Source organism: Lepus europaeus, chromosome 4, assembly GCF_033115175.1.
Source record: "Lepus europaeus isolate LE1 chromosome 4, mLepTim1.pri, whole genome shotgun sequence".
Lineage (NCBI taxonomy): Eukaryota > Metazoa > Chordata > Mammalia > Lagomorpha > Leporidae > Lepus > Lepus europaeus.
The window spans coordinates 47,855,190-47,926,997 of record NC_084830.1 but is presented as its reverse complement, the minus strand read 5'-3'; the positions used below and the strand labels follow the sequence as shown (position 1 = coordinate 47,926,997).

The 71,808-nt window shown below is 43.3% G+C and overlaps 1 protein-coding gene across 4 annotated transcripts; it reads left to right on the top strand.

Annotated features, from left to right (window-relative positions):
• Window positions 1-30,040: 30,040 nt before the first annotated feature.
• PLEKHF2 (pleckstrin homology and FYVE domain containing 2) lies at window positions 30,041-54,088 on the top strand. 4 transcript variants are annotated; one of them, XM_062188214.1, is made up of 4 exons: window positions 30,041-30,246; window positions 31,708-31,759; window positions 32,949-33,066; window positions 51,441-54,088. In XM_062188214.1, exon 4 carries the CDS (start codon window positions 51,455-51,457, stop codon window positions 52,202-52,204), a length of 750 nt encoding a protein of 249 aa, XP_062044198.1. In that variant the 5' UTR covers window positions 30,041-30,246; window positions 31,708-31,759; window positions 32,949-33,066; window positions 51,441-51,454; the 3' UTR covers window positions 52,205-54,088. The 4 variants fall into 4 exon arrangements, with proteins under 4 accessions (XP_062044198.1, XP_062044200.1, XP_062044199.1 ...); XM_062188216.1 differs by lacking the exon at window positions 31,708-31,759; XM_062188215.1 differs by lacking the exon at window positions 32,949-33,066.
• The last annotated feature ends 17,720 nt before the right edge of the window (window positions 54,089-71,808 follow it).

Here is a 71,808-nt window from a genome sequence, read left to right as displayed (position 1 = left end):
CCATTGGATGGAAGCCCCCCCCCCCCCGCCTCGTCTCTCTCTGTGTAACTCTTTCAAATAAATAAATAAATAAATAAATAAATATTTTTTTTAAAAAAGATCTTCTTATTTATTTGAGAGGCAGAGTGACAGAAAGAAACAGAGAAACAGAGAAGGAGGGTGGGGTTGGGGGATCTTCCATCTGCTGGTTCACTCCCTCAAATGGCTACAACAGCATTTTTTTTTTAACCTCTGGTGGGTATACCAAAATATATGATGCACCTTGCCTCAAATTTCCAAATGGAGATTGGGTGGGTCATTATTTCTTGACTGCAAATGAAGCAAAACTAGGAATGAATAAGGAAAGATGAAGACATCTCCATTTCAAAAATTAAGTGCATTTCAAAAATTAACCCTTACTGGTTATTGCCTAATTGGTAAAATTAAACAACAAAAAAAAATTGGAAATAACCCAAATATTCAACAGTAGAGAATGTAGAATATCATGCATTCGGTAAAATAATGGCTATCTGGTTGATTCTTCCGTTGAAAATTAAGTGTTTACAAGTTGCTGTGTTCCCAAAAGATCTAACTTCGGAAATGCAAAGACACCAGGAGACTAAGGTCTAGCGACTGTGAAGGACTGGGGAGACTCCCCGCCCCCTAAGGGGCGTGGCCTTGGGCGCCGACGTCCCAGCAGTGGAAATTGGCAAGAGGCCAACGCGCAATCCCGACTAGGCTTATTGGGGGAGCGCTTGGCGGGGAGAGGTTCCGTCCACTGGACAGGCGTTTTTTACTGGGTGGGGGGCGTGGCAGTGCCCCCCTCACAGTGTTCTGGCTTGCCCCCTTAGCGCGCGGCAGCCCAGTTTGCACCGGGCCTCGTGTTCTGTGCAGCTGCGACTGTTCGTTGTGCACATAAACACAGTCAAAATGGCAGCGTTGCTCGCTACCCGCCACCCCAGGAAGGTCACATGTCATCATGGTGGGCTACTCTGGGCGGGCACTCGGGGGTAGGGAGTCCTTTAGGGTTACCGTGTGAGCCATCCTCGCTCCTGACCGGTGTGGAGGGAGCGAACTGCGGTCAGTTGGAGATGGACACACGCTGGGTTGGCAGCAGCTGGATTTTGAGTCCTGCTTCAGTCCTGTCTCAGTCTTGGTTGGTTGGGGGCCTCGAGACCAGCCGTTACATAACCAGTGCCTACTTCACTCTCTCGAGCGGAGTGCTGAACCGGAGTAGAGTGTGGTGTGCAGACGTGTGAGGAAAACTTCTGGACTACTCTCTGTCTGGGGTTGCCATGCAACACTTCAATGATGAGGGGAGGTGCCTCATTTCCCACAGCTCCTTCCTGGTGAAGGGTTTCAATTGGGAATAGCCCACGGCTTTCTGGTGATGTTCTGATCTGAAGTCGCTTCTCCTTCCCCAAAGAATATTTCTTACCAGACTTTAAAAAAAATAAAAATAAAAAACTGATGTCTACTGGTACGCGTTGACGATTCAGATCCTGGGGAGAGGAGAGGTATGTAGAGCACTGAACAGTGAGACAGTGAGCTGACCGCTGTCACTATGCAAATGTGACCCCCACATCCACTCTGTCACCCCAGCTTCTTCCACCATTGAGAATGCTGTGAGAGGAAATGCAAAGAGAAAGCCTTATAGGTACATCGATTTTACCAGTATGAGAATGAAACTGGCCCCTCTGGGACTCCTTGGGGTATGTGGTTTCCAAATTTTATGAAATCTTACTGGGAAATTAGAGAAACAGGTACTGTGTCCTATTAAAAATTATGCCCTAGTGTAGCTGTGGTTGAGGAAGTTTAAAAGTAGACCAGTGATGTGAAAAAATCTAAGAAAAATGAAATTTGAAGAGAGGTGTTTAAAGTTCTTATTTTTTAATAAAAAAAATCTTGTAGCAAATTTGGAAAATATTAAAAAATATAAATAAGCTATCTGTAAAACCACTACTCTGACGTGACACTTCCTAGTATTTTGATGTGTTTTCTTCATCTTTTAAAATTGAATATATAATTTAAAAATTTGCCTACTTGCTTATTTATTTGAGAGACAGAGACAGAATGCGCTTCCATATGATGGTTCACTCTTTAAACTCCTGCAACAGTCGGAGATGGGCCTGGTTTAAACCAAGAGCTTGGAAGTTGGCTAGGTCTCTCATGTGAGTGGCAGGGACCAGACCAAACCATTTGAGCCACCACTACTGTGTCCCAAGATGTGTATTAGCAGGAAGTTGGAAGCAGGAGCAGAGCCAGGACTGGAATCCAAGGACCCCAATATGGAATGCAGGGGTCCTATCTAGCAACTTAACTGTTAAGCCTCATCTTGACTGTATAATTTTTATAAACCATGGTAAAATATACACAGTGTAAAATTTACTCCATTAGCCATTTGTAAATGTACAAGTAAAGGACATTAAGCACATTCATGTCGCCGTGCCACTATCACCAGCAGAACTCTTCCTCTTGCCAAACTGGGACTTTGGACCCATTAAACGGTAAGTCCTGTTTGTCCCCTCCTCTCAGCCCATGGCAACCAGCATTTTACTTTCTGTCCTGTGATTTTATTGGGTATATAATTTTTATTTAAAGTTGAAAGGCTACTTTGTGCCCTGTTCTTTTTAATTAATATTATATCCCCCATATCATTACAATATTACAATATATTCTATGGATATTTCTTCACCTCCCCCCCTTATTAAAAACTCCATATGCATACTTACCAATAATGTTTTGTGAGTATAGGACATTCTGTAAAATGGCTTAAGGCGTTCCATTAAATTAACAGTGGTTGAAACCTCTTTAACAAAACAAGATAAATTGTGTCACCTGATTTCTTTTTTTTTTTTTTTAAGGCTTATTTATTTGAAATGCAGAGTGACAAAAAGAGGGAGAGACAGACAGAGACCTTCTGTCCTCTGGTTCACTCTATAAATGCAACAGCTGGGGCTGCACCAGGCTGAAGCCAGGAGTCCCAAACTCTAACTGGGTATCCCACATGGGTGACAGGGGAACAAGTACTTGGGTTATTTTCCACTGCTTTACAAGGCACATTAGTAGGGAGCTGGACTGGAAGCTGAGCAGTCGAGACTTGAACCCAGTGCTCCAATAAGGGAATGCTGTCACAGCAGGTGGTAGCTTAACTCACTGCACCACAGTGCCAGCCCCTATTACTTTTCTACTTTAGGAGAGAAGCTACATTTGTCAGAATAGAAACCAAACCAAAACAGCTGTCTGTGATGTAGTCAGTGTTCTGAGCCCTTCATGGCTGCCTTCACATACTGGCCTGCCCCCACTTTGTCCAAAAGAACTCATTCATCATGCAAGCTATTGAGGTTCCCCTAGCACTGGTCTCTGGCCGGCCTCTTGAGTGTCCTGCCTTTTCTGTCTGTCACTCCAAGTTACAGATTTCAAGCCATTATCCCACTGGGGTTTGCTGGAGGTACACACTGGCCCTGATGTTCAGTTCTCTTCATTCCTAACTCCCCACTTCTGTTGTCTCATCTGTAAAGCATTTCCTATGCCAGGGCATTCGCAAGTGCCTATAAGACAATTAATCTTCCATTAGGAATTTAGCCTCTGCGTGCTTTCTCTGGTTGCCTTTTCGTTGCCCCAGACTTTAGGAGAATATCTGCAAACATGACCAGACTCTTCTGTGTTGATCTGGACTGCAGATAATGATGCTAAAACATACATGAGGCTTGGAGTGAGTGGAGCACCGGTAAGACTATCTGATCTAGAAATTGATTTAAACCAATTAGGGCAGCTGAATTGTAAAGGTTGAGCCAGCTGCTCTCCCGCCCCTTCTTTCCTAATCAATTCCTGCCTTAGCTCACTCTGTGTAAGGAATAAAGGAGCAATCACAAAATGTCCCTGACCCGAGGATGTCTGTAAGAATTAGCTTTCAAAACGATTTCCTTCTCAGGATACGGTTTGCATGCAAAAAATAAATAGAACAATAGTAAATAGAAGGGCAAAGCCAATCAGTAAACTTGAAAGCAAGTTCTGCTATACAAAGACTGAGATGGAGCTGGGCTGGAGATTGTTTTTGCCTCTGAAAGAAGAGGAAAGCATTATGGATAGTGAAAAAGAAGTGATCTGATTTGCTGAAATGTTTGCTCTAGAGGACTGCACCATGTAATGTCAGATCCAAGTTTGCCTCTGACCGTCTCAACAGATAATGTCTGAGCCTACCGCGTGACTGATTTTCCATGGGTTTTAGTTTTACTTTCTGTGTTTGATATATGTTAAACCGGTTTATCCTAGAACTAGCTGGATTTGGCTCGGATGTCTTTAGAAGTTATATTCATTCAGGAGTTGTTGGGTAATATTGGCTAACTTGACACTGCTTTTGGTTTAATATATATACCCAGAAACTTCTCCATGAAAAGATTCCGACTTAAAAAATGTAAGTCATGGCCATAGAGTAAGACATTGTTTTCTATTTTTGAAGGCATTTCCTGTTTAACTTTCACATACTCTGTGATGTAGGTGCAACTATTGCTTTGTTTATTTTTGCAGCCGGACAAACCAAAGCTCAGCACGATCAAGTTTTTTTGCTTTCTTCCCTCCCCACCCTCCAGGCCCCAAGGTCACTATAAAAAGCAAGAATACAATCAGTGTTGGCTGACTGCCAGCTTAATGTTCCGTACCTTGGGTTAAGCTGGATCTGGGGCCACTTTTCATTTACCTCCTCAGTCCAGCAATCTAATTCTGAGTCAGGTAAATATATTTGAGCCAAATTAAAACCAAGTGTTTACTATGCTCATAAGAAGGGTTTTACTTACGGTAGTTGTGTTCCTGCCTTTCATGCATACATTGTGTTCTTAACAGGGCAGAAAAACCTTTATTTAAATGCCTCAATCTAGTGACCTAATCCATTTTCTTTGCATCTGATGACAACATCTGGCAGTACCCAAAGTTCCCAAGTAAGTCGCTTAATGCCCAGGTGTTGCTTTTGTCTGATTTGCCCTTAACTGGGACTGTCTAATAAGATTTGCGCTCAGGAATATCACAAACCTGGTAGTAGAAACTTAGACTTGGAAGGAACCTTGTAGGTTATTTTATTTGCGTTCCCGTCCAATTCAACAATGTCTTCCCTGGCGTTCCTGGCCTTGGCTGTCATCCCTCATCTCCCGGCTTCTCCAGGAAGGGGTGCTCATGGCTAGAACACAGCAGTTCTTTCCACTTTCAAACTCTGCATTGCTGGGAAGTTCTTTCTCACGCTGTCACTAAGACAGAGATTTTTCTCTCTATAACTTCTAGCCATTGCCCATGTTTGATCACCACGTGACAAATTACATTACAGTCGTGTTATTCAAGCTGACCATCACATTCAGATTCTTCCACGTGATGAACGTGTGCACAGTTCGCAGACTGTCCCCTATGAAGAAGACTCTTCCTGGGTAGACACTTCTTGTTCCCTTAATTGTTTATTCCCGTTTCATTGTTTATGTAGTCAGATTTTTTTTTTTAATTTGCCAAAGGCAGTAAATCCAACCGAGAATGGCAGAAATAAAGAAATAAAACAAAATCCTCCCTTGGTAGCTGCCAGGAAATGGTTCCAGGAGACCCGTGGATACCAAACTATGAGGATGCTGGAGTCCCTTCTAAAAAGCAGTGCAATATTTGCATATGACCTACATAGTCCTCTCTAATTAAATCATCTCTAGATGGCTTATAATGCCAAATACAATTAAAGCTGTAGAAATAGTCGTTCAATGATACTGCTTAGGGAGTAATGAAAAGAAGAAAAGTCTGGACGTGTTGGTTGAATCTACAGATGCAGAACTCACGTACAGGGAGGGTGGACTGCATTGGCTCACAGACCTGAGGCGTCTGGAGGAAGACGCATCTGTGATCCAGCTGAACCCAAGCTCATCCAAGGCCGTTAGGATCTGGTTTTGGTTGCTCTCTGTGCCATTAAAGTCCATCAGGAGATAGAAGCCACACAATCATTGGAGCAAGAAAAACTTCATCTAAAGAATTATCAGTGTTAACAGGGAATTGGATTAGCTGGAAAGAAGTAAAGTGGATGCTAAAGAATTCAGGCACAACAGACACAGGAGCAATACTTCCCCTTGGGCTGAGATAAGGCAACTAAGGAAGAACCAGCACCCCCCACCTTAGCCCCAGGTCCCCACCACAGGCTGAGATTCAGAGCTTGTAATTCTATGGGTATGTATGTGTATATATATATGTAAAATAATTGAAAGCAAGGACCTGAACAAATTGTTATACGCCTGTGTTCACACTATTCACAATAGCCAGGATCTGGGAGCAACCCAAATATTCTTCAGTGGATGACTAGAAAAATAAAATGTACATGTACACATATGATGGACCATTTATTGTTTTATTGTTTAGCCTTAAAAAGGAATGAGATTCTGACACATGCTACACTGTGGATAAACCTTGAAGACATTATACTAAGTGAAATGAGCCAGACACAAAAGGACAAGTATAGTATGATCCTACCTATATGAGATGCTTAAAATAGACAAACACTGAGAGACAGAGAGTAGAATAGTAGTTACTAGGGCTTATGGAGAGGGGAGTGTAGGGGTTATTGTTTAGTGGGTAGTTTCTGTTTGGGATGAAATCAAGTTCTAGAGATGGGTAATGGTGATGGTTACACAGTGCCTATGTATTTAAGACTGCTAAGCTGTATACTTAAAAATGGTGAAAATGGTAAATTTTGTATTATGCATAGTTTATAACAATAAAAATAGAACAAGTCTAGCAAAATTTTAATTGTTGAATTAAAATGGAGGATGGACAAATGCTATTTGTTGTACTATTCTTTCTGTTTTTTTTGAATATTTGAAAACTTTTAAATTTTAGATAGAATTTGATATAGAAACAATTTATAATTTATCCTACTTCCATTTTTTCTCAGTCCCCAAATATCCCAGGATAACAAACACCCCAGACTAAACTCCACTAAAGCTTCTCACTCAAAATATTCTTTCAAGCACTTAACGTGTAAATTAGATGGGTCATAGTAAAACAAAGTCTATTGGTCAATCATAACATGCAGGCACGATTTATGACTTCCAAATCCACAAACTAAATTAAATTTTGTCTTAAAAAAATCCACAGGATCCTTAATGTCTACAGAACAACAGCCAGATGTCTCTGCAAGGATGCAAATGCTTCACAGCGTTTTATGAACTATACTGCTTAGCCCCATCTACTTCCCATAGAGACTGTGCATGCCCTGGCAGAGCACTGGAAATCACTTTGCAGAGAGTGCCACACTCCTGGTGATGTGATGCAGAAGTGGTGTTATTTGCAGAAAATGTGATCGTATATTTAGACAGATATCTTCATGGGGAGTACATATATTGTTTTGTCCACTTTTTTTATTTATTAAACTTTTATTTAATGAATATAAATTTCCAAAGTACAGCTTATGGGTTACAATGGCTTCCCCCTCCCAAAACTTCCCTCCCGCCCGCAACCCTCCCCTTTCCCACTCCCTCTCCCCTTCCATTCACATCAAGATTCATTTTCAATTCTCTTTATATACAGAAGATCAGTTTAGTATATATTAGGTAAAGATTTCAACAGTTTGCCCCATATAGCAACACAAAGTGAAAAAACTACCGTTGGAGTACTAGTTATAGCATTAAATAACAGTGTACAGCACATTAAAGACAGAGATCCTACATAATATTTTTTTAAATTAATTAATTTTCTATGCCATTTCCAATTTAACACCAGGTTGTTTTTTTTCATTTCCAATTATCTTTATATACAGAAGATCAATTCAGTATATAATTAGTAAAGACCTCATCAGTTTGTACCCACACAGAAACACAAAGTATAAAAATACTGTTTCAGTACTAGTTATAGCATCACTTCACATTAGACAACACATTAAGGGCAGATCCCACATGGGATGTAAGTACACAGTGACTCCTGTTGCTGACTTAACAATTTGACACTCCTGTTCATGGCGTCAGTAATCTCCCTAGGCTCTAGTCACGAGTTGTCAGGGCTATGGAAGCCTTTGGAGTTCGCTGAGTTTGATCTTATTCCGATAGGGTCATAGTCAAAGTGGAAGTTCTCTCCTCCCTTCGGAGAAAGGTACCTCCTTCTTTGATGGCCCCGTTCTTTCCACTGGGATCTCACTCACAGAGATCTTTCATTTAGGTCTTTTTTTCTTTCCCATGGTATCTTGGCTTTCCATGCTTTGTCCACTTTTAAAAAAGAAAAAAAGATGGCAGGACTGGTGCTGTGGCATAGCAGGTGAAGCTGTCGCCTGCAGTACTGGCATCTCATGTGGGTGCTGGTTCGAGTCCCAGCTGTTCCACTTTCAATCCAGCTGTCTGCTAATATGCGTGGGAAAGCAGCAGAAGATGGCCCAAGTGCTTGGACCCCTGCACCCACATGGGAGACCCGGAAGAAACTCCTGGCTTTAGATTGGCTCAGATCTGGCTGTTGCAGGCATTTGGGGAGTGAACCAGAGGATAGAAGACCTCTCTCTCTCTGCTTCTGCCTCTCTGTAATTCTTACTTTTCAAATAAATAAATAAATAAATAAATCTTTAAATAAAATAAAATAAATTTTAAAAAAGATGGCTAAAAATGTATGATCAGTAGAATAATTTTTTAAAAATTGAACTTGGGAATTGTTCATTTTTTGAAAATTAATTTTATTTGCAAGCAGACACACACACACAGAGATTTCCCATGTGCTGTTTCACTTCCCAAATGGCTGCAATAGCTGGGGCTAGGCCAGACCAAAGCCAGGAGCCTGGAACTCAATTTGGGTGTCCCACATTGGTGACAGGGACCCAGGTACTTGAGCCATCACCTGCTGCCTCCCAAGGGGTACATTAGCAGGAAGCTGGATTGGAAGTGGAGCTGGGTCTAGAACTCTAGTGTGGGAACCAGGTATCCCAAACAGTGTCCTAACTGCTCTGCCAAACACCTGCTGCTCATTTTTAAGAAAAATCATCAACTAAAACTTATTAGCAAAAACAAAAGCTCCAGAAGAAAGTATTTAAGGGGAAGCAAAAACCTAGAAAAACACTGTAAGTGCAGAAAAATTGTGCACATTAACAGCCAACTCCTCATGAAGCTGGTCTAAACTAAATATTTTGGAGAGGGGCAGAAAAGGAAATCTAGTTCTCCTGAGTGGAGGGTGTGGGCGGGAACCAGTTGGGGGGATGGGAAATGCTTGAGAGGAATGCAGTGAGATTAACCAAGAAATGGGCATTAAATGACAAGTTAAAGGACCCAGAAGAATTGAGTAGTGCCTTGATTTGAGTTTCAGACCAATATGAAATGGTAAAGGGCTAGCCTCTTTATGTCCCCAGGCTTATGCATAAACATTCATGTGTATGTTTGAACCTGTCAGTTGGAATATTACTTAGACTTAAGAAGGTAGGGACAAGCTAAGGCCAGGGATACTGTGGAGGCTTGGGATTGAAATGGGGCAGAAACCTTTGTGTGACCAGGTGAACCCAGGGATGTGGTGAGATACTCCTCATTAACAAGTCATGTGAGAGCAGACTCATAGAATGGCAGATGTCCTAAACAGCACTCTGGCCTCAGAATCAGCCCTTAAGGCATTTGGATCCGGCTGAAGAGCTCATGAGAGTATTTCAGGCATGGAAAGCCAAGACATTCTGGCAAAAAAACAAACAAACAAACAAATACCTAAATGAAAGATCTCTGTGAGTGAGATCCCAGGGGAAAGAATGGGCCATCAAAGAAGGAGGTACCTTTCTCTGAAGGGAGGAGAAAACTTCCACTTTGACTATGACCCTATTGGAATAAGATCAAAGTCAGCGAACTCAAAAGGCTTCCATAGCCTTGACAACTCATGACAAGAGCCTAGGGTGATTACTGACGCCATGAACAGGAGTGTCAATTGTTAAATCAACAGAAGTCACTGTGCACTTACTCCCCATGTAGGATCTCTGTCCTTCATGTGTTGTACAATGTGAATTATTGCTATAGTACTCAAACAGTACTTTACACTTTGTGTTTCTGTGTGGGTGCAATCTGTTGAAATCTTTACTTAAAATATACTAAATTGATCTTCTGTATATAAAGATAATTGAAAATGAATCTTTTTTTTTTTTTTTTTTTGACAGGCAGAGTGGATAGTGAGAGAGAGAGACAGAGAGAAAGGTCTTCCCTTGCTGTTGGTTCACCTTCCAATGGCCGCTGCGCCCGGCGCATCTCGCTGATCCGAAGCCAGGAGCCAGGTGCTTCTCCTGGTCTCCCATGCGGGTGCAGGGCCCAAGGACTTGGGCCATCCTCCACTGCCTTCCCAGGCCATAGCAGAGAGCTGGCCTGGAAGAGGGGCAACCGGGATAGAATCCGGCGCCCCAACCGGGACTAGAACCCGGTGTGCCGGCGCCGCAAGGCAGAGGATTAGCCTGTTAAGCCACGGCGCTGGCCTGAAAATGAATCTTGATGTAAATGGAATGGGAGAGGGAGCAGGAAATGGGAAGGTTGCGGGTGGGAGGGAAGTTATGGAGGGGGAACCACTGTAATCCATAAGCTGTACTTCGGAAATTTATATTCATTAAATGAAGTTAAAAAAAATAAGTCATGTGAGAGTCTGGGTGTTCCATGCAAGAAAGGATTTGCTCTTCCAGTAAGATCAGCCCCCTCCTTCCTTTGCTGATGAGGAAACTGAAACTCAAATTGGCAAAGTGAAAGTGTTTTATGCAAGACTATGTAGATGAGTCTGTTTTGCTTAATTTTTAAATAAATATTCTGCTATACTTCCAAGCAGTTTGAAGTTTTTAATCAGTATTTCCTTCTAAAAAAAATATTTTCTTCTAAGCTCTCCGCCCTCCATCAGTCTTTGAACATTTTTTTTTAAAGATTGATTTATTTGGAAGTCAGAGTTACACAGAGAGGAGAGGCAGAGAGAGAGAGAGAGAGGTCTTCCATCTGCTGGTTCACTCCCCAACTGGCTGCAATGGCCAGAGCTGTGCCGATCTGAAGTCAGGAGCCAGGAGCTTCTTCTGGGTCTCCCACATGAGTGCAGAGGCCCAAAGACTTGGGCCATCTTTTACTGCTTTCCCAGGCCATAACAGAGAGCTGGATCGGAAGTGGAGCAGCCAGGACTCAAACTGGCACCCATATGGGATGCCAGCACTGCAGGTGGCAGCTTTACCCACTACGCCACAGAGCCAGCCCCAGTCTCCTGGATGGTGAGATAACACATTCTGATTAAATCAGGGAGGGAGTTCTAATGACATGGAGTTCATGGAGCTGTGGCAGCTGTTCCAGTGATGGTGCCCTTAGTCCAATAACAGCCAAGAATGGTGACTGAGTGTCCTTAGGACCAGTGGCATATGCCAACGAGGTGGTTGGAGTCATAGAACAGAGTAAATGTATTTAATTCTACAGCCATGATCTCATGAACATCTTGCCTAATCAACAAACTGTACACCAGAAAAAGCAGGCTTCAGCTTCCTTCCCAACAACAATCAAGATGCCTTTGTTGGGGAGGGGGCTGCCTTCTGGAGCAGTGGGTTAAGCCACTGGTGACATCCCATATCAGAGTGCTGGTTTGAATCCTGGCTGCTCTGCTTCTGATTCGACTTCCTGTTTATGCACTTGAGAAAACAGCAGAAGGTGACCCAAATGCTTGGGCCCCTGCCACCCACATAGGAAACCTGGATAGAGTTCCTTACTTCTGGCTTTGGCCTGACACAGCCCCAGCTCTGACTGTGGAGGCCTTTTGGGAAGTGAACCAGCAGGTGGAAGCTCTCTGCCTCTCTTTGTCACATTGCCTTTCAAATGAATAAATCTTAAGATATATATATATATATATATATATATATATGCCTTTGTGCAGTTCTTTTTTTTTTTTTTTTTTGACAGGCAGAGTGGACAGAGAGAGAGAGACAGAGAGAAAGGTCTTCCTTCGCTGTTGGTTCACCCTCCAATGGCCGCCACGGCCAGTGCACCGCGCTGATCCGAAGGCAGGAGCCAGGCGCTTATCCTGGTCTCCCATGGGGTGCAGGGCCCCAGCACTTGGGCCATCCTCCACTGCACTCCCAGGCCATAGCAGAGAGCTGGCCTGGAAGAGGGGCAACCGGGACAGAATCCGGCGCCCCGACCGGGACTAGAACCCGGTGTGCTGGTGCTGCTAGGCGGAGGATTAGCCTGTTGAGCCACGGCGCCGGCCCTTTGTGCAGTTCTATATCAACAGACAAAACTTCACTGCTCTATGAGGTGTAGTTCATGGAAGCCAGATGGGCCGGCTAAACAGTTTCAAATATAGTGCTGTAGAGTGTTGGGCACAATCCAGTAAAAATAATAGTAGCCAACACACATTGAGTGCTTGTCAGGTCCCAGACACTGCTACGTATGCTTTCTATAATCTTCAAAACAAACAGTAGCTACAATTGTTATCCTGATGGTGCTGATGCAGAAACTAAAACCAAGAGCACTTAGGCTATTGATCTAAAAACAGTGGCCACTAAATAGCAAAGCTGGGGTTTGAGTCCAAGAATGGGCTGGGTCCAGAGTGTACGCATTTAAGTATTTATGCTCTTTAGTCTCCTCTGTACAGTTGTCTGGAGTGGATAATTACTCATCAAACCCATGCTGTCTTCCTGTCTCCCCTCCCTTACTAAAGTGTCACTGGATAATGTCCTTCCCGGATCCCCACATTCAGTGTCAGCATTAAGAATTTTGGTTGCTCTGGAAAATTTCTGGCTGAATACAGTTTTTCTTTTGCTGATTGGCAAATAACTTGTGACATCTTTGGGCAATGCATTTCTAGAAAGGAATTACCATTCCATCTCTCTTGATCCCTTGTTGGGAGATAAAGCTTGGTGGGCTGGCCTGGCTTGGCTGGTGCGAGGTCCAGGCAGGAAGGCAAAGGTTTTACTCAGTGATGAGGGGCCGTCTGTGAATGCAGAAATTATATTCTAATGGCTCATCTGAGCAAGGAAGAGTTGAGGTTGGTTAAGGGAGTGGAAACAGGGAGGAATGAGATCAGAAAATCAGTGACAACAGGACCAGGAAGAAGCAAGCCAAAAAGAGTTGCCAGAGGCATTCTGGGTAATTGTAAGCAGCTCCATGCAGGATCAGACAGGAAGCTGTTAACCAGAGCAGAGAAGACATGTTTGAATAAACTTCACAAACACAACAGAAAAACTTAAAACTCCATTCCAACCTTGACATAGCCTTTAAATGCATGTGTAATCAGTCTGAACAATTCTATGCACTCTTTTCACTTAGTGTTAATACAGCTTTTTCAGGAATCAGCAAGGTTCACATTCTTGGGTTTCTAATAGTTTTATGACATTCCTTCCTGTTACTATTTAGCCATTTCCTTACTCTTGACTTGGTTCAGTTACTTTCTCTTCTTTGTGCTTTGGTAAGGTGTTGGGGAAACATGATTGCTAAAGCAGTATTTCATCAGGTGTACATGCACCTGCTGACTCATTGTGTACCAGATTCTTGACCAAAGTAGATGTTCAGGATCCACTCTGTCCAGCTATCTACCTACAACAGTAAGTTAAGGAGTCCTGGAACTCAGGGGTTATAAAAACCTCAAAAGATTAGGAAAGGCTAAGCCCAGGCTGTAAAGAACATACTTAATTATTTACCTGTTAGCCTACTGATTACAGTATGTTCAAAATAGTGTTCAGCTTTCAAATCCTCTAGCCATGGCTAAGCCTTATGTCCTTGCTGTTGACTACTTTAAGTATCTGGATTCTACTGGTTTCGTTCCCTTGCTTAAAACTCTCCAATGAGTCCCAATGCCCTTAGAATGAAACCCACGTTTCAGCAATTGCGGACAGAATAGTAGTCACTCAAAGATGTCCAGTCACTATTCCCTGGAACCTGACTGTCATATTTCCTGGTAAAAGTGATGTTGTGTATGTGATTAAGTTAAGGAACAAGAGAAAGGCAGCTGGAGATTTGGGACATGGAGACACACAGGGAGCATGGTTATGGAAAGATGAAGGCTGACACAGGATTGATGCTGCTACAAGACGATGAACTCCTAGAGTCACTGGAGTCCAAAATCTAAGCGAATACATTCCCGTTGTTTTTAAGCCTCTCAGTTTGTGGCAACCGCTGGAAGTTAAGACAACAAACTCCCCTACACTTCTCTATTTTGGAAAACCCATTAAGATCCCATTTCCCTACTGTGCTGTTGACAAAAGGCACTTTGCCATCCTGCTCCCTCCCACCCCTCCATGCTTTTGCCTGTAAGTCCTCTCTCTCCCTGGCTGTGCTTCTGTAGCCCATTAGTCCACATTTCTCAGTGTGACTTTGCTGTTAGCACACACAGTATAAACAGCATTAAGATGAAATATGTCTAGATTCAGCATGGCATCATGGCTGACCGATCCGAATGAGCGCCATCTGCAAGGAGGGAGCCAAGTCTATGAGGCCCCCCTGCTGTGCCAGGCACTGACCCTGTAGATGCTGGATGGTGGTAACCAGACACTGGCAAGACTCCTAATGCCGATTCTTACAGTGTACGAGGGTCTGACTCTGGAAAACTCACCACAACCTGTGAGTGAGAAAATTTTGACTTACAGAGGCTTGAAGATGAGCCTGAGGTTGCACAAGTGGCAAGCAAATGGCAGAGGACAGGGTGGGAACGTGGCTGCCCAGCTATGTAGCCTGTGCACCATGGTGGGTATGTGAGGAACTGCCTGGGGAACAATATTTCTCATTGAGGAGGGAAAACTTAGAAAGAGGGGTCACAGAGCTGGCATTGTGGTATGCTGGGTCAAACCTCCACCTGCAGTGCTGGCATTCTACATGAGCAATGGTTTGTGTCCCAGCTGCTCCTCTTCCAATCCAGCCCTCTGTTTATGGCCTGGGAAGGCAGTGGAAGATGGACCAAGTTCTTGGGCCCCTAAACTCACGTGGGAGATCTGGAAGAAACTCCTAGCTCCTGGCTTTGGATTGGCCCTTGTGGCCATTTGGGGAGTGAACCAGTGGATAGAAGACCTTTCTCTCTCTCTCTCTTTCTCTGTAACTCTGCCTCTCAAATAAAAAAATCTAGAAAAGAAGGAAGGAAGGAAGGAAGGAAGGAAGGAAGGAAGGCAAGAAGGATGGGTCATCCAGGCTGGGGGCCCTCAGGGAAGGAAACTAGATTTCAGAGAAATGGTGCCAGATGGGATTCTAGTTGACTGTCACTGGGTCCCCATGGGAAGTGCAGGTCTAAGTACTGGCAGGAAGATCCCATGAAAGACGCATCAGCCAGGAGGGCAGTGGGCAGGGGATGTGATTGCTTACCTGCCCCTGGCCCCACAGACAGGGGGGCTTCCAAGCGGTCATGAATTGTGGCCAGGTCTGAGAAGGTGAGCACTTGGTAAGATTTCTTGAGCCTCAGAGGCTTTTCCAGATGGACTTCTCCCTGCCTGCTTCCCAGAGCCCATCTATGAGAGGACATGGGTACTTTTCTGCAGCCTTGGGGAGCAGCAGCCACACCAGAGATGAACTAGGTGGCGTTGGCTTGCAGACGGAAGGACCTGAGGCTTGCACAAGAGAAGAAAGGAGAATCAGGGAGTCCTCTGTCAGCCTCAGCCAGAAGCCTGGCCGACAGACAGGTGGAGCAGGAAGTGAGGGGCCATGTGACTGCACCAACAGCTAGTTGGAGGAGTTTCCCAGTAGGGGACCTCGCTGCCTTTCCTCCCATGGGCCCATAGCTGTGTTTGCTGAGAGTCACTGGCATTTTCCGGTACTTTGTATGTAGGTGTACTTTACAAAAACTTTTAAATAACTTTGGTCCCCAGTGATTCATTATTCTATTACATTAGTTAGTTGTTGGCAGATCTGTCACACCATATACAAAAGCTGAGCTATTTCAAGGACTGTGCTTATGAGTCATCTTGCCAACTTTCTCCATATATCTTCTACCACTGATCTATAATCTCATTCTTTCATTCGGTGTATACAGGTGGTAATTATGTTCCTTCCTTCTCCATTTTTTCCCATTGGAAGTTCAAAATAGCAGCAGCAGCAACAATGAAACACAAATATGGTTTTCTTTAATATGTCATGGAGACTTAGAAAATTGACCTTGATATGAGTGCTTTGACTTAGATCTGAAATGCAAAGGAGTTGCAATAAATGCCCTTCTGAGACATGCAATAAGCAAAAGTGATATTGAGATAGCCTTGCATTAAATCTTATAGCCACCTTTCCAAATTTTCAAGTGTTAAAACATTCTTCTTATGTTTAATGAATCCGTCATTGCTGCTGAACTACATAAAGTTTATCAAGAATGCCTTAGTGTTTGTCAACACCTAACAGGCTGAAGGACCTCATTGGGAAAGCAGAGAGAAAAAATTATAGGGATCCAAGAAAAGATGGATGTCTGTGACTGAGCAACTACAAACCACATGTTTCGTTCACTGTGCTATTTCTGGAAAGTCTCCCTTGGCAACTTTTAACTGTTATAGCATCGTTTCTTGGAGGCCTCTCTAGTGGTTCAAATGTAGTGAGAAGATGAGAGAATTATAATGTGAGGGAAAGGAAGAGGTTTGCTCCTCTCATTCAGAACTGTGTCTCCGTTTGCCTTCTTGTTGTCTTTGCAACCCTCTCGGGTCGATTGTGCCACATTGGTGGGGGCTATGTTGTGTATACTCAGAAAACCACACACTTCCCCATTCACAGGGCCATATCGGGAAGTTAGAGGCACAACCCTGACTTCCCTGGGGCTTTTCTGTCCAGATGCTTCACATCTGTGGGCTGGCCCCAAATGAGGGTCTTTGCACCATGCCAAGGTTCCTGCCCAGCTGTGTCTAACCTGACTGCCCAGCAGAGCTCTGAGAAGCTTGGACTACAGTGTATACAAGAGTGACCCATTTGTCTTGGCAGATGCCTAGAGATGACAGATGTCTGTAAGTCCCAGCCTCAGGACTGGCACTTGTCAACAGCTGGAAATCTGAAATGTTCTCAAGCTTGAAAAGGTTTCCTAGATGCTGCAGATGTTGATTTTGTTGTTCAGCTATGACAATAGGGCCCATATCACGCTTTTTATGGTGGCTACACCCAATACATTTGGGGCCCAGCTTGACCAGATTTTGAAATGGAAGTACAAGTATTTTAGAGAACTGAAAGTGACTCAGTGTGGCTGGAACATAGTGTTGATACTGTTAATTAGGAGTGTTTGGGCTGAAATCAACAGAAAAGCCAACTTACACTGCCTGAAAAAAGGATTTCGTCCTCTCTTTCCCTAAAAAGTCCAGAGGTGGTCCAGGCTGGAAGGCTTGCTGGCACGGAGGGTCTTGTTTCTTTTCCCGACTTGGCTCTGGCTTCCACTGCTTGAGTTCTATCCCAGAGCAGACTTCCTTCTTGGTCCCAAGATAGAGCCCAATAGTCCTGGGGTCAGACAATTCCTCATTCATGTCAGAAGGAGAAAGAATATCTCTTCCCTCAGTTGTCAAAGACATTCCTAGGCTTCATTCTGATGGGACCCTAGTGTGGGGTACCCTGCTGGGCATAACCAGCACATCCCTGGAGCTGAGGCAGAGTTAATCCCACCTAAATAGTTTTGCTGAGAATGGGGAGTGGTTATGAAAAGGAAAATTGGGATATTGTTTTGTCTAAAGAAGAGCAAATGAGACAAATGTCTGCTAATACTAACTGACAGAATCAAAAAGGGAGAGAAAGATCCAACATGGGAAGTGGGATACACAGCAGACTCATAGAATGGCAGACGTCCTAAACAACACTCTGGCCTCAGAATCAGCCCTTAAGGCATTCGGATCTGGCGGAAGAGCCCATGAGAGTTTTGTAGGCATGGAAAGCCAAGATACCATGGGAAAGAAAAAAAAAAAAAGAAGACCTAAATGAAAGATCTCTGTGAGTGAGATCCCAGTGGAAAGAACGGGGCCATCAAAGAAGGAGGTACCTTTCTCTGAAGGGAGGAGAGAACTTCCACTTTGACTATGACCCTATCGGAATAAGAGCAAAGTCAGCGAACTCTAAAGGCTTCCATAGCCCTGGCAACTCATGACTAGAGCCTAGGGAGATTACTGACGCCATGAACAGGAGTGTCAAATTGTTAAGTCAGCAACAGAAGTCACTGTGTACTTACATCCCATGTGGGATCTGTCCTTAATGTGTTGTCTAATGTGAAGTGATGCTATAACTAGTACTGAAACAGTATTTTTATACTTTGTGTTTCTGCGTGGGTACAAACTGATGAGATCTTTACTAATTATATACTGAATCGATCTTCTGTATATAAAGATAAATGGAAATGAAAAAAAAAAACCTGGTGTTAAATTGGAAATGGCATAGAAAATTAATTAATTTAAAAAAAAATTATGTAGGATTTCTGTCTTTAATGTGCTGTACACTCTTATTTAATGCTATAACTAGTACTCCAACAGTATTTTTTTTCACTTTGTGTTGCTATATGGGGGCAAACTGTTGAAATCTTTACCTAATATATACTAAACTGATCTTCTGTATATAAAGAGAATTGAAAATGAATCATGATGTGATTGGAAGGGGAGAGGGAGTGGGAAAGGGGAGGGTTGTGGGTGGGAGGGAAGTTTTGGGAGGGGGAAGCCATTGTAACCCATAAGCTGTACTTTAGAAATTTATATTCATTAAATAAAAGTTTAATAAAAAAAAAGAAGAGCAAATGGATGCAAGGGAGGGGCAAACATGACATCCTCTTGTGTTGGAAGGAAAACTGTAAGCTATCCAGAGAGGTGGACTGAGGAATGACAGTGAAAGGGCTTTTTTTAAATTTATTTTTTAAGGAATACAAATTTCATAAGTACAACTTTATTAATATAGTTATTCTTCCCACCATACCTGCCTTCCTACCCCCACTCCCACCCCTCCTTCTCCTCTCTCTCCCCTTCCCAGTCTCATTCTCCGTGAAGATTCATTTTCAATTAACTTTGTACATAGATTGACTCTATACTAAGAAAGATTTCAACAATTTGCACACACATACACACACACAAAACTGTTGAGAACTAGTTTAACAGTTAACTCTCATAATACAACTCATTGAAGACAGAGGTCCTGCATGGGAAGTTAGTGCACAGTGACTCCTGTTGTTAATTTAACAATTAGCACTCTTACGTATGATGTCAGTGACCACCCAAGGCTCTTGACATGAGTTGCCTAGGCTGTGGAAGCCTTTTGAATCCACAAACTCTGTCAGTATTTGGATAAGGCCACAAGCAAAGTGGAAGTTCTCTCCTCCCTTTAGAGAAGAGTATCTCCTTCTTTGATGGCCACTTCTTTTCACTGGGGTCTCACTCACAGAGATCCTTCATGTAGAACATTTTTTGCCATAATGTCTTGGCTTTCCATTAAGTGCTTTGTTAAGGAGCCTGATAATCTGCAATTATCACCCAACATCCTTAAAGATTATCCAGGGTATTTAACATTTGATCATCTTTTTATAAGTAGAACTTTTTGTGTATGTGATTATGAAAGCTAGATGTCTGGATAAAGAATAGTTGGGTGCCTTTAGCAGATGCTGTGCTCACTGATTTTTTTCAAGTTTATGTATTTGAAAGGTAGGGTCAGTCTCCCTCTCACACACACAGGGAGAGAGAAAGTGAGAGAGAAAGAGAGAGAAGGAGAGAGAGATCGATTTTCCATCTGCTAGTTCCCCATCAAATGTCTGCAACAGCCATAGGTGGATCAGACTGAAGCCAGGAGCCAGAAACTCCATTCAGGTCTCCCACATAAGTGGCAGGGGCCCAGGTATTTGAGCCATCATCTAGGGATTCCCAGGGTGTACGTAGTGGAGGTGGGAGTTGATCTCAGGCACTCTGATGTGGCTGCTGCAATTACCATCCCCCACTCCACCCCGCCATGTTCATTGATTTCTGTGTAGATTATAAAGCCCAAAGCTTACTAGCTTAAAGCAAATTCATTATTCTTTGGTTGTGGGGAAGCTGAATGGGCCTGGCTGGGCAGTTCTTGCTAGGGTTTCTAATACCACTGCAGTCAGTTGTGGGCTGGAGCTACCATCACCTAAGAACTTTTTTGAGCTACAGTCCAAATGCCTCACTCAGCTAGCTGCAATCAATGTTGGCTAGTGGCTTGGGTGTTCTGGAGCTGTCAACCTGGACACCTGTGTGGCTTGGACTTCTTACTGCTTGGGTCCTGGGTTCCCACTGGAAGCAGCCCAAGAGTGAATATTCCAAGAAACCAAGGAGGAATTTGAAAGGTTTCTTATAACCTGTCCTCAGGTGTCCTAGAACTTCACTGCTGCCATATTTGATTGGTCCAGACACAGCCAGAGTGGGTTCAAAGGGAGGTGAGTCAGACTTCTGCTGTTAATGCAGAGTTGCATATGGTAAAGATAGGGGGTCTGATAATGGTCATATTTATTATCTGCTACACCTGACTTATAGTGGGGACTTTGCGTGAGTGAGAAATGTGTTTTATGCATTAAGCTGTTGAGCTTTTTGGGGTTGTTACCTCATAAACCTAGACTAAGCTGATTAACAGAATGGGAATTATAAATATGTTAAAGACTTAAAACAACAAATATGGTTAACTTTTCATGTATTTGCCCCTATTCTTCCTTGTGTGTATTTTAATATAGTTGTTATTATGCAATATAACAAGTTCGTGGTGTTTTTTAAGCCATTGAATATAATACAAACATATCCCCTTCCTATCAAGAAGTCTTAGTGAAGATTTTTAGTTGTTGAATAATATTTCATTGTTTCAAAACACTCAACTGTTCCCAAAGAGATATTTAGTGTTTTCCCATTTGTTTGATGTTATAAATAATACTGTAATAAACATCTTTGTGCACAAGGCACTATTTCTTTATGATAGTGACTAAATTTGAGCTGTTATAACAAGTACCCAAAACAGCATGACTTATCAATGGTAGGAGGTTATTTCTCCCAGTTTTGGAGGGTGGTACCCTGAGATCAGAATGCCAGCATGGTCAGGTTCTGAGGAGGGCCTTCTGGCTTGCATACTGCCAACTCCTCGTTGTGTCTGCACTTGGTGGAAAGAGAGTGAGAGAGCTCTCAGGGGTCCCTTTTCTAAAGGCACTGATCCCATTTACAAAGGTTGTATCCTTCTGACCTAGAAGTCCTACTTCCTAATCACCTCCCTTTGTGGGTTATATTTCAACATATGAATTCTTGAGGGACACAAACATTCAGTCCCTAACACATGGATTGCATTCATTCATCTTTTGAGTTCTTGGTTTTAGAAGGTTTAATTCCTACAAATTCCTTGTGGGCACCCCTAATTCCACCCTCATTTCCCATGTCTCCAGATTTATGTTCAGTCCTGAGAGGTCCTCTTATTCTGGACTTGATGTCACTATATGAGGTGGCTAATTGGCACTCCAAGCTGAATGTGTCAAATGAACCTTGATCTTCATGCCATATTTTCAAATCAGCTCCTTGCCCAAGCATCTTTATCTCAGTAAATGGAGCCATAGCCTACCCAGTTTCTCAAGCCTAAATCTAATAATCATTCTTGGCCGGCGCCGTGGCTCAATAGACTAATCCTCTGCCTGTGGCGCCGGCACCCTGGGTTCTAGTCCCCGTCGGGCGGTGGATTCTGTCCCGGTTGCTCCTCTTCCAGTCCAGCTCTCTGCTGTGGCCCGGGAAGGCAGTGGAGGATGGTCCAGGTCCTTGGGCCCTGCACACGCATGGGAGACCAGGAGGAGGCACCTGGTTCCTGGCTTCGGATCAGCGAGGTGCGCCGGCTGCAGCAGCCATTTGGGGGGTGAACCAACGGCAAAAGACCTTTCTCTTTGTCTCTCTCTCACTGTCTACTCCGCCTGTCAAAAAAAAAATCATTCTTCATCCCTGTCCCCGTTCTTGCAGCTGGCTAGCCAATCCTACTTGTTCTACCTCCAAAACATACCTTCTGGGCCCATTTCTCTTTCCTTCCAAAGTTGTCACCCTGGTTTGTATTGGCTTGCTGAGAGATTGCCCTGCTTCTGTTTTTGCCTCCCACTCTAAGGTTAAATCTGCTAAAACTAGGTCTTCCATCCACTGGTTCATTCCCCAATTGGCTGCAACAACTGGAGTTGTGCCGATCCGAAGCCAGGAGCCAGGAGCTTCTTCTGGGTCTCCCACGTGGGTACAGGGGCCCAAGGACTAGGGCCATCTGGTACTGCTTTCCCAGGCCATAGTAGAGAGCTGGATCGGAAGAGGAGCAGCCAGGACTAGAACTAGAGCCCATATGGGATGCCGGTGCTCAGGCTAGAAAGTTAACCCGCTGCGCCACAGTGCCTGCCCCAATAGGTATTTTTCAATAAGTGAACTGATACATAAATAAATGAGTTCACTCCAATATTTCCATATCAACTTTATCCCCAAGTAGAAGATTTCCATGGATTATTTTGATCTTTAAATCTATGACATACATGTATACCTACACATATACATGACACTGAATTTCTGGGAAAATTAAATGTGTTCAGGATTCTTCTTGTAGGAAAGCAGAGACTAGGAGAAAATAAAGTGAAGATGTGTTGGAAATTGTACAGAAGAGAAACAACAGGAAGAAAGTTCAGTAGTTGGAGAAAGTGGGAAGAAAGTGTTGTATGGCAGGAAGAGGCCATTTATAATTTTGCATCACCATCTAACAGCTATTTAGTGTTTTCCAGATTGAAATTTCCTTTCCAACTTATAGAAACTTTGATTCCAGTCTTAGAAGCAATCCTCTGCACCAAGTCCTGTGATCTCTGGCTGTGAGCCCATGTCTCTTACTTCGGTTCCCTATTTCTTGGCTACTTTTGCCTCTTGTCATTTAGTTTCATTTCCAAATTTTGGTTTCCTTTCCTAAAAGAGGACCAACTACCTTATATATGAGTCATAATGCAGTAACCAGTGATTTCACGTGGCGACACCCAATCAAGGTGGAGCAGGGGCTCTTCTTTTGGGGTGCCCTTAGTCCAGCCACTCTGCCCCCCCTTCTAGAATCAGTCTCCCAGGTCCCCTGCCTGTCTTGGCATCCACCAGGCCTGGTGGCTGAGCTTGAGCTAAGCAGGGCAGGTGTATGTCAGTGGGTTTGGGTAGAAATCAGGACCGAAGAATGGGTGCTGGGGCCAGTGTGGACAGAGTTAGAGGAGGATGTGATGAGCAGTGGGATTGGGTAGCTGAAGGATGACTTGTTTAAGTAGCACCTGTCCACTTGTGACCAGCCCTGTGTGTTCTCTGTTTAAAACTTCTAGACAGGGCCAGAAATGCGGAGGAAAGACCTTTCTAAGAGGGGGACATGGGAATCATACAGGTTAAGGCTGAATGTATTATTTCCTACCTTTTCACTTAAGTGGGAAAAACAGATATTTTGTTAATAATTTCAACTGCAACAGTATTTACTGCTTCAACCGTTATCACCATACCTACTGTCGAGCTCTCACATGTCAGCTGCTGTGCTATGGTCTTTACTTTTGTTACTCCTAATTCTCATATTCCTAGGGGGAACGGATGATTTTCCCCCATTTTACAAATTTCAGAAACAGAGAAAGTGAAGTGAATAGAAGTTAAGACACTACACAAGACTGTTCTCGTACAGCAGATTCAGAATTTGAACCCAAGTCTATCTGGTTCCATACTATAAAAGTTTTTATTTTAAAAATAATTTTTATGTGCTTAGGTATCTTTCCAAAGGAGTATGAATGACATATTTATGCCAGTATTTTAGAAAACCATATTGCTTTGAAAATAGATTCTCTTGGCAACACTTGGAATTAAAGTTTCTTTGGGGTTTTATTTAATCTGGCACCAAGCTTTAGAAAAGTAATCAATGTTCTAACTTTTCAAGTTGCACACTTACTTTTGAACTGGTTTCATAGGAAGTAAGTTTATTCAATAACTGCTTGTTGAGGTTCATGTTTTGCTTGTCATTGTAGGAGTTAATGTTGAGGAATAAGGCATTTACTGTATAATTTCCTTCTACTGCCAGGGAAGGTAATGTGCAAATAATTTAGGAATTTTCTACAGAAGAAAGAAGTCATTGTGTCTTCTTGTACATGAGTATTTGAACAGGATTTATACTGCATTGCAAAACTTACCCATGACTAGGTCTTGTGTCTGTGTTTTTAAGTAAAACAATACATATTTATTATAGAAAATTGGTAAAATACAGAGAAGAAAGAAAAAGAATTATATATAATTCTACCAAAGGAAAAAATTAAAGGAATATGTATTTTTTATTTTTTTTTATACTACCATCTGCAGATTTAACATGTAATTTGCTAATCTACCTGGAATTTATTTTGGTGAAGGCTTTTAAGTCTTAGGTTTATGGACATCAGAGGTGAGCATAAACCTACTTCCACAGTTTGCAGTATGGCAAATAAATTATGTTTCAGTTAGAAAAATAGAAACCTTGCGGCACTGTGGTGTTGGGAGTAAAACTGCGGCCTGTGATGTCAGCATCCAGTATGGGTGCCGGTTTGTGTCCTGGCTGCTCCACTTCTGATCCAGCTCGGAAAGCTTCTAAGCCAAAGAAGCAGAAGATGGCCCAAGTGCTTGGGCCCCTGCACCCACCTGGGAGACCCAGAGCAAGCTCCTGGCTCCTGGCTTCAGCCTGGCCCAGCCCTGGCCATTGCAGCCATTTGAGGAGTGAACCAGCAGATGGAAGATCTCTCTGTCTCTTCCCCTCTCTCTCTCTCTGTAACTCCACCTTTCAAATAAATAAATAAAATTTCTTTAAAAAATGCAGAAACTTAGTTTGGAGTAAAATAAATAAGTCCCTGATCAATTTATATTTGTTGTTGGAGAAATTCATAGGACTCTTGATGCCTTCTAGGTTTATGTGTTCAAACCTCCAAGATTAATATAAAATTTCTGCCAAGATGATTTAATTTTTAAAAATGTGAATAAGCGTCTGTGTTCAAATTTAAAAGTCATTTTTAAGTCTAAGGTGAAATAGCTTGACAGATGGTTAAAAGAGCAGAAGTTTGAGAAATATGATTTACAACAAATCTTTCAAGGAATGACTTTAAATGCCTGCCAAAAAGCTTCTCAAGTAACACCCCAAGCTTACATTCCAACCTCTCCAAGAGACATATGCAATGTTTTTCCTTTCTGAATAATCTTCTCTTTTAGAGAAGTGTTCAGTTCACAGCAACTTTAAGTGGAGTGTAGAGTTCCCAGGGCCTCCCTGCTCATCTCTCCCTTCCCCCAACACCTGGAACCACAGATCTTTCTTTATATTTATTCATTTGAAAGGGAGAGAGATAGAGGGGGTGCGACATCCATTGGCTCACTCCCCAAATGCTCATACGAGCCAGGGCTGGGCCAGGCCCAAACCAGAAGCCCAGAACTCCAGTCAGGTCTCTCATGGGGTGACAGGGACCCAAGTAGTTGGCCATCCTCTCCTGCCTTCTCAAGACAGATTAACAGGGAGCTGGACTGGAAGCAGCAGAGTAGCCAGGCCAGCGCTTGAACTGGCACCCTGCTACGGAATGCAGATGTTGCAAGCAATGGCTTAACCCATGGCCCCACAATGCCTACCTCTGTCTTGAAAATTTTTAAAGGGAGCCTTCTATGTCATTTAACTGCAACTGGGAGGGTCTCTGATAAGATGGCATAGAACTGTATTTCCATACCTTGATTCAAAAGCAAAAACTTTCAGTTCTGCAATTTGGAGATGTTATAATTTGGATTATTCTCTTCATACAATGAATTTTTGTAAAGAGTTCTTACTTTATGTTCTTACTTTATGCAGCCCATTATCTGCAACAAATGTGGCTGCTTCAAGCTGGCTTCCAGCTCACAGTGGGCTGCAAAGCCACAAAGTTCCCCCTATTCAGCTGCTCAGAAAGATTTCCTATAGTATTTTTTATTGCAGCCAAGGAACATCTTCTTTGCTGTAAGAAGAATAAATATGGGGCCGGCACCGTGGCATAGTAGGTTAAGCTTCTGCCCACAGCGCCAAGCATCCCATGTGGGTTTTGGTTGAAGTTCCTGCTGCTCCACTTTGTATCCAGCTCCCTGTTAATGACCTGGGAAGGCAGCAGAGAATGGCCCAAGTGCTTGGGCCCCTGCCCAACGTGAGAGACCCAGAGGAAGCTCCTGGCTCCTGGCTTCTGATCAGCCCTGCTCTGGCTGTTTCTGCCATTTGGGGAGTGCACCAACCGATGGAAGACCTCTCTCTCTCTGTAACTCTGCCTCTCAAATAAATAAATAAATCTTAAAAAATATATACATTTACTTCCTGTTTGTTGTGGAATTAGAAAAAGCATAAATTCTGTGTTTCATTTATTTATTTATTTGACAGGTAGAGTTACAGACAGTGAGAGAGAGACAGAAAGAAAGGTCCTCCTTTTCCGTTGGTTCACCCCCCCCCCCGAATGGCTGCAACAGCTGGAGCTACACCAGCAGCCTCTTCCTGGTCTCCAATGCGGGTGCAGGGGCACAAGCACCTGGGCCATCCTAAATTGCTTTCCCAGACCACAGCAGAGAGCTGGACTGGAAGAGGAGCAACCGGGACTAGAACCCGGTGCCCATATGGGTTGCCAGCACCGCAGGCAGAGGATTAACCTAGTGTGCCACAGCACCAGCCCCATGTGTTTTTAAAATCATGAAGCCGGGACCGGCGCTGTGGTATAGTGAGTAAATCTGCCGCCTGCAGTGCTGGCATCCTAAATGGGTGCCGGTTTGAAACCTGGCTGCTCTACTTCCGATCCAGCTCTCTGCTATGACCTGGGAAAGCAGTAAAAGATGGCTCAAGTCCTGGGGCCCCTGCACCCACGTGGGAGACCTGGAAGAAACTCCTGGCTTTGGATCGGTGCAGCTTCAGCTGGTGCAGCCATTTGGGGAGTGAACCAGTGGATGGAAGACCTCTCTCTCTCTCTCTCTCTCTCTCTCTCTCTCTCTCTCTGCCTTTGCCTCTCTGTAACTCTTTCAAGAAAATAAATAAATCCTTTTTTTAAAAAAAGTCATGTGGTTGTCAGTCTGGACCTATTTTGAGACTAGATATCATAGCAGCTCATTTTACACTAGTCAGTAGAGTTTATTTAGTGTTTTATATATTTTAACGTATTTTTAAAGAATAATTTCAAACTCCCATAAGGATGTTCTCCTGCAACCTGTATAAGTACATCTGACGACCCCATTGAGTGGTTGCTGAAGGTTTTCTGCAGGGAAGTGACACAACCTTGGGAGGCTCCTGTGTGGCGGGGACTAGAATCAGCAAAGTGTTTCAAAGGTAGATCCTGATATTTTTGGAAGGAAAGAGATTGAATGGAGATGGGAAAGAGGATGAGAAAACAATGACTCATCAGGTTTGTGTATGACAATGCCATTTTACAGAGATGGCCAAGACTGGCAGAAGACCAGGGCTGATGTGTGGAGAGGACAAGATCAAGGCATAATCAAAACTCAGGTACTTGCTCCAGGTACTTGCCATCTCCCCTGACATGTCCTGACTTGAACTACAAGTTAATCGAAGTCTTCTTTTTTTTCAAAATCCATATCCCCAGAAACCTTACTTATCAGCTTCAAGGACAATAACAAGAGCTTTTTTCCTTCAGGTTTGTAGAGTTGGGCTAATTTAAATCCACAGTTTACTAATACATTGAGGTTCCTCTGTGTTATCGGGACCCTGCCAGACACGAATCACCGTTATCGCACTTCCTCCACTCAGCAGTCTATGAGGTCGTGCCTATTTTTATCTTCATTTTACAAAGATGGGAGGCTCACAGAGAGATCTTATCGCTGGATTTGATCCCAGCGCCACAGTTACAAGTCCAAGTCAGGAGTTGATCCTACTGCCTCCCAGTGCCTTGAAATCCCTTGTTTGTATCTGTGTGGCCAGTGCGCTCCAATAGAACTTCCTGCAGTGATGGCAGTATTTCCCATCTGCACTGTCCAATAGTCTTGCAGCGAGTGAGCACTTGAAATGCGATCCGTGTGTCTGGGGAACTGACACTTTCATTGAATTAACCTAAATTTCATTAAGACATGTGGCTAGTGCCTATCATATTTGTCAGCAGAGTTCCAAATCAGTGGGCTGCACAGAGCCCAGGGAGAGCACACATTATGCTGAGTGCAGAAGAAAAGAAAACATATACACATATACACACATATAATATCATATGTAAATTGTCATATATACATACACATACATAATAAACATATAAACCATTGTTTTTCAGATTTTGTGTGTACCTTTTTTTATTTTTTGACAGGCAGAGTTAGACAGTGAGAGAGAGAGAGAGAGAGACAGAGACAGAGACAGAGAAAGGTCTTCCTTCCATTGGTTCACCCCTCAAATGGCCTCTATGGCCGGTGTGCTGTGCCGATCCGAAGCCAGGAGCCAGGTGCTTCCTCCTGGTCTCCCATGTGGGTGCAGGGCCCAGGCACTTGGGCCATCCTCCACTGCCTTCCCGGGCCATTCCTTTTATAATGTACTAACAAGTAAATTATAATGGATATGTGGGTATTAAATACATGTGATAATTTTTCACATTTTACTGCACTTATCATGTGCTAGGGACATGCTTTATGTATATCAATTCATTTAATTTTCATAATGATTCTGTGAGGTAGATGCTTCTATTGTCTTCATCTTACAAACGAGGAAACCAAGATAATATTTGGATGTAGCCAAGGACACAGGTAGTTGGGGTCAAAGCCAAGATCTGAACATAGGCTGTCTGGTTTCTATCTACACACTTGATGGGAAGCTAAATAAGTACAGTGGAGGGGAGAGAGGCCAACTTTTTGCTGCAGGGGGTGAGTGACCAAAATTTTTGGGGCCTAATGTTTTAGACTAGACTTTACTGATCAAAGCATTCCCAATTTGAAAATTCAAAGGATCTTTCGAGTTTATTTAATCCAGCCTGTTTTCCTGGGGACAGATACTGCTGCCTATGTAGAGGGAGACAAGGCCAAATTAAGATGGGGTATAGTCATGGCTGAGACAGGAGTTCTGGGGCCATCTATACTTGTCTAGAGCTCACTATAGTTAACTGGAACGAACGGGTGTTTGATCGTGATTCTGTAACTCTCCCTGGCTAAACAAACCAAAAAAAAGTATTCACTTTTGGCCAGTTTTGTTTTGACTACCGATTAAAAAAAAATTGTTTCGGAGCCACAGAACCAGGGAAAGCCGGGAGGGGACGGGACGCCCAGACGCCAAGAGCAGGTGTCAATAAAGCATGGTGGATCCCGAACTGCTCATTTCCTATCAGTGATCCGCTACCTTCCGCGTGGCTGCTGGTGGTTCTAATTCAACAGCACTCAAAAGAAGAAAAAAAATTGCTACAAAGACTAGGTCAATGGAAAATACAAAATTTACCAATACCTGACTCCCACCTACACACACTTTAAAAATGGACGCCGACCTCCCTCCTCCCTGCCTACCCCAGACGGCCCGCGCGCTTGCAAACAGGTGCCGCCGTGTATACGAACGAGGGCACCTGTAGCCTTGCGTACTGTCCTAGCGTCGCGGTCGCCAGGTGCGTGAAGTGGGTGGATGGGGTTCTGTGGCGTCAGAGAAGTTTTGGACACACCGAGTTCTACGGCTCGCACTGCAAAAGGCGGTGTGGGGAGCGTGCGCTTCCCTCCGCTTCAAGAGGGAAGAATTTCAGAGAAAGGCACTGGCAGGCGGGATGGGCAGCAGCGCCGGGTACCCTGGAGTGGCAAACACAGGTGTGCTCCGACGCCTGGGAGCATCTGAATCCGGAGCCTTCCCTCTCCGTCCTTCAGTTTCCTGGGGAGGCCTGCTGTGGAGGTAGTCTTCCATTCTTCCAGGCTCCCTGAGAACTTGGCACACACCTGAACAGTCCTCTCCCAGGGCTCGACCGAGCCAGGTTACTCGCAGTGCGCGGACCGCACCGGCCATGAAGCGCACGGCGCACGGTGCAGCGCAGGAGCAGGCGCCCCACCCTCCCCGCGCTCGCCTGACGCCCGGGTGGGTGTGGCCTCAGCCGAAGGCCCCGCCTCTGGAGCGCGTCGCGCGGGCAGGGCGGGGCGGGGCGGGACCAGGGAATTGGCAAGAAAGGGCGGGGAGCGAGCGGTGCGGGTGTGCTCGTGCCCGCGCGCTCGCGCCCGGCGTGAGGACGGAGACGCGCCCTGCGCGCGCAGGGGAGAGGCCAGCCCAGCAGCCGTTGTGGGGTTCGACTTGGAGGGGCGGGGGAGTCACCTGCGAGCGGCTGCGCCGGCCGGCCGCCCGCCTGCCGCGTCTGGATCGCGCCGGCTGAGCGGGGCCGCTGGCCGCACCGAGCCCGCGAGGTCAGGAAACGGGAACGGGCAGAGTCCGCGCCCGCCGTCAGCGACGCGGAGGAGTCGGTTCTTTGCCGCCGCTGCCTGCGCCCTGCGGGGTAGGTGAAGCCGGGCTTGGTGGCCCGCCGGCTGCGGGTGGGCTGAGAGGGGAGAAGCGAAACTTTCGGGCGCTTCCTCCCGCGGTCCCGGGGCCGTCCGCGGCGCGGGGAGGTGTCGCCGTCGCGGGCGGCGGCAGCTGCGGCGGCGGCCGACGCCATGTTGGGGTCTGTGAGAAACGGGGCGCTGTGGGGCGGCTCCCCCAGCGCCCGGGGCCGGCCCGCGGGCAGGTCGCGGCCGCCGTCCCGCCGGGCCCTCCAGCGCCGGAGCGAGCCGCCTCCGCGTGCGGGACGCAGCCACTGCAGGGGGCCTCGGGGGCCGCCCGGGAGCGTCCGGCCCGCGTGGGTCCGCGGGAAGGGGACCCCCAGGTCCGGCGAGAAGTTGCGGGGCTTGAGGACCGGGGCCCAGGACGCGGGCAATGCCGTCTCAAGACCCCGGCGCCTTGCTGTGCGCAAAGTTCGCAGGGTGTGGATCTCAGGGCGACCTTGTAACTTGAACATCATATTTTTGTGTGACTTGGGCGGGGAGGTGGGGAATGGCACTGTAGGGGGTTTGCTTTGATCGAAGGGATGACTTGGGCACTTTTTTTTTTTTTTTAATTTGGAGTCCTTTAAAGTTTTCTGGTCTTTCGCCGATTTTTTTTTTTTTTTTCCCTCTGAAGACATGCTATCAGAGGCCGAGAGCTCGCTGGTGTAGCTCTCAGTACCTGATCGCAATAACTCGGATGGGTGCGCCGTGGACAGGAGCAGAATTCAGGTTTCGGATACCTGAGCCCTTCGGTGTTAATTCGTAGACCGACGAAGTAAATGCCGTCTTTGTCGTGTTCTAGTGCGGCCGAAGAGACTCTCTCTCAAAGTAGGATTTAGACACTACGTTGGCCGAGAGACTCGAAGGCGTGTGTTGTTCTGTTAAGAATACAGTGAAGTGACATTTCCAAGTAGTTTTCCTCCCCGTGGCTCCTTAAGGGTGCATGCCTTCCGTGTGTCGAGCGGTTTTTTTTTTTTTTTTTTTGTACCCTTGGTAGCTCGCGGGGTCCTCAGGTTAATTCAGTATTAACAAAGGCTTCTATTTTTAATCTCCTGGGTCATGACAGCAGGGGAGGTGAATGGTATTAAGTTACTTATTTGGAAAGCGCATGTAATCGCCTCAAAAAAAAAAAAAAAAAGAAAAAGAAAAAAACTGGTGTACTAAGATCTCAGAAGAAAAGATTGAGTTTCAGTCGCCCCAGTAAATGAATAAAAACTATTTTTAATAAAACATCTTTGCTTTAAAATCCTGTTAAAAGACCGTTAACCACAAATGCAGTAAACTCCAAAACATGTTTTGGAGAGCTTCTCTTTTTACACTTTCTGGGTGAAAATGTAATTTTTGCTCAGCTTCGCTTTCTGGTTATTTTAGTTCTTACAAATCCTTTTTGTTTTGCTTCATTGTCAAGTAAATGCCATCCATATTTATTTTTATAGCTGAAGAGTTAGTTGGACTTGAGATGACTTCACAAACCTAGCAGCCAGCCTGGTATGTTATTAACTGAGGTTTTATGGCTCTGAAGCCTTCTCATTTTTCTTACAGTGTAACTTTACTTTGTAGGGTACATAACCCATTCATGAGGAGCGGTCCTTGTCCACCTTGTTTATTCTCATCACTGTTCTCTCTGATTTGATTTTAGCGCCTTAGTATAAATATTTCCTAGAAATCTGATTTACAAGGGTTGTTCTGCCAAAATTTTTCTTCCGAAAAATACTCGCTTAAGCCTCTGCTCTTGGAAGCTTTTTCTTCACCGTTCTTCCATTCCACTTCCTTTGTCTTCTGAGAACTCCGTTCACTTCCCCCGTGGTATCCCGGTAAATACTGTGGCGCTTTGATAGCAGGCATCACATGGCTTCAGCTCTGATACTGCCCTTCTGTCCCCAGCATGCTGAGAACATAGCAGATGCTCAGCAAAGGTTTGAATGGGTTGCACATATGTTTGTTCCTTGTAAATATGCTTCATGAATTTCTTATTAAATTGTAATTTCCATGGGCATCGTGATTAAATCTCTGTGAAGTCTTTTCCAAAGTACATACCATGAACTCCATTAAACCCACAGATTGGTTGATGAGACTTTTTGTTTGTTTATTTATTTTGTCAGAATTTACCTAGTTAACTCAATGAATTTTGGCCTGAAGGTACAGAATTTGAATATTTATGAAATTTCCAAGTAGATAATTGGCTGAAGTATAATCACTGATGAATGGAAAGAAGCTGTGGGATCACCAAAAGGATTATAATCATTATCTTTAAATGAAATTGAATTTGCTTATGCTTGATGGACATGTCTTTTACAATATTTATTTATTTGAAATTCAGAGTGACAGAGAGAGGAGAGAAAGATATTACATTGGGGCTGCCATTGGCATCCCATATGGGTCATGGTTCGTGTCCCAGCTGCTCTGTTTCCAATCCAGCTCCCTGCTAATGTGCCTGGAAAAGCAGTGGCAGATGGCCCCTGTGCTTGGGCCTCTGCACACATGTTTGAGATCTGGAAGAACCTCATGGCTCCTGGCTTCGGCCTGGCTCAGCTCCAGCCATTGTGGCCTTTAGGGGAGTGAACTTTTGAATGGAAGATCTCTTTCTCCGTGTAACTCTACCTTTCAAATAAATAAACCTTTAAAACAATACACATTAAAAAAAAAAAAAATCTTCTCTCTGCTGATTACTTCTTAGATGGCTGCGGTGGCTGGTGCTGGGCCAGACTGAAGGCAGGAGCCTGGAACTCCATCTGGGTCTCCCACGTGGGTGGCAGGGGCCCAGGTTCTTGGACCATTTTCTGCTGATTTCACAGGTGTGTAAGCAGGGAACTGGATTGGAAGCAGAGCAGCCAGGAGTCAACCAGTGCTCCAATATGGGTTGCTGGTGTTGCAGGTGTCAGCTTAACTTGCTGTGCCACAACGCTGGCTCTGGAAATACTACTAATACCTGAAAATTTTGAAGGTCATGTTTCTATATTTAAGCCCTTTGATAGAACAACTCATTGTTGTTCCACCAATTATTGTTTTGTCAGAATTTTCTTAGAATTTCGTTTTAAAATGTCTTGCTTAATGGAATTGCCTTTCTATTGATATATTTATCTTTGAGAACCAACTTTTGGAAATGAGCTGTTTAACAATGTGGGTGCTGGCTTAACTGAAACAGCCTTCCTAGGCATGCTTTTATGGTTACTAATTTAAGTTGCAAAATCTCACCAGGATAAAGTGTTCAGTAATTCTGTAATGACTATAGAATTTGAGGTTAATTTCCTGTTTCAGTCCAAGATAACTTTCGCTCTGGTCAATCTGTAAGACACAAACTGGAGTGCTGAATTTGGGGAGGTCCTTGGAAGAGAAGACATTCAGGTAGTTTCTGTGAGTGTAGTGGAAAGCAAGCAAGTTGTAGGTAGGGTGGGCTAGAACAAATAAAACAACTGAAATCATATCTCTGCTAGTTTCTTACTTGTGACTGTTGAACAAGGCACTTCACTTCTCTAAGTCACTTCACTTCTCTTAGCTTCTATGGAGTCCTTTGTGAAATGGATACAGAAATATTGGCCTCACAATGTTGTTAGTTAATTAAGTTATAATCTTAGTGAAGATTCACTTAAGATGTTTATGGAAGTGTGTTTTGTAGTAGTATTTTAACAAATGAACAGAGTGGCATTGAATTATATGGAAACAGAATTTGAAAATTTTTGAAGGAAAGTAGCCTTTAGAAATATCTAATTTTCTTTCTTTCCTTTTTTTTTTTTTTTAAGATGTGTTTGTTTGAGAGGCAGAGTTACAGACAGAGAGAGAGGTCTTCCATCCACTGGCTCACTCCCCAACAGTCAGAGGTGTGCCGATCTGAAGCCAGGAGCCAGGAGCTTCTTCCAGGTCTCCCACGTGGGTGGAGGGACCCAAGCACTTGAGCCATCTTCTGCTTTCCCAGCTCTTTAACAGAGAGCTGGATCTCAAGTGGAGCAGCTAGAAATGAACCAGCACCCATATGGGTTGCTGACGCCGCATTTGGAGGCTCAACTCACTACGTCACAGCACTGGCCCACATTTAATGTTTGATTTTGGCTGCATGTTAGCTCCTGAGAAGCTTCTTAAAAATATCGATGCTCTCCCCTCCGCTTCTCATTTTAGTCATCTTTTGAGGGGCTGGTGTTGTAGGGTCGCAGAAGCCACTGCCTGTGAGTCTGGCATCCCATATGAGTGCTGGTTTGGGTCCTGGCTGCTCCACTTTTGATCCAGCTCCCTGCTAATGTGCCTGGGAAAGCAGTGGAAGATGGCCCATTCTTGGGCAGCTGCACTCACCTGGGAGAGACCTGGATGAAGCTCCTGGCTCCTGGCTTCGGATTGACCCAGCCCTGGCCATTGTGGCCATTTCGGGAGTGAACCAGCAGATGGAAGACCTCTCTCTCTTTCTCTCTCTCTCTCTCTTTCTCTCTCTCTCTTTGTCTCTCCCCCTCCCCCCACTCTTTCTCTTGCAGGGGCCCAAGCATTTGCGCCTCTTCCTCTGATTTCCCAGATGCTTTACAGGGAAGTAGACCAGTGGTGGAGCAGCGGGGACATGAACCAGCACCCATATGGGATGCTGGCGCTGCAGGTTGCCCTATATGCCACAGTGCTGGCTCCCCTACTGGTGTTTAACACTGTTCCAAATACCCACCCCCACCCTTGATTTGAGTGTGCAGGCATGGTTGAGAACCTTTTATTAATTCAGTTTCCCATTTCCTTTTCCTTCTTTTTGTTTTGTGGTAGAATAAAAGTTGAGTGGTTAAGTATCAGCCAAAATCCCATTAGGCTATGAAGGATGTATTTGCCGCTGAGGAAAGTGAAGTACATAGAGGTTAAATAACAGTTAAATTCATTTCTGGCCAGAAAATCCACATTTGGAACTAGTTTGCTAACTCCAGTGACCTTCACCTATGCTCTACGTATTGGCCTACAGGTGGGGTCATGTTATTTAAACTTGTCACCATTTAGAATTACTCTAGCTCAAGTCTTAAACCCTGTGGCCACAGAGTGATGTCTGGTGAAGCAGCTTTTTATCCTCTTGCACTTCCATTTTCTCTCTGGTCATTGGTCTTTCTTTCCAATCTTGCACTTGTAGTTCATGTTCTAGCCATGAGTTCACTGGCGGTGAACTGTCCTTGACCTTTGCTGTCCTTGACCTTTGCTCAATATAACTGCCTAATTCTCAACTTAGGAATATCATTATTAACTTGTCTGCTTCTCTCTCTGCCCCATTCTCCTCAAATAATGACTGTTAACCTGTTTGTTTTTCAGCTTTCTGTGAACTGGTTGCTTTGGTTTCTGATTCTTTTCTCTTCTTCATTTTTCTAACTTTAACTCTTTTTTTTCTCTCTTGTATTTTCACTCTACTCAGGTTGCTGACCCCATTCTTGAAACATGTGACTTTTAAGTGACCTTATTCCTTTGAGAGTGATTTGAAATTTTTTGATGTGAATTTTCTGTGTTCTTTGCAGAAAGTTCATCTTTTTTTTTCTTCTTGCTTTTAGAAGTAGAACTGTTTTTAATTCTCTATACTTGTTTCATTTAAGCAATTCATTTAAACAAGTTGGGAAAAAAATAAAAAAAGGTTTTTGTATTCTTTGTTTTTACTTTTAATTGTACACAGATCTGTATTTTGCTTTTTACACTTAATTTGTTACACATTCTTTGCATTTTGTTCCTTAATTTAAAAGTGTTCTTGTCTATAAGGGGTTATGTGTTGATTATAAAATAATTAGGAGATGTCAAAATATTATTGCTCTGGCACTTAGAGATAACCAGAACTAATTTTTTGATGTGTGTCTTTCCAGCTTTATTTTTAAACAAAATTGTACTTTGTGTTTAGAAGTCTTTAATAAAATACTTTCTTTAACAATGTTTTCACATGAAATGTTAAAGCATCTTAAAAATTCATGAGTATACTGTAATTTACTTAAATTAGTTTCCTATTGTTGAACATTTAGATTGTTTTTGGCTTTCCAGTATTATAGATAGAGCTACAGTGACCTTCATGTTGATAACTTTGTACACTGGCCTAATTATTTTTTGTCTATATTCTTGGAAATAGAATTGTGTAAGCTTTCGAAAGTGTTTATATTGCCAGAGTGGCATTTAGAAAAGTTATTACAGTATTCAGAATATGAATGTTGGTTTTTCTCATATCTTAATATTTCATGTTCATTTTTTTCCTTTGTGAATGATAGCCAATGTTTTTCTGTTTACTGGTCATTTCCCTTTGTTGTTTTTTATTTGAAATTGCTGTTTATATCTTATTGTTCTTTTGGGATAGTTTTCTTTTTCCCTAAGAATTTGTTGGAGCCCTTTGTATGTATGTTGACTCTTTGCCATATTTTTCCTTAATACTTTTCCTCCAATGTTGAAATTTTAAGTTTCGGCCGGCGCCGCGGCTCACTAGGCTAATCCTCCGCCTGTGGTGCCAGCACCCCAGGTTCTAGTCCCGGTCGGGGTGCCGGATTCTGTCCTGGTTGCCCCTCTTCCAGGCCAGCTCTGTGCTGTGGCCCGGGAGTGCAGTGGAGGATGGCCCAAGTGCTTGGGACGTGCACCCGCATGGGAGACCAGGGGAAGCACCTGGCTCCTGGCTTCCGATTGGCGCAGCACACCGGCCGCAATGCGCCGGCCGTAGTGGCCACTTGGGGGGTGAACCAATGGCAAAAGGAAGACCTTTCTTTCTCTCTCTCTCACTGTCCAACTCTGCCTGTCCCAAAAAAAAAAAAAAAAAAAAAAAAAAAAAGAAATTTTAAGTTTTAACTTATTTATTTGAAAGGCAGAAAGAGAGAGGGAGAGAGACGACAATCTCTCCCATCTGCTGATTTATTCCTCAAATGCCTGCACTGGCTAGGGCTGAGCCAGACTGAAACCAGGAACTCTGAATGCGGGTGTTCCAGTGTCCTTTTTTTTTTTTTTTTTTTTAAAGATTTATTTATATATTTGAAAGAGTTACACCACAGAGAGAGGAGAGGCAGAGAGAGAGAGAGAGAGAGAGGTCTTCCATCCATTGGTTCACTCCCCAATTGGCTGCAAAGGCTGGAGCTAGTCTCTGAGATTTGTGATACAAGTGAAAGCATGTTGAAAAGATGCTTTGTTCTGTTTTTCTTCTATTATCTCTTCCCTTGCTCCTCGCCTGCTTTAAAAACTAGATGTCACTCTGCCTCACTAGAGCTGAGTCTTTTTCCTCCTTATTTTTCCCATGTGTCAGCCAGCATCTCCAGTTGGGTGACAAGCAAATGTCTCTCTGTCCTGGAACTCCTTGCTCATCCTGGCTTCTTTGCTCACGTGACAGATGCTTGTCCTGTGGAAACTCTGAAGGACTTCAAGATAAGTATGTCCCAATCGTATTCTCTCCTGAATGCCTAGTGATTTATGCTTGAACCTTTGACATCGCCTTACATTCACTTGTCATCCACATACTCAATGAGCTCATAAATCTCATAATGCCTTTTCTCAGTAATCTTTCTTACCTTCTGTCCTCCCCTTTTCCATTTCTGCTGTAAATTATTGTGATGCAGGCTTTTGTTACTTCTTACTTGGAAACTACTGTGATACTTTCTGACTGGTTTTCGTGTCTTCAATCTTGCTGCTTCTTATTCTCTCCAGTCCACCGTTTCTGTGTAGTGATTAATCTTCTATCTAAAAACTTTATCTTTGCATTGCCTGTATAATAAAGTCTAAACTCATCAATCTGATGCTTCCTTTCTTCTGTAGTTTGTCTCTTCCCTATCCTTCCAAACTTAATTCTACTGTACCTTCTCCTGGCCCTGCCTCCTCCAGCATGTGGTCAGTACTTCCCGCTTGGGGAGTAGATTTATGTACCATCATCTCTGCTTTCCTCCCCCCTGGCCAATAGTTGACACTGCTTTTGCTGTAAGGCTTAGCTTGAATTTCATGTTCCTTGAGAGTTGGACCTGGGTGTTCCAAGTCATTTCAACTCTTTGACCATCAGTTCAGCTCTTTGACCGGGACCTTCATTACTCTTTTTTTTGTTTGTTTGTTTCATTTTTGTTTTTAGTAATGCTTTTGGTTTGTTTTCCTCTGCTGTTTTGAACTTTGAATGTATAGATTTGAGTTCTTCATATTCTCCAGTTCATACATAGCACATTACAGGAGTACCAGACCCTTTTCTCATTTTGTTTGTTTTTTTTTCCTTCTTTGTCAATTACTCCCATAATTCTCTTTCCTGTAGAAGCACACTTGAATTATATATACTTGTCTATAGACAGATAAACTTATGCATGTAGCTATCTTTCTTCTCTATGAAGATTTTTAGTTTTGAGTCTTTTCCATCTTTTTTTTTTTTTTAACTTTTATTTAATGAATATAAATTTCCAAAGTACAGCTTATGGGTTACAATGGCTTTTCCCTCCCCATGACTTCCCTCCCACCCTGTCCCCTTCCATTCACATCAAGATTTATTTTCAATGATCTTTTTATACAGAAGATCAATTTAGCATATATTAAGTAAAGATTTCAACAGTTTACAGCCACACAGAAACAAAAAGTGAAAAATACTGTTTGAGTACTAGTTATAGCATTAAATCACAATGTACAGCACATCAAGGACAGAGATCCTACATGAGGAGTAAGTGCAGAGAAAACGGTCAGTAAGTATTTGGGTACTTAGAATCAATGGAAAATTAGTAACAGCTTTATTTGTTTCCATATTACTTAGACTACAAGCAGTAGATAATTTTAATCTTATTATTCCTTATCCAGTTAGTCTTTTCAATCCTGAATCTTATTTTTTTCTTATTTCTTCTGCAAGCTTCAGAATCTTGATCAATTCACCCCTCTACTTTTGAAGGTTTATTTATTTATTTGGAAGTCATAATTACAGAGTAAGAGGGAGAGACAGAGAAAGATCTTCATCTGCTGGATCACTCCCTAGATGGCCGCATCGGCCAGCACTGAGCCAGGCTGAAGCCAGAAACTAGGAGCTTTATCTGGGTCTTCCATGTGGGATGCATGGGTCCAAACACTTGGGCCATCTTTGGCTGCTTTTAGAAGAGGAGCAGCCAGGACTCTTAACGGGCTTGTATAGGATGCAGGCACTGCAGGCGGTGGCTTAACCTGCTGTGCCACAGCGCAGGCCCATTTTATACATTTGTATTTTCAGAGCTTTGTGCCTTTACTTACCAGTTTTGGCTTTTAAAGTTACACTTAACTCGGTACAACCTGTTTCAAGTGTTCAGATGCTACATTCTCTGTGTCATGCCTCTTCTCCTTTTTCTGCTTAATTATTTTGTTGATATTTTTATTGTAGTACCTAATCTCATTGCCCTTTATATGCAAGCTTATGATACATATCTCAATTCCCAGGGTCTGTTTCATTTCTGTTTTTCCACCAAGCAAAGCCTTGAATGCAGTGAGCAGAATGCAACTGTTTGAATGATACTAAAGAAATTTTGTTAGGGAAGTGACAGAATAACCAATTCTACAGTAACATTTCAGTTGAGTTTTATCAGCTTCATTTGTCAGTTATAGAATACTTTACAACTGTCAGCACTGTATAGCTGCCCTGTGGAAATATTTTTGAAATGATGCAGTTTTTTAATCTGAATTTTGTTGATGATGAAAATATACACACATCATCAATTTTTTTGTTTGCTAACTAAACAGCTGTGCTTTTTGGAAAGAGAAGAAATCATTTATATGCATTATGAGATTGTGATTTAAAAAAAAAAACAGGATCTGCCAATATATATAGTTTATAATTAGATACTATTTTAAATAGGTCACACCATTTGCTTGTAAATTTAGCATCTAGATCTAGGGAAGCAGTTGATGTATAGGGTGTGGTTGCTTTTTTCTGTAAAATTAATATGTATATAGACATTAAAAATGGAGCCTTTGGTGGTTTTCATTAAACTCCATATGGAGAAGCCACTGCCACTTCTAACTGCTGATTATATTCAGCTCAGTCATATTGATGACATGCATTTTTATAGGTGCTATTGAGAACACAAACTTGTAGGAAATAATATTCTTGTTTTAAGATTTTCCCAAATCTGTTAGGAATAAACAGGTGTACAGTTTTATGAAACATAGTTGAATATATGTGCCATAAAGTGATATGAATAAACAGGTGTGAATATTTAAAGATGAAACAACATCTGGCTGTGAGGCTGTTGAACTGAGTGCATCTTGCTGATAAGATTTCAGCAAAGAACACGAGAGGAGGACTTGTTGAGCTTAGAGATAGGGAAGGAAGCCCAAAGCATATTCTAGTGATAACTAGTATCAGATTTTTTTAAAAAAAATTTTTTTATTTACTTGAAAGAGTTACAGAGAGAGACACACACACACAGAGTGGGTCATCTTCTGGTTCACTCCAAAAATGGCTTCAACGGCTGGAGCTGGGCCAGTCTGAAGCCAGGAACCAGGAGCTTCTGGGTCTTATTCGTGGATACATTGGCCCAAGGGCTTGGACTATCTTTGGTTGCTTTATTAAGAGCAATAACAGGGAGCTGGACTGGAAATGTAGCAGCTGGGACTCAAACCAGCGCCCATATGAAATGTCAGCATAGCAGGTGGATGGCTTTACCTACTACACCACAGCACAAGCCCCAGTAGTCAGGTTTGACTCTGACAAGAGAATATACGGAAAGAGAGAAAACCTTTATAATCTTGTGCTGGTTTTCCAAATTGATTTTCCAGAATCTTTGATTGTGACTTAGTTGTTATGTACTCTTTTGGGTTTCTGTATCAAACAGCCTATTTACCAACATTCTGAAGTAGTAATAGCTTTACCTTTTCTTGTTTCCTTTTAGTTTTTGAAGACTCATTTTGAGAATATTTTATACTTGTTATCATATGTTTTAAAATTTTTTCCCTTATTTTGTCGTTGACTTTTCCCAAGTGCATAATTGAGGACAACATGAGTGAAATATTTTTTAAATATTTATTTTTGACGGTAGTAAGGTGTAATGAAAAAAGCATGCATTTTAAAAAAGCTAGCTATGAGAACAAAGCAAAATTGCTTAACTAGTTAAGGACTCAACTTACCTTTTTTTTTTTAAAGTAGATATAATTATCCCTGGAAAGATGATAGTACACAAGAGTAAAATATAGACATGACTAGGATGTGTGTAGATGCTCATTAATGTTAGTGTTTTCTTTTTTACTTTCTTGGCTGAGACTATAGAATAAGTCAAATTTAAGTGTATTTGGTGCCTAGGAAGAGATTTTAAAAAGTAACTGTAGCTTCTCAAAATATGATGCAGGATTTTAAGGTGTTGTTTCTTTTCAATTCAGGATTAATATAGAAATTAAATAATATATAAATTAAAAATTAAATATAAAAGGTTATTCCTAAGAAATGAACTTATTTCCTTATCAGTACTGATTTCTATAATAGATAATTGTTCTATACTCAATATATTACTGCATAATTGTTCTATAATAGATATATTACTGTCATAATGGCAGAAATCCTAGTGGAAATCTTTGTCTCTTTTTGTTGCTAGAATAGGCAAAATTTACTAAAATTCCATATTTAATTTACTGAATTTTCAAATGTTTCTTTTTTGCCTTTTCATTCTGATGTTTTATTTAGACTTTCACTGATTATTTTTCTGGTCATTAGAATGTAGAACTTTTGAAAGTAAGTAACTGTCTTGGCTGCTGCCGCGGCTCACTTGGCTAATCCTCTGCCTGTGGCACCGGCACCCTGGGTTCTAGTCCCGGTTGGGGCGCTGGATTCTGTCCTTTTCCAGTCCAGCTCTCTGCTGTGGCCCGGGAAGGCAGTGGAGGATAGCCCAAGTGCTTGGGTCCCTGCACCCGCATGGGAGACCAGGAGAAGCACCTGACTCCTGGCTTTGGATCAGCGCAGCGCGGCTGCTGTAGTGGCCATTTGGGGGGTGAACCAATGGAAGGAAGACCTTTCTCTCTGTCTCTTTCTCTCTCACTGTCTAACTGCTTGTCAAAAAAAAAAAAAAGTAAACAACTGTCTTGGCCTTTACAGATGGTGAGCACTCAGTATTCTTTCATTTGACATAGGCATATTAGGAGTGGGAACTGTTTGCTTTAAAACTGTGCATTTGCCCAAGGAAGGTGTCCCCAGGTAGTTTATTCCTGTTTTTATCTTTTTTTTTTCCAACCACTTTGCCCTTGGTCTCTCCCATTCCTTTTACATTTCCTGTAAAGTCCCATTTCAGCAGTCATGCAGATTTTAAATCTTGATTCATATTAAGACATAATAAAAATGATTAAAAATTAATTTGTAGGCAAGAGCTTGGCTCACAGTAAACCAGAAACTTGATCATTTTACTATCAAAGACTCATTACTTTAAAGACAGAAGAGGCTTTACAGATTATTTCATTCAAGAATCTTTGAAAGAGCAATTAAGTGATTTTTATGAAATCATTTAGTTTCTGAGTCAAGATTAGAATCCAAGTCTTTTGGTTCATAGTTCCTTGGTTTTTCTTTTTTTTTTTTTTTTTTTTGACAGGCAGAGTGGATAGTGAGAGAGAGAGACAGAGAGAAAGGTCTTCCTTTTTGCCGTTGGTTCACCCTCCAATGGCCGCTGCGGCCGGTGCATCTCGCTGATCCGAAGCCAGGAGCCAGGTGCTTCTCCTGGTCTCCCATGGGGTGCAGGGCCCAAGGACTTGGGCCATCCTCCACTGCCTTCCCGGGCCATAGCAGAGAGCTGGCCTGGAAGAGGGGCAACCGGGATAGAATCCGGCACCCCAACCAGGACTAGAACCCGGTGTGCCGGCGCCGCAAGGCGGAGGATTAGCCTGTTAAGCCACGGCGCTGGCCGGTTTTTCTACTGTAATGCACAATTGATACTGATGCTCACTGATACCAGATATGATGGGTATGTGTAGGAAATAAATTAGGTGAGCTTTCATTTTAAAGTCACCTGTAAGGATGAGATAAGCAGTATTAGTTTTCAGTAGGAAGAACTGGGGTATAGTAATCTGTGGCAGTTGGGTTCTATTCTCAATTATAAATAGGATTTTGTGTCTTTTTTAAAAAGAGTTTTTGTCTCTTCTAGTATTACATTTTTAACAGGTGTTAGACACCCCACTGAAGAACATATTACTTTAAAAACAAGATGTTACCAAAAGACCAAGATGGAGTTTGGACAGTGTAAATACAGTTCTTGTGAAGGAGATAACTTGAAACCTTTCATTGTTTCTGTTGAATTGGTTTATAAAAGTTGACTTTATAAAAGATAATGCTTCTGTTCTTACATTTTAACAAGAAGAGGGCAAAGGAAGTCAAAATCAGTAGAATTCTTGAAATGGCTGAATGTGAAAAGAAACAAAAATTTTCCTATCAATAGTGTTAACCAATTAGATAACATGATGTAAAAATGAGATTAAATTTAAAGTGGCAACAAAAAAGTCAAATATTTGTGAACTTACTAAGAAATGGAACTATCTTATCAGAAGAAACTTACACAATTATTAGACCATAAAAGAATATTTGAATCGTTGGGAAGAGTAAGGAACACTCAAAAGCGTAAAGCTGCTAATTTATTTTGGATTAATTTATGTATGTAATGTTCTATCAGCATTTCAGTGAGATTTTTTTTCTCTTTATTTTGTTTATTATTTTTGAGAAATGGTTCTAAACCTTAGCACATTAGAATTATCTGGTGAGCTTTAAAAATATTTGGTGCTTATGCCATACCCCAGATACCACATATGAATAAAATTATTATCTGGGAAAGGGATTGGGGTTTCAGTATTTCTTCTTTTTTTTTCTTTTAAAGATTTATTTTTTTGAAAAGCAGAGTTACAGAGAATCAGAAGCAGAGAGAGATTTCTTCCATCCACTGGTTCATTCCCTAGATGGCCACAGTGGCTAGAGCTGTGTTGATCCAAAGCCAGGAGCCAAGAGCTTCCTCTGAGTCTCCCATGTGGGTATAGGCACCGAAGAATTTCAGCCATCTTTCACTGCCTTCCCAGGCCATAGCAGAGACTTGGATTGGAAGTGGAGCAGCTGGGACTTGAACTGGCGCTCATATGGGATGCCAGTACTGCAGGTGGCAGCTTTACCTGCTATGCCACCATGCTTACCCTCTTTTTTTTTTTTTTTTTAATTTTATTTGAGAGGTAGAGTTACAGACACAGGGAGAGACAGAAAGATCTTCCATACGCTATTTCACTCTCCAGATGGCCACAGTGGCCAGAGCTGAGCTGTTTTGAAGCCAGGAACCAGAAGCTTCTTCTGGGTCTCCCATGCGGATGCAGGGGCTCAAGTCTTGGGCCATCTTTCACTGCTTTCCCAGTCAAGAGCTAGATTGGGAGAGGAGCAATTGGAACACAAACCTGCACCCATAAGGGATGCCGACGCCAAAGGTGGAGGCTTAGCCTATTATGTCACAGTGCTGGCCCCTCAATATTTCTTAACCTTTGATGCTTATCATCAGAGTCCATTGGTCTCAGTTTTGGTTTATGAGATTTATTTTTTGAGTAGTTCTAATTATTTTAGTGATTGATATTTTGTAACTTTTATTGTTTCTTAAAGATGTTCCAAAGTACAGAAAGAAGACTGACTTATTTTAAAAAGTTGAATAAAACTCATTCTAGCTTGCAGTTCTGTGTAGTTTCATTGGACGCATATAAATCTTAGATATACTTTTGGGATCTTAGTGATCTGACTTTTCTTGTATCTTGAAGCATTTTGCTATTTACATTACTCATGATCTTTTCCCAGTTATGTGAATGCCATAATTGGGGTAAATGCCAGAATAATGAGATTGCCTAGAAGGATGATACAGTGGTGAAATATATTATCACTGTTGTACAGTCTTCATGTTTTCTTATTGCATTGCCCCAAGTAGTATGTTATCTTTAAGAAGATATGAAAGTGGTTCGGAAAAACTCTTTTGTGTCTTTTTGTTTTGAACTTTCATTCAACATGTTTGGGAATTCAGGTTTTTTGTATTCCTTTCTATCTTTAATAGCAAGGAGAGAAAATAGGTGGTGGAAGAACTGCCAGACAAATCAGAAGGTGAATGCAAAGAAACAGCAACACTTTAATGAATCATGTCAAGTGAAATGTCATGCTATGAGGCTTCTGATGATGACTTCTTAGATGAGTTTTCTCAAGCTGAAGAATTAATGAGTAAGGGCCAGTGTTGTGGCATAGAGAGAGAGGTCTTCCATCCTCTGGTTCATTGCCCAGATGGCCACAGTTGCTTGAATCCAGGAGCTTCTTCAGGGTCTCCCTTGCGCATCTTATGCTTTCCCAGGCCACAGCAGAGAGTTGCATTGGAAGTGGAGCAGCCAGAACTCAACCGGTGCCCATATGGGATGCTGGCATTGCAGGTGGTGGCTTTACCTACTACGTTTTACGCCATAGTGCTGGCTCCATAAATAAATCTTTAGAAAAAAGAAAAAGAAATCAGGGGCCAGCATTGTGGCATGGTGAATAAAGCTGCTGCCTGGAACTCTGGTAATCCATTTGGGTGCCAGTTGGAGTCCTAGCTCCTACAGACACCTGCTTGGGCCACCCACATGGGAGACTGGAAAGAAGCTCCTGGCCCAGCCCTGCTGTTGTGGCCATTTTGGGAGTGAACCAGCCAAAAGATCTCTCAGTGAAAGATCTCTTTGTCTCTCCTTCTCTTTCTTTAAAGAATTATTTGAGTGTGTGTTTATATCCTTGCAATATGAAATATATTTGTGGGGGTACTGTCAAGCTTTGGAAGCTATTTGCCCTAGGCAATTACTAATTAATTGTACCCTAAACCTCTCCTAAGTTGCATCATGCTTAAACAGAGGCTATGATTTGTGACTAAAGAGTCATTAAACATTGTCAGGAGACCAGATAAGTAAATCATGGTGTATCCTTTCAGGTGATTTGCTCAAATTAGTATTCTCTTATTTTTCTTTTTTTTTTTCGCTTTTTTTAGAAAAAGATTTATTTATTTATTTGAAAGTCAAGAGTTACACGGGGAGAGGAGAGTTAGAGAGAGAGAGAGAGAGAGAGAGGTCTTCCATCTGCTGGTTCACTCCCCAATTGGCCGCAATGGTCAGAGCTGTACCGATCCAAAGCCAGGAGCCAGGAGCTTCCTCTGGTTCTCCCACGTGGGTGCAGGGGCCCAAGGATTTGGGCCATCTTTTACTGCTTTCCCAGGCCATAGCAGAGAGCTGGATTGGAAGAGGAGCAGCCGGGACTTGAACCAGTACCCACGTGGGATGCCAGCACTGCAGGCAGCGGCTTTACCCATTATGCCATAGCACCAGCCCCCCCTTATTTTTCTTCACAGCTTTATGGTTTGCAGTGAAGATACAGAGGTTAGAAATAGCTTTCTTAGAGTTCTTGTAGAGTTGGTAGAATTGTAAGGAACAATTAATGTTTCATAATTTACTGTTAACAGCACAGAGAAAACCTGTTCTGCTGTAACAGCCCTCATCAAGTTGCTTAACCCCTTTATGTCTGCTTACTGTTCCATAAAATGGAGCTAAAAGTGCATATATCATAAGGTTGCTTTGAGTAGGAAATACAGAAATGAATGTGAAGTACTCAGCGCATTGCGTGGCTCACTGTGAATAGAATTCATTTTAGACTAAGCTTTGCCCCTTACTTCATTGAGCCTGTCTCTTTAGGCTTTAGTTTCTCCTTCAGCTTGCATTTCAGCTAATATTGACAGATGCTGTTTTGGGGGAATAATAAAATATTCTAGTTATTTTTTGGGAATTTGAGACAGTTGAAATCACAAGATAATGAATTATAAATTTATGATGGTATTAATTCCAGATCTAACAATAATGTGCAACTTGTTTACATTGTATATGGGCTGATTAATTAATAACTGTATATCCAAATGAGTAGAATAAGTAGTAGTTTCAGAAACATAAATAGGGGTGGGTATTTGGTGGAGTGGTTAAGATGCCCCTGTTCGATATCAGAGTACCTGGGTTCAGTTCTTGGCTCTGGCTCCCAGTTCCAGCTTCCCACCATGCAGACCTTGGGAGGCATCAGGTAATGGCTCAAGAAGTTGGGTACCTGCCACCCATGCGGGAAACCTGGCTTAAGTTCCCACCTCCAACCTTGATCCAGCTCTGGCCATCATGGGCCATTTGAGGAGTGAACCAGTTAATGGGAGCTCTTTCTGCTTCTCAAATAAATTTAAAAAAAAATTTTTTAAAGGAACTAAATAGATATTTTAGTTCTTAAAAGTGCCTTTATTTTTCCTGCCTAGGGCCTTTGAAGTTATTCCTTGTCTAGCATATTCCCCCTTGTCCCCATCCCTTATAACTGCCTATCCTAGTTTCTCCTTAGCTGAAATGACATCACTTTGGAAAGGCTTTCCCTCATCATCTGGTCTGAGTAGCTCCCGATTCATCTTTTAAAAATCCCTTAAAGAGTCGGCGCTGTGGCTCAATAGGCTAATCCTCTGCCTGTGGCACTGGCACCCCGGGTTCTAGTCCTGGTCAGAGCACCGGATTCTGTCTCGGTTGCCCCTCTTCCAGGCCAGCTCTCTGCTGTGGCCTGGGAGTGCAGTGGAGGATGGCCCAAGTGCTTGGGCCCTGCACCCCATGGGAGACCAGGAGAAGCACCTGGCTCCTGGCTTCAGATCAGCGCGGTGCGCCGGCTGCAGCGCACCGGCCACGGCGGCCATTGGAGGGTGAACCAACGGCACAAGGAAGACCTTTCTCTCTGTCTCTCTCTCTCTCACTGTCCACTCTGCCTGTCAAAAAATCACTTAAAGAAAAATCATAGCATTAATTATTACTTGGTTCTCAATTTCATTTTGTTTCCCTTGCCCCAGCTAAGAATGTAAACCTTGAAGAGCAAGAATCTCACCTATATTGTTTATTATCTTCCTTGCACCCAAATTGGTGCTGGAAAAAGCATTTGTTCAATGTTTAAAATATGAAAAAATTCTCCATAATCGTATGTTACAGTGAAATTACTGTTGTTCATGGTATGATATACAATTTTCTAATTTTACTTTCTGTGTATGTTTACATATTTGCAGGTATCTATGATTATGCCTTTGTGGAGTATAGCATTTACCTAAAGAAACATTTTTTACTATTTCATGTCTCTGAAATTGGGATGCCTTATAATCATGGGCGTGTGCTATGGTTTACTTGGTAACATTTTTGTCTTTATCAGTGACACATAAAATTAGTATGTTTAAGAATCTGTTGCATCTTAGATTTGATGAAATGTGGTTTATATTTGTGTTCTTTTTCTCAATTTTAATACTTTCTGGGAAACAGTACATGATGACCCAAGTGCTTGAGTCTTAGCCACCACGCAGGATACCCAGAATTCCTTACTTTTTAATATTTATTTATTTGAAAGAGTTACACAGAGAAAGGAAGAAAGAGAGAGAGAGAGAGAGAGAGAGAGATATCTTCCATCTGCTGATTCATTCCCTAATGGCTGCAACAGAGAGGTTGGGCCAGGCTGAAGCCACAATTCAGGAGTTTCCTCTGGATCTCCCACATGAGCTCAGGGGTCCAAGCACCTGGGCCATCCCTTGCTGTCCTCCAAGGCATATTGGCTCGGAGCTGAATCTGCAGTGGAATAGCCAGGACAAGAACTGATACCCATGTGGGATGCTGGCGTCCTAGGCACCTCTACCTGCTACATCACAGTGCCAACCCCATTTATGTTAAGTTTTTATTTGAAAGGCAGAGGGAGATATGTGACAGATCTTCCATCTGCTGGTTCACTCCCCAAACGCCCACAACATGGTATATATATATTGAAACAAAATTGGAATCACAGTGTTTAACTCTTTTTCCCCACCTAAATATGTTGAGCATTCTCCCATACTATATACATTTATTTATTTATTTATTTGATGGGTAGAGTTATAGACAGAGAGAGAGAGAGACAGAGAGAAAGGTCTTCCTTCCGTTAGTTCATTCCCCAAATGGCCACCATGGCCGGCGTTGCGCCGATCAGGAGCCAGGTGCTTCTTCCTGGCCTCTCATGCAGGTGCAGGGGCCCAAGCGCTTGGGCCATCCTCCACTGCCCTCCCGGGCCACAGCAGAGAGCTGGCCTGGAAGAGGAGCAACCGGGACTAGAACCGGCGCCCATATGGGATGCCGGCACCCAGGTGGAGGATTAACCAAGTGAGCCATGGTGCCGGTCCCTTCCATACTACATTTATACCTGTCTCATTCTCAAGATATGTGTTGAGTATATGGTTACTTGTTCAGCCAATTCCTCTTGATGGACATTTACACCTTTTCCACTTTGTTTTTTTTCTTACAAGTAATGCTGTGTTGAATATCCTTGTACATATATTCATGCACTTAGTGAAATTCAATAGATTGAAGTGTACCAGGGTTTTCCGTTTCCCTACACCCTCACAAGTACAGCCTGTTGAGGAACTGTTAGGATTTTGTTAATATGATAAGTGAAAAATATTGTAGTATTTTAAATGTCTTGTCTTTAATTATGAATTGTCAAGCTTATTTTCATGTTTTCAAGCTGTTTTTATTTCCTTTTCTGTGGTGTGCTATTGCATTGGACAGTAGACTTTTAATTGACTGATAGATTAGATAGCCCTGATTCAAAAAAGAAACCCTCACAGTTTGGAGCCCTACATTATCAAATTAATCCTTGGGAACAACTTTCAGGGCTGCTAGAGCCTGCCTTTGTGGAGAACAAGGGAACTTTATAAAGATCTAAGATTGGGGAAGAGACAGAATTAAGGAATAACCCCAACCTATCTCTTATAATGGAGGCCAAGAAGGATTACTGTCTCATCAGTTTGAGCTTGTATACTGGAACTTTGACTTTAGACTTAAATGTTCTACTCAAACTTTATTCTTCTTTAATGTGAGTTGGTTGTATGGTGGTGGTATTAGTAAGTTTAAAATAGGACACAACCCTGGGATTCAAGAGAGATCAATATTGGATCCAGTGATAAATTTATGATATTAAATTTGTCTGGCTTTTTTCAAATCATTAAAATGTTCTTAACATTTTGAAGTACCTTTGCCATGTTATACCATGTCAGTTTCAAAGGTTTATTTCAAATTACTTCTGCCTTTTAGGTTCTTCCTCTGTGGAGGAGAGATTTTAATCCTTTGATAAAAGTAAATCTAGAAGAGAAATGGAATAGTCTAGTTTGGGAATTTAAGGAATACTTCTTGGAGAGATGATAATTTAAACCAGGTCTTGAAGTGTAAATAAGAATTAACTTAAGTAATAGTAAGTAGTAAAATAAACAACAGTGAGATGTACTGTAAGTAACAGGGTATTCAACATTTGAGGGGAGGTATGACTTACAGTGAGGCCGAGGCAATAAGCAAAAACCAGGTAATGAAGACCTGTAAACACCATACCAAAATGCATGTGTTTTATAGGCTAGAAGGAAACATTTTAAACAACAGGGTCACACTAACATTTTAAAGATCATTGTCTAAAGATTGATTTAAGGGACAAGACTGAAACAGTTCCCACTGATCAGTTGAGAGAATTGGTCTTGGCTCAGTGCTACTAGCTGGCTGGGAAAATGGCAGTCTTTTTTCTTTTCCTCCCCTCCCCTCCCTCTCTCTTTTCTTTTTAAAGATTTATTTATTTTTTTGAAAGAGTTACACAGAGAGAGGAAAGGCAGAGAGAGAGAGAGAGATCTTCCATCTGCTGGTTCACTCCCCAATTGGCTGCAATGGCCAGAGCTGTACCGATCCAAAGCCAGGAGCCAGGAGCTTCTTCAGGGTCTCCCAAGTGGGTGCAGGGGCCCAAGGACTTGGGCCATCTTCTACTGCTTTCCCAGGCCATAGCAGAGAGCTGGATCGGAAGCGGAGCAGCTGGAACTTGAACCAGTGCCCATATGGGATGCTGGCACTTCAGGCCAAGGCGTTAACCTGTTGAGCCACAGCGCTGGCCCCTCATTTTTCTTAGTTTATTTAATATTTAATAGTTTATGTAATCCCACTGAGATTAAATTTCATGTAGCTGAACCTGTTACTTTGTAGGGGTGACTTAAAAATATTAACTGTCCATGTTGTTTTCATTCTTTTATGTCTCCAAGAAATCCATGCTTTTGTAAATACCTGCTGATCTAGTGTGATGCTGTATGGAAATAAAGTGTTTTGATAATCATAAAGTTGAGAGATGTGAATTTGTGCATTTTACTTTTGCATGAAAGTAATGCATTGTTCGATTAAATTTATATAGCTTATTAGCCTCTAGAATTTATACTTTCTATGACCTAATTTATTTTTCTTTCTTTTTCTAAAGGCTATTAGCAGAAGATGGTGGATCGCTTGGCAAACAGTGAAGCAAATACAAGGCGTATAAGCATAGTGGAAAACTGTTTTGGAGCTGCTGGTCAACCCTTAACTATACCTGGACGAGTCCTTATTGGAGAAGGAGTATTGACTAAATTGTGCAGAAAAAAGCCTAAAGCAAGGCAGTTTTTCCTATTTAATGATATTCTTGTATATGGAAATATTGTCATTCAGAAGAAAAAATATAACAAACAACACATTATTCCCCTGGAAAATGTCACTATTGATTCCATCAAAGATGAGGGGGACTTAAGGAATGGGTGGCTTATCAAAACACCAACTAAATCATTTGCGGTTTATGCTGCCACTGCCACTGAGAAGTCAGAATGGATGAATCATATAAATAAATGTGTTACTGATTTGCTCTCCAAAAGTGGGAAGACACCCAGTAATGAACATGCTGCTGTTTGGGTTCCTGACTCTGAGGCAACTGTATGTATGCGTTGTCAGAAAGCAAAATTCACACCTGTTAATCGTCGTCACCATTGCCGCAAGTGTGGTTTTGTTGTCTGTGGGCCCTGCTCTGAAAAGAGGTTTCTTCTTCCCAGCCAGTCCTCTAAGCCTGTGCGGATTTGTGACTTCTGCTATGGCCTGCTTTCTACTGGGGACATGGCCACATGCCAGCCTGCCAGCTCGGACTCTTACAGTCAGTCATTGAAGTCTCCTTTAAATGATGTGTCTGATGATGATGATGATGATGATAGCAGTGACTAAGGACACATTTTGCAATATTTAATCGGGTGTGGCTATTTGGGAAATCAGCTTTGTGGAAAATGTAAAATTCTGAGCTCTCTCAATTTTGCTCTAGCCATGAATTTGCCTGAGAAACTTTGAACCTATGTGCCTCAATGTATTCTATAGAAAGTAAGTCCCTCCTGCCTTCTTCCCCTCCCACAGTCTTCTACAGGGATAGACTTGCAAATATAGCAGACGTTTTGAATTTCTTACTCTTGTTTATTTCTAGATTATTTTCTTGAAAGGTTGGGAAAAGATGCTTATTTAACAGATCATGTAGTATGTTTTTTTTTTCTGTTATATGGAAAAGCTAAAAGTACAGAATGATGGAGAAAAGAGTATAATGTGTTTAATAATATTAGCTTTTTTCTAACCACTTTACCTAGTGGTTCAAACATTGGTAACAAAAATACATGATTTGGAAATACTTCGGCGTTTTCGTATACCCAGTCGTGCCTTATCTTAATAGCACTGTTACATGAACAATAAGCCCCTACTTTCTCACTTTTAGATTTGTTTAAAAAACACACTGGTGCTCTTTGAGGTAATATAATAAGTGTTTATGAATGAGTTCAGTTAAGAATACTTCTCATCTGACAGCTACAAATAACAGTTTAGAAGTATCTTCATACTAAATGAATGTTTTTCTATAAAGTAGTTGTGATTATACTTTTTTATTTTATAGATACCAAATTATAATTGTCAGATATATACTTTCAATTAATAATCGGTTGTCATTCTTAGATATTTGGTTTAAAATTTATCCATAATACTGAAATGGCCTATTGCATTAGCTTCTGCTTTTAGTAAGACATTTTTAGGTATGAGTTCATCTGCTAACGTTATTTCTAGAATGAAAAATCACATAAAATCCTTGAAAATAAATTTTTTTTTAAAAATTCCAAGATATAAAGCACAGATCTACTTAAGCTTGAAAATCTAGAAGAAATAATGTGTAAAAATGGGCAAGGCAGACCACTTTAACTAGACTTCTTATCTGTGGGACTATTACCTATTTCAGTGTGAAACTATCTTGAATTTACAAAGGTAGTACTATATTTTATAAAGTTTTGTAAAATCTCAAGCAATATTTCTATTTTTGTAAAACAGTTGTATGTTTAATTTGTTTATGAAATCATTTTGCAACCTATGGAAATAGAGTAGCAATTGATATTTCTAAATTGTGAACTTTGAGTCAGTTTAGATTGTTTTTAATGATAGTTTTTCCCTTTTTGCTTTTGAGGCAGCCATTAGGTTGAAAGTCTATTTATCATATAAAACTTGATGCGTTTTGCACTACTCTCTCCATTTGTATGCTGCAGATAACTACAGTCTTTCAAATGTGGAAAATAAGCAGTCTAAATTTGGTTTTGAATTCTAAATCTTTTAAAAATCTGAATATATTGCAAATGTCATGAGGTTGCATTCAGTAACGAGGTGGAGGATTCTTTGATATTTTACTATTTGGTTAAGGCACTAATTTTACTTTATTTCTAAATTTTGAAAGCATCTCTGATACACATATCTTTCTCTAGGAAATGTGAAAGAAAAGTACAGCAGAACTAGGGTTGGTTTTGTTTTTGTTAAATATCAGATGGACTTTTGTTTTTAAGCAATATATACACATAGTCAATCTAAGAAGGACCATGAAACCTGAGAAAAGCTGATGGAGACTTGCTGGTACATAGGAAGCTAGCAAATTCAGGAGCCTTGGGGATGTGTTCTGAGACAGTGTTTGCATTGTCAACCTCCATTCACTTTGTTTTTACAATAAAAATATTTTATAACTTACCTCTTATTCTCTGTATATTGTGACTTGAAGATTTTTCCCTTTTGCTAAGATAATAAAGATACTATGCATAATATTTTGTCTCATTATTAAGAACTGTGAGTGCCTACTGTGTTCAGGTATTATTCTAGGTGCTAAGGGTAGAGCAGTGAACAGAAATCTCCTTTTCATGGAGTTTACGTGCATTTAGAACCCAGTACATGTTTTTTTCCAGGATTTTCTTCTATAATTTTTGAAGTTCTTGTAAATATTGGTTATATAAAAACCTGGAATGATATTGGTGCTCATTTTTCATGTTATTTCTTTTGAAAGAGATTTACTTGGACTACTCAGTATATTGGCAAAATTGATAAACTGTTTTGGAGTGGAAGTAGGGATTGTATAGATGTAAAGGAAAATTACTAAATTGAGTGCACCTTAAAACAAAAATTCATGCCTTTGGATCAAGGGTATCAAATGACCACAGTTAATATGAAGGTTTTTTTTATCATTTTTATGCTAAAATTCTTACAAATAGGTAGTATTAAATTTATATATACTTAATGATTCTTGGGAGTTCCCAGTATTTGATCTGCAATCCCCTTTCTCTGAAATTTACTAATTTTGTCCTCAAAGTAACAAGTGTTTCTGTATAAATCCCACACGTATAACACATTTTACATGGTAATATCAATACCAAAGTTTAGGGTGAAAATACATGAAGTTGGGTTTAGTTTATTGGTAACTTCTGAAAAGTCCTTACAGGCTAAATTATTTTAGATTCATTCAACATTTGTCAAACACTTGCTATGTCTGGTTTCATAGCTGTGTTTGGTCCCCACCAAAATTCGTATTGAGATGTGATCCCAGTGCAGCAGTATTGGAAGGTGAGACCTAGTGGGAGGTGTTTTGGTCGTGGGACAGAGCACTTATGAATGGATTAATGCCTTTTTCACATGAGTTCTTGTTCTTGCTGGACTGGATTAGTTACCACAAGAGTCGGTTATTGTAAAGCAAGGTGGCCTCTCATGTTTTGTCTCTCCCCGATACCCTCCTTTCCACCATGATTTGATGCTGAGTGAGGCAATCAGCAGGTGCAGCCTGATCTTGGACTTCATTCTCTAGAACTTTGAGCCAAAACAAGCCCCCTTCCTTTAAAAATCGCCTTGTCAGGTGTTTTGTTATAACAACAGAAAACCAACCAAGAATTGGCATTTCAAATTGTCTAAAGACATATTTCTATAAGATATATTTCTTAAGGATTGTTATCAGTGACATTCCCTTAAATATCTCATCAAAATGTTTAAGAATTAACTTTGTACTTGGCATCTATAATAATTGAAAAAATTTTAAAGCCACATGCAGACAGTCAGGTACTGCCTAACAACAGATATATTCTTTTTTTTTTTTTTTTTGACAGGCAGAGTGGATAGTGAGAGAGAGAGACAGAGAGAAAGGTCTTCCTTTTTTGCCGTTGGTTCACCCTCCAATGGCCGCTGCGGCCGGCTCATCGCGCTGATCCGAAACCAGGAGCCAGGTGCTTCTCCTGGTCTCCCATGCGGGTGCAGGGCCCAAGCACTTGGGCCATCCTCCACTGCCTTCCCGAGCCATAGCAGAGAGCTGGCACAACAGATATATTCTAAGATGTTAGGTGATTTTTTGTCATTGTGTGAACATAGAGTGTACTTACACTAAGATGGCTGTAATGTCACTAGGATGGGGCTGCTGTCGTATGTGCACTCATTGACTGGAACAGCATTGTGCAGCACACAACTGGTACCCATCACAGATGGGAGGGCTGTTGCTGGAGTGAGTCTTATGGGTTCTTTTCCTCAGTATAGAAATAAAAAGCCTGGGGACAATTTGCAAAGAGGCAGAAAATTTTATTAGAAAATCTTTTACTTGATTGATAAGCAACAGAGAAAATGGTCCAAGAGGAGACCAGGTGGAGTGCCTGAGTGGGACATTGGCTTTGAGAAAGTGTCCCGGGTTTTTAAGGCATTACTGTTTTTTTCATCGGGTCATCTGCGCGGGGGTGGGGTGGGGTGGGGGTGGGGGGTGGTGGTGCCCATTTAATGGAGTTTTCACATAGTTATGTTGATTGGCTTGGGGGTACTGGAGATAATGGGGTCTCCTGGAGACTGTCTCCTTAGGGGCTCAGGCCCCCCCCTCCCCCCGCCTCTGCTAGCTCTGGCTGAAAGATTGCCCCCACCTTGAAGGTATGATTTAAGGCCACAAGGTCACACATGCGGCACAATAAGCTGTTAGTGGGGGAGATGCTGGCTGGCCTGGAGACAGGCTTTCCAGCCACAGCTGACAGCTTGCTTGTGAAGGACATTCTACCTCTGTCTGAAGGGGCCCACAGACTCCCAGCCCCACTGGCCGGCCTCAATAATTGTGCTTCATAGACCAGATTTCAGCAATAGAAGGCAGAATTTTAAACCACAGAACCAACAGTTTCTCTGCATGTGTCTGTTCTAAGTGTAGAAGGTGGCGACTGGCAACAGTAGAATCTTTTGGCTTGATAGCCCTTCAGTTTTCCACATCTTCCCCAGTGCTTACAGTCTTTTTAATCCTAGCCACCTGGTGGGTGTGAAGTGTCTTGTGTATGTGTGGTTTTATTTTTATTTGCAAAAAAACATATTTAGAGTTAGCTGGCTGGACTCAATGTAGATGCTGCTACATTGGTTGGCAGCATCCGAAGCATCAGTCTTTATCTGTGGAGCCTGATCAGGGTGGGCCTTGGCTACATTCCATACAGCATTCCCCGTAGATGCCGATGTGGTGCTGGTTGGCACCAACAATACAAATGTGTTGTCTTCTGTCTTGAGGGCAGATGCAGTGTTCAGGGAGTGCTTGATGTTGGCATACTGGTCAAGCTTGTTTCTCCTGGGGATGATTTGAGGATATTTAGACTGCCTGTGGAGCCGCATTGTCGTAGGCTGCTGGAAGGTGGGTGACCTGTAGATCTTATTTTAAAAAAATTTTGTGATTTTTTTTTTTGAGATTAAAACAAAAAAAATTATTTGAAAAGCAGAGTTAGAGAGGGAGAGACACATCTTCCATCAGCTGGTTCCCTCCAAATGGCTCATCAGTCAAGTCAGCCAGATTGAAGCCAGGAATCTAGAACTCCAACTGTGTCTCGCACATGGGTGCAGGGGCCCAAGCACTTGGATGGTTGGCTGCTGCTTTCCCAAGTACATTAGCAGGGAGCTGGACCAGAAGTGGAGAAGCTGGGATTTGAATGGGTGCTCATGGGATGCTGGCATTGCAGGCTGTGGCTTAATCTCTGGTGCTACAACGTGGCTCCTGGATCTTTTTTCTTTTGCGGTTGTGCCTTTTGGCCTTCAAAGCCTTTTTTTTTTTTTTTTTTTTTTTTTTTTGGCTTTTGGGGAAAGGGGCAGGAACTTCCTTCTTTGCTTTTGGCACCATTTTGATAAATGGTCTCTGAGGCTTTGTGGTTTTGATTTGCATTTTCCTCGTGGCTAATGATGTTGAGGATCTTTTAATATGCCTATTGTTTGTATTCTTCGGAGAAAAATATCATTTGTCCATTTGAAAATTAGAGTGTCTTTTTTTTTGAAAATCAGAGAGAAAGCTTCCAACTGATTCACTTCCCAAGTACCCACAACAGCCGGGGCTGGGCTGGGCTAGGCCAAACCTAAGTGCCTGGAACTCAATCTGGGTCTACCATGCAGGTGTCCAGAACCCAAGTACTTGAGCCATTAGGGTGGGCCTAAGCAGGAAGCTAGAATTAGAAGGGACTGAGACTCAAATCCAGGCACTCTAAATGGTATGTGGATTTCCCAAGTGATGCCTTAGCCACTGTGTCAAATCCCTGCCCTGCCCTTGATATTTTTAAAGATAATGTGTCAGTGATTTTGTAGAATGATCCTCGACGGGTTTGTGTGATGTTTCCTCCTTAGTAAATTCAGGGGGTGCATCTGTGTAGCAAGTGTATCAAAAGTTGTGTTCTTGGGGCTGGTGCTGTGGCATAGCAGATAAACGCTGGCATACCATATGATACCAATTGCAATCCCAGCTGCTCCACTACCTATCCAACTCCCTGCTAATGCTCCTGGGAAAGCAGCAGATGGCCCAAGTACTTGGGCCCCTGCATCCACGTGGGAGACCACTGGCCCAGGTGTGGCTGTTGCAGCCATTTGGGGAGTGAACCAGTGCATGGAAGATCTCTCTAACTGCCTTTTAAATAAATAAAAAAAGAAGTGTTCCTACCACATCTGATCCAGCCGAATTTCAGTTTGTCCCATCACTTAACTACTTAACTGGGTTTACTTTGATCATTTAATTAACCCCAGTTATTTTTCTCTTTATAGTATTTTGTGAGGTTTTTTTGTTTGTTTGTTTGGATTTATTTATTTACTTGAAAGGCAGAATTACAGAGAAGCAGAGAGAGAGGTCTTTCATCTGCTGGTTCACTCCCCAAATGGCCACAGCAGCTGGAGCTGGACGGATCCAAAGCCAGGAGCCAGGAGCCAGGAGCTTCTTCCAGGTCTCCTAGTCGAGTGCAGGGGCCCCAGCACTGGGGCTATCCTCTTCTGCTTTCCCAGGCCATAGCAGAAGTGGAGCAGCCAGTTCTCGAATAGGTGCCCATATGGGATGCTGGTGCCACAGGCAGCAGCTTTACCCTGTATGCCACAGTGCTGGCCCAAGGAGGTACTTTTGATAATGTAAATATTGTATTCCTCATCAAACTTTCTTAAAAAAAATAGAGACATTTTGTCCATGGTCATGATTAGACTATTACATTTAGCACTGAATGACATGGGTGCAAAAAAAAAAAAAAAAACAAAAACAAAAACAAAAAACCTACATAAAAATCCTTTGGAATGCTTTATGCTTTCCACATAATAGAAACTAAAATAGCCTGTTACACAGTCACAAGTACATTCCTTGAGTTGGCTTTGTTTATTTGGGGTTTTTATTGACCCACATGAGAGTTTTGTTTAAAACATATCTTTTGGGGCCGATGCTGTGGCGCAGTGGGTTTAAAGCCCTGGTCCATGATGGGCGCCGGTTCTAGTCCCAGCTGCTCCACTTCTTATCCAGCTCTCTGCTATGGCCTGGGAAAGCAGTAGAAGATGACCCAAGTCCTTGGGCCCCTGTACCCGCATGGGAGACCCGGAAGAAGCTCCTGGCTCCTGGCTTCAGATTGGCGCAGCTCCGGCCGTTGCGGCCATCTGGGGAGTGAACCAGCAGATGGAAGACCTCTCTCTCTGTCTCTACCTCTCTCTGTAACTCTGTCTTCCAAATAAATAAAATAAATCTTTAAAAAAATAAAAACATATCTTCTTTGTCTCAGTTTGGCCCTGCCACCACTGTGCAGGTGAGTTCACAACCTTTGCATTTGTTTATTTGTCTTTAGTGTTAGCATGGACTCCTGGTTCCCTAATTTAGTGGGTCTCAAACTTGAGTGTGCATTAGAATCCCTTGGAGGACTTGTTAAAATGTAGATGCTGGTTGCTGTCTTGAGTTCCTGATTCTGTAGGTACAAAATGAGACCTATATTCTGTTTTTAATTAATGTCTTTGAAAGGCAGAGTTAGCAGTTGAGAGAGAGAGATCGTCCATCTGCTCGTTCATTCTCTGAATGGCTGCAACAGCCAGGCCGAGGCCAGGTTGAAGCCAGGAGCCAGGAGCTTCGTGGTATCCCCTGTGGGTGGCAGGAGCTCAAGCACCACAACGCCAGCCTAGAATGTGCATTTCTAACAAGTTCCCAGGTGGTACTGCGGCTGCTGGCCCATGGGTCACATTTTCGTACTCTTCATTATCGTAACTTTGACGTTCAAATTGTCTACTTTGGCCAGTGGCAAACTGGCTTCTGTGTCCTATTGACAACCCCCCTTAATTAGCTGAGTTCTTTTTTTTTTTTGGCTGCAAGATGTTCTAGGCTCATTTTGTACTTTGTGTGCTCAGACTCAGAGGTTAGCCATTTGTCCCAGGCGCCCTGGTTTCTTTCCGTGGAGAGTTGTACTTAAAAGCCACAGTCTGAGTAGGAAGTGTGCTCATTGTACCACTCCTAGGCCCTTTCTGGTGACAACTCCAGGTATGATATGTAGGTGCATGTATACATACACACATTCATGTCTAGATTTCCACTTCTGTCTGTGGATATGGAAATCCATGCCTTCATACTGGTACCTATAGGTCTAACACTGCTGGTTTCACCAAACTCTGACAATAAGACAATAGGAGCTTCTTTTGGATCAGAAGTGGAGCAGCGGGGACTCGAAAAGGCGCCCATATGGGATGCTGGCACTGCAGGCAGAAGCTCCTGGTTCCTGGCTTCGGATTGGCCCAGCTCAGGCTGTTGAAGCCATTTGGGGAGTGAACCAATGAATGGAAGATCTCTCTCTCTCTCTCCCTCTCTTTCTCTCTCTGCCTCTCCTTCTCTCTCTGTATAACTCTGCCTTTCAAATAAATAAATCTTTTAAAAAAAGTACAAAGGGAATATTGCTAACTGAATAAATTATACAGAATAATGTGTCATTGGGAAATAGAAAAAGCAGAGCAAACTGCTAGAATTAGAAAAATGAGTTTTGGCCGGCGCCGTGGCTTAACAGGCTAATCCTCCGCCTTGCGGCGCCGGCACACCGGGTTCTAGTCCCGGTCGGGGCACCGATCCTGTCCCGGTTGCCCCTCTTCCAGGCCAGCTCTCTGCTGCGGTCAGGGAGTGCGGTGGAGGATGGCCCAAGTTCTTGGGCCCTGCACCCCATGGGAGACCAGGATAAGCACCTGTCTCCTGCCATCGGAACAGCGCGGTGCGCCGGCCGCAGCGGCCATTGGAGGGTGAACCAACGGCAAAAAGGAAGACCTTTCTCTCTGTCTCTCTCTACTGTCCACTCAGCCTGTCCAAAAAAAAAAAAATAATAATAATAATAAAAAAGAAAAATGAGTTTTAAGGTTTTTTTGCATACTTGGTGTTTTGGAAAATCAGTTTACTTTTAACTCGGTATAGTGAAGCATATTGGCCTTTTTTTTTAAACAAAATTAATTTATTAAAGGCAGACTTACATGGGGTTGGGGGAGACAAAGGAGAGAGAGACTGTTCATCCACTGATGTTCACTCCCCAAATGGCCTCAGTGGCCAGGGCTGGGCTAGGCTGAAGCCAGGATCCTGGAACTCCATCCTGGTCTCTCATGTGGGTGGCAGGGCTCTATGCACTTGGATCATTTTCTGCTGCTTTCCCAAGCACATTAGCAGGGTGTTGGTTCTGAAATGGAGCAGCTGGCACTCAAATCACAAGGCTGGCCCCACATAATTCCTTACTGTTGGTGGGGACTGTTCTATGTAAAGTGTACAACTGTTATCTGAGATTGTACGTGTGTATGAGTTTATAACTGAATTAAATTTAGTTTTGTGAAATTTTAATTTCATGCAGAGGAAGTTTCACTGTGTTAGATCCATTTTGAGAGCATAAAGATGCTAGAAATATATTTGGGTTCCTTTTTAAAAAGGATTTATTTATTTGAAAGGAAGAGAGAGAGAGAGAGAGAGAGAGAGAGAAACATAGAGATTTCCACCCACTGGAGAGAGAGAGACAGAGAGACATAGAGATAGAAACAGAGATTTCTACCCACTGGTTCATTCCCTAAATGTCCACAACAGCTGGAGTTGGTTCATGACAAAGTCAGGAACTCAACACTCAGTCCAGGTCTCCCATATTGGTGGAAGAGACTTAAGTACTTGAGCCATCACCTGCTGCCTCCCATGGTGCACATTAGCAAGAAGTTGGAGACAGACGTGGAGCCAGGACTAGAACCCAGGCACTCTGATATGGATGTGATGTCACAGGGCATCTTCACCACTAAGCCAAGAGCCCACTCCTGGGTTACTTTTATATATATATATATATATATATGATTTATTTATTAATTTGAAAGCCAGAGTTACACAGAGAAGAGAAGGAGAGTCAGAGAGAGAGGTCTTCCATCTGCTGGTTTACTCCCCAACTGGCTGCAATGGCCCTAGCTGTGCCGATCTGAAGCCAGGAGCCAGGAGCTTCCTTCGGGTCTCCCATACAGGTGCAGGGGCCCAAAGACTTGGGCCATCTTCTACTGCTTTTCCAGGCCATAGCAGAGAGCTGGATTGGAAGTGGAGCAGCTGGGATTTGAACCGACACCCATATGGGATGCTGCTCACTGCAGGTGACAGCTTTAGCCACTACTCCACAGCTGCAGCCCCTGGGTTACTTCTAAGATAGAAAAAGGAAGTTAAAAAGCATTCTTTAGAAATCTTGCCTTCAAAGTTTGAGTTTGCAAGGAATAATAAATTATAGTGTTCTTCTGCATAGCTTGGCAACGATAGTTAATACTAATGCATATTACAGTTTAAATAACGGAAACAGAGAAATTTAAGTCTTCTTACCACAAATAAATGATAAATACTTGAGGTTATGGGTATGCTAATTATTCAGGTTAGATCATTATACATTGTATATGTGTATCAGAATGTTACATTGTGCCCCATTTAATATATTCAATTATTGTTTGTCATTAAAAGTAAAACTTACAAACCACCCTGAAATTAACAATTTTGAGATAGAGTACATAGAAATAAGCCAGGGAGTGCAGTGGAGGATGGCCCAAGTGTTTGGGCTCTGCACCCCATGGGAGACCAGGATAAGCACCTGGCTCCTGCCATCGGAACAGCGCGGTGCGCCGGCTGCAGCGCGCTACCGCAGCGGCCATTAGAGGGTGAACCAACGGCAAAGGAAGAACTTTCTCTCTGTCTCTCTCTCTCTCTCTCACTGTCCACTCTGCCTGTCAAAAAAAAAAAAAAAATAGAAATAAGCCAAATTTCTCGAGTCTGTTAAGAATTGACACACAGGCCGGCGCTGTGGCTTAACAGGCTAATCCTCCGCCTTGCGGCACCGGCACACCGGGTTCTAGTCCTGGTTGGGGCGCCGGATTCTATCCTGGTTGCCCCTCTTCCAGGCCAGCTCTCTGCTATGGCCCGGGAAGGCAGTGGAGGATGGCCCAAGTGCTTGGACCCTGCACCCGCATGGGAGACCAGGATAAGCACCTGGCTCCTGGCTTCAGATCAGCGAGATGCGCCGACCGCAGCGGCCATTGGAGGGTGAACCAATGGCAAAAGGAAGACCTTTCTCTCTGTCTCTCTCTCTCACTATCCACTCTGCCTGTAAAAAAAAAAAAAAAAAAAAAAAATTGACACACAGCCTTCTTCAGATGTAATTTTTATTGACCTAAAGCTATAGTGTAGACTTAGAAAGTTTCAAGGATGCTGAATTTCCAGAGATATGGTTTTGATTTGAAGAGTCCTCTAGGGAATTTTTATACTTTTTGCACAAAACTAGTGAGTGTTTTCTAAATCCACTTATGTTCAAGGGTCGTTTTTGTACTCCAAGTTTTTGTGGCAATTTTCTGTTATTTGGTCTGCATATATTTGGCTTTGGTGTTAAGATTTGTACTTGGAACCTTGATGCTTTAAGCTTATCTGGTTACAACAAATTCAGCAGCAATATCTCTAGAAAAGTTATCAATTGGAAAATCAACAAGCCCAACCACACTGAAAAAAAAAAAAAAAAAAGAAATCTTGCCTCTTTATTTTTAAATAAGAGTTTGTTTAATTGTGGGTTTCTTGTGTGAATGAGGATTTTTCCTATTGAAGACAAGGGAAAATAATGTTTAATCATCAAAAAGCTCCATGAATTAATTGTGATTATGGTCATGGAAATGTCTTGGTTTTTGGCTATAGATATTTAAGTTATAATAATCATTGAGAGATGTGATTTAAAATTTAATAAGCTATTTATACCTAAGATAGAGGAGTTTGGAGATGATATGAGTGTGTTTGCAAAAGTTGTAAGGGCAGCCTTTGGAGTTATCTTAACAATTGCATCTTTAAGCCTGTAGGTTGATTTCTGCATTACTGTATCTGAATCTTACTTTGCACAGTACTCTCCCCCAGTAACGTGCCTGTTTCCATGTCTGCCTACCCCTAACTAAATGTGACTTTCCGAAGGGAAAGGATTCCTTCCATGTTGTTCGTGGCAGGAATTGAACTGCCCTCCCAAGGTGTCCATTATTCTCATCACCATTTACATAGAAACAAAATGCTCGCTATGCCAGCAAGGCAGGTCTCTTCCTTCCCATCCTAGAATGGAACCCATCACTTCCTCTCATGTGGAGAGGATGGAGTTACCACCATATTCTGCAACTTAATGTCAAGTGCACAGCACAAGTGCTTTCTTGCCAAGCACTCTTAGGCTCTGGGAATACAGCAGTGATCAAAACAGTCTGAAGTTCCTTTCTTGATGAAACTTAGATTCTAGCACATCATATAATACAGTGTCAGGTAGTGCAAGTGACAAGATGAAAAACTGTTCCCCCGAATTGTGGGCCTGCTTCCAGATGAGTTCAAAGAAATGCACCAGAGGCAGTTGTCATTACAAAGCAGTTTATTTGCAGCAAATAAAGAGACCAGGGGGAATCGTTTCCAAAACTGTGACTCCACATGCAGGGGAAATGCGTGTCTCTTAATTTAGAGGGAAACAAATATGCAAGAGGGGAAGTTCTTGTCATCACATATAGGGGTGGGTAGAAGTTCATGCAGGTGCAGTTCGGGAACGTGCTCCAACACAGGTTACATGTTAAGGTGATAAGACTCAAGCCCCTCCTGGGGCAGAGAGCTTAGTATTGAAATGAAGCCAAGAGTGACCTTTGGATACTTTCTGAGCCAGCTGTGCAGTTGCTGCTCTTGCAGTAGGGTCTGGACCCGTCAAGCGGGGCTGGTGACCATGTCTTTCCTTGGTCTTTGTCTTTCCCCTGGAAAGACGACTTCAAAGAACATCAGGTGCTCAGAGCATGAACCACTGACAAAATGAGGTAGGGTGTTGAGGGACATTGAGGGTCGTAGAGGGAGCTTAGTTTTGAGTTCTACTATGCATGAGAATAATTCAAAACATTCATGGAAAATAAAAGGTAATGTGCATTTTTCTTTTCCTTTTTTTTTTAAGAGAGATTTTATTTATTTATTTGAGAGGTAGAGTTACAGAGAGAGGAGAGACAAAGAGTTCAAAGAAATGCATAGATAGAAAGATCTATCTGGGCTGGCGCCGTGGCTTAACAGGCTAATCCTCCGCCTTGCGGCACCGGCACACCGGGTTCTAGTCCCGGTTGGGGCGCCAGATTCTATCCTGGTTGCCCCTCTTCCAGGCCAGCTCTCTGCTATGGCCCAGGAAGGCAGTGGAGGATGGCCCAAGTCCTTGGGCCCTGCACCTGCATGGGAGACCAGGAGGAGCACCTGGCTCCTGGCTTCAGATCAGCGAGATGCGCCGGCCGCAGCGGCCATTGGAGGGTGAACCAACGGCAAAAAGGAAGACCTTTCTCTCTGTCTCTCTCTCTCACTATCCACTCTGCCTGTCAAAAAAAAAAAAGAAAAAAAAAAAAAAAAAAAAAAAAAAAGAAAAATCTATCTGTTGATTTACTCCCCAAATGGCTGGAGCTGCGGTGATCCAAAGCCAGTAGCTAGGAGCCTCTTCCGGGTCTCCAACGTAGGTGTAGGGGCCCAAGCACTTGGGCCATCTTCTGCTGCTTTCCCAGGCCATAGGCAGAGAGCTGGATTGGAAGAGGAGCAGCCAGGACATGAACTGGCACCATAAGGGATGCCAGCACTGCTGACAGAGGCTTAGCCTACTAGGCCACAGCTCTGGCCCCTATTTTTCATGAAATTTTTAAAGTACCCCTCTACATAGCTGGTGCCTCCATAGATGCTGGAATGATTGACATTTAGAGCCCAAGAGAGAAATTCAATCTACTGTCCTGGAGTCAGTTATTATATCATAATTCCAGTCTGAAAGATGAACATCTGTTTAAGTAACTGGTGCTTAAAAGTAAAATTTCCATCCAGTCCTGATGCAGCTAGGCCTTGCTAGGAAATATTTCACTTAAATTCTAAAACTTGCTTGCTTACTGAATTCAAACAAAATGTTAGTTTTCAAGGTCAAGTTTACATACATCTTTTAATTAATAAATTGGTTAGTATTTCTCTTTGGGGACTACTGAAGAAAGATTTCTCTCACTCTGAGATGACAAACACACTTTGCTGAGTGCATAAATTAGTCATGCCAGCAATGGTGACAATTGGGATGCTAGCCAGGGCTTATTCTCATTTAAAGTCGCCCTGTGTCCAGGCTTTGAAGCCCGCTACTCAGCTACTCTGGCTTCTGAGGACAACCAATAATTAGGATGTGATGTACCTAAAGAATGCAGCTCTTCCCAGGCTTTTGCCAGTTCTTGGGACAATGAACTTTGAAAAGAGAGATGGGGGGTTGCTTCCTGGCTCTGGAGCGTGCAGAACACCCAGCTCCAATGTGACCCCCTCTGAGCGCCCTCTCAGTTCCCCCTTCCCCCACCCCCAGCCCTTAACAGCTGGAAGATATCACCCAGATGTTGTCCAGTCCAGCACCACTCCAGGCGTAGTGACTTGCTGTATCCGTGCCTGTTTACCAGGGCTGGTTTGGGGCCGGTTATGGGCAGGGGGATGCCTTGTCCCTCCTTTCACTCTCAGTACCTCCCACAGTGCTGACCTATGGCAGGTGCTCCATGATTTCTTGGTGAGTTGAACTTGATGAAAGCATGCACTTGAACTTCCCCTCTTAGGAGAAAGAGAAATGTCTGCAGACATGCGGTCTCTTCTTTTAGCAGGTGCTGGGAGCTTCACGAAGCACTGCTGCTTGTTGATGATTCAATTCATCGAGTGCAGTGCCAGGAGCCTGCCTCCCAGGCTGCTCTGCCGTGTGACAGGAGGGGTGGCTTGCCCGGCCTTGTGTTCCAAGTGCCAGAATGACAAGCCCACGGCGGGGATCTCCCTCAGAAGACATCTGCGCCACTTCGCCGAGCTGTGCTCTGCCTCTGCTGAGCCTGCCAGGCCTCTGTGTGCGAGGCTCTCGCCTTGCTTTTCACATGATCCACAAAACACACTTCCACAGGGTTTTTCTTCTCAAACTTTCATTATTTATACTGAAAGGGAGGAAGAGAGAGAGATCTTCCATTTGCTGGTTCACGCCCCTAAATTCCCACAACAGCCGGGATTTGGGCCAGGCTGAAGCCAAGAGCCAAGAATTCCATCCCTGTCTCCCCCTGGGTGGCAAGGACCCAGGAACTTGAGCCATCACCTGCTGCCTCCAAGGAGGTGTGCACCAGTAGGAAGCTAGGATGTGAAGCAGAACCCAGACTGAAATTTTGGTTCTGTGGAATGGAATATGGGCCTCCCACTGCACCCAGTGCCGGCTCTGGGTTTTTCCTTTAAAAAATGAGGTTTGGAAATGGCAGACTGAGCCTGGGCTAGCACAGATGGCAAAGGCCTCCTCTGCTCCTTGGTTACTCCCATCATTCCCTGGGCAGGGTGAAGGACACATGGGAAGCATCAGACCGACTTCTTACTTGTTTGACTGTCAGGAAGAAAAGCCTTGTATGAGCTTTTCTTCAGGACCAATTTAAATCTCTTTTCTCACATCTAGAGGATTGACTGCTATGTTTCCTATGAAGGGAGAAACCACAAGCTGCCTTTTTACTGAATTTTGGCTTCAGCAGAGGTAAGATTTAGCAATTTAAAAAAAAAGATTTATTTTATTTAATTAGTTACACAGAGAGAGAGGTCTTCTGTTCCCTGGTTCACTCCCCCAAATGGCTATAACAGCTGGGGCTGGGCCAGGCTGAAGTCAGGAGCCAGGAGCTTCTTCCAGGTCTCCCACACAGGTACAGGGGCCCAAGCACTTGGGCCATTTTCCGCTTCTTTTCCTAGGAGCATTAATAGGGAGCTGGATGGGAAATACAGCAGCTGGGACTTGAACCAGCACCCACATGGGGTGCCAGTGTTGCAGGCAGCGGCTTTACCTGCTATGCCACAATGCTGGCCCCCGTTATCAATTTTAAAACATCAGAAAACAAGGCACAGAAGTAATCTCTTTAAGGAATGTCATCTTCAAAGTCAGTCCGGGGATTAGCTGTTTATTATGTGGCATATTGGTTACATGTTGTACGTGTCTTTGTTAGCATCGTTGACTATACTGTAACCTAACTAGAACACTGTAGGCATTCCCATGCTGGAGAAGCAGCAGGTGGAGAGCAGGTGTGCTCTGTTGGGCAGAATCCCGTTTGTATCACCCCAGCCCTGTTACTGACCAGCTGCGTGACCTTGCGTAGATTACATGACCTTGGAGTCTTGGCCGCTTCCTCTGAAAGTTGGCGTCAGTGAGAGGTATCCTGCAGAGTTACTGGGTGAGTTCCCGAGAGGCCCCCAAAGCTCTCGGCCCTGAGCTTGATGTACAATCATTTCTCAAAATGTGGCTGTCATCATTTTGAAACTGCCTCCCTGTAAAGACGCTGTGCTTATCCATCGGGAGCAAATTCCATTTTGGTCTTTTGGCAGGATTTTATAGCTATTTTTATGTCAAGAGGGATTCTTTAGTTCCAGAAATTAAATATAGAGATGATAGTCTCCTTGCAAATGGAAATTGCAAAGAAATGACTTGGCGCCTTGTGTTGAAAAAGAAATAAAAAGCCAGAGACACCCAAGCAAGACTAAAAGCACGACTGTTCAGGGCGAGTGGAGCTGATCTGGTGGAGGCTGAGGAGGGAGCTCCCAGGAACTGTGCTGTGCAAGGGTCAGCAGCGGAGGCTGGTGAAGGAGGCCCCAGAGAGGGAATTTAGTGTGTCCCGGAAGCTCGGGCAGGACATAATTGTATGGGTGAGCGAGGTCCAGAGGGCCAAGCACCAGAAATTTCTGTTGGAGTCAGTAAGGGGGCTGAGCTCACCTGGCTCTCCAGGGACTGTTTGGATCCTGAGTCTGATTGCAGCATGGAGTGCTGGGGGCAGGGTGTGGAGACTATGAACATGAAGAATCCTTGCATTAGCGTGGACTGGGAAGAAATGGTACCAGCCAGAGAGGGGCGTGGTGGTGAGAGTTACATTTGCTTTAACAAAGTGGGAGCCAAACGGGCTGATGGGAAGGAGCCTGTGACGAGGGAGGGGCTTTGATGGGGGTCACTGGTGGGTCTGTGGGCCCAACTGGGCAGGGAAGGAGGGGACGCTGGAAGAGGAGACCGGGGGTGTGGAGAGTGTAGCCAGGGTGCAGGTGCTGCTTGGTCTGTGGGTGGCTAGGGAGCTCCCTTCCCACTTCTCTTTTCTTGTGAAGCCGTAGGCCAGCCAATCTCCTGAAGGGGCGGGTGCAGGACAGTGGCAGGGCGGGAGGTTTCAGGAGCAGAGGAAATTCTGACTGGCTGCCATGGAGATTGGCGGGGAGAGCTGATCAGGAAGCCTGAGTGATTACTGGGCTGCGCTGGAGACCATGAACCTGCCAGAGGCCCACCCAAGACGGAGGAGCACTTCTGCAGGGTCCCTGTGAGGTCTTGGTTTAGGAGTGGGGGTGCAGGGTGACAGGAGTTATCACTGCAGGGTGAATCAGTGGAAAGACAATGCATGTGGCAGCCAAGGGGAGATTATTCCTAAGGCAGGGGTGCCGTGGAGTCTGGGTTTGATCGGGAAGGAAGTGAAAATGGGCCCGGAGACAGGAGAGGAAAGTCTTGCCCATGTAAGCGGCCGTGGGGGTGGCTTGTGATCAGAGCAGGTTGCTGGATTAAAGATTTCAAAGGTAGAGCGATTCAGGGTGATGAGAGTCCAGGGTGTGGACTAGGTAAGGGCGGCTGAAGGGGTGTTGAGAGGACAGTCCTTTGAGATGAAAGAGCTGACATCTTGAAGATACTCAGGATTGTGGCAAGACTTGGGATAGAAAGGAAGACTGAACAAGGCGCCAAAGGCCCCTGGAATGGGGAGGAGGACGGGAGGATGGGATTTGACATTGGCAATGTGGTGTCTGGAGGCTACTTTAGCACCAGCCTGGAAGGGCAGAGGAATTGCCATCTGGAATGAGCATTAGGGTTCTGCCCTCAACTCTTAGATGCAGTCTGTGTGGGCTGAGGGAGGCTGAGTGGTACCACCTAGGGAAAAACACACAGGAGAAGCTGTGTCATTGCAAGAATGAGCTGGGATCCGTTTAACCCTGACAAGGTGGAAGGAGGGACCCATTACTGACTTGATTGTGGATGAGAGAGATTTTACCATAGAACGAAGCTCTAGGGGGCTCGGAGAGAGGTTATACAGACAAGGAGCAACGGGATTATTTGTACCAAGGAAGCTCAGAGCTCCTTAGAGTTAGAAAGTAACCAGGGAGATGACCAGAGGGGCTCACGTTTTGGCCATAGGTCAAAGAAAAATAGGAATCCAGTGTTTGGAGAGACCAGCTGGCCACCAGATTTCCAGAGGAGTGGGTCCCAGGGGTCTAAAGAGTGGGAGTAGGGGGAGGGCTCAAGGCTTTCCGGGAGAGGTAGCCTTCCTTGGACTGGGGAGGAAATACTGCCCCATGGTCAGTGGCACAGGTGAGAGGAGTTTCAAGCCACCAGGGTCCAAGGACTCGGTCGTTCAGTGCGGCTGGGACCCAGTGTGGAGTGTGACTGTCAAGTGGAGCCTGGTGACAGGGAGCCTTGCTGCACCTGCTCAGGAGTTCAGAGTTCTCTGCAACGATGTGACAAATCGGAGGAAGGCCATGCCAGGGAGGAGGTGGCTGGGCGCAGACCAGACAGGAGATGGATTAACAGGAGCATTTATGTACCAACTGGAGGTTTGGTGGGTAGAACATGGGTTGGTAAGGGCTACAAGGAGTCAGATGTAAGAGACAGATATAGAAAGAGAGACAGAGACTCTTGGGTGGCATATCCAAGGGCAGGATTTGCAATCTGGAGCTCTTTCTGCCTGCAGCTTTCACCCACCTGAGGAGTTCGTTAGAGAAGCAATGCCAGTTTGTAGCTGGCGGGGCCTTACGTCATCTGACCCACAGACATCGTGATAGCACAGAGGAGCAGTCTGAGGTCCAGGGCCGGGGCCGCCGCAGGAAGTGATCAGAAGCAGGACCCATGGTTCCTGACTGCCAGTTTCTCACAGGCAGTTGCTTCCCAGGATGGTTGAGGCACGGGGGTATCAGTTTGACAAAGAATGTATAGGTGAAGATTTGTCCGTTCAGACGAATGCTTCAAGGAGGAGAACGCAGAGCAAGCGGACTCGTTGTTGATATTCGGTGTGGCTTCTCCTACTGGCCCCTCTCGCAGCTGTGGATGTGTCTAGTGTTGGGGTGCCATGGCGGGGGAATGGAAGGATAACATCTTGTCCCTGCCCCCTGCAGCAACTTCTTGTACTTGGAGACTGTTCTTCAGTAACACAGGGGCCAAAGATCTAGCGAAGGCCAAAGCTCCTCTTGGAAACCTTTTGGGAAGCGTCTGGCACAGTGTCTCAGGAAGGTGCACGCCAACAGCCTTTTTGCTAGGTGAGCCCCAGATGAAGTCGCTGGCTTGCATCCTGGGGCTGTGGTATGCTCTTGCACGTGTTATCAAGCACTGAGCTGTGAGATGCCCACCCCACAAGAGGTGTGTGTCCAAGACCAACAGGGGACCTTGGGTCATGCCTTTTGTCCCAGCTCAGTCTGTTCTTTAGGTCAGAGGGAGGAGAGTAGGTAGGGGCATCTACACTCAACAAAAACTAAAAATTCTTTAAGGGCTTTTTAGTTTGTTTTATAATTGAATTTAAACAATTCCAAAGCTGCTTGGCTTATTTGATGCCACCATAAGCTATCATTTTGGTGAAGTAAATTAATTCAAGTGCAAAAATCACATAAATGCCTTGATGTTCTCCCTGCCCCCACTTAACTTCTTTCTCCACACTTAGCTACTCTTTTCCCAGCAGAATTATTTTAACCACTCCCCCAAGCCCTGCCACTGTAT

Coding starts and splice junctions, on each gene's coding strand:
- PLEKHF2 (XM_062188213.1), top strand. CDS start 51,455: ATGGTGGATCGCTTGGCAAACAGTGAAGCAAATACAAGGCGTATAAGC.